This window comes from Rhododendron vialii, chromosome 12a, assembly GCF_030253575.1.
Source record: "Rhododendron vialii isolate Sample 1 chromosome 12a, ASM3025357v1".
Lineage (NCBI taxonomy): Eukaryota > Viridiplantae > Streptophyta > Magnoliopsida > Ericales > Ericaceae > Rhododendron > Rhododendron vialii.
Genome location: NC_080568.1, coordinates 17,728,549 through 17,789,995, shown reverse-complemented (window position 1 = coordinate 17,789,995; position 61,447 = coordinate 17,728,549). Strand labels below are relative to the sequence as shown.

The 61,447-nt window shown below is 39.2% G+C and overlaps 2 protein-coding genes and 2 long non-coding RNA genes across 5 annotated transcripts; 2 read left to right on the top strand and 2 right to left on the bottom strand.

Annotated features, from left to right (window-relative positions):
* Window positions 1-4,832: 4,832 nt before the first annotated feature.
* Window positions 4,833-7,610, bottom strand: LOC131310027 (uncharacterized). The gene is made up of 2 exons (XR_009195084.1): window positions 7,293-7,610; window positions 4,833-5,129 (listed from the first exon to the last, which is right to left on the bottom strand). It is a non-coding gene; the product is annotated as an uncharacterized LOC131310027 (long non-coding RNA).
* A 4,727-nt stretch (window positions 7,611-12,337) lies between these two features.
* On the top strand, window positions 12,338-20,497 carry LOC131310026 (sphingosine-1-phosphate lyase). 2 transcript variants are annotated; one of them, XM_058336806.1, is made up of 13 exons: window positions 14,898-15,029; window positions 15,155-15,214; window positions 15,856-16,080; window positions 16,174-16,315; window positions 16,703-16,753; window positions 16,833-16,924; window positions 17,377-17,503; window positions 18,502-18,517; window positions 18,838-18,945; window positions 19,077-19,131; window positions 19,208-19,354; window positions 19,975-20,053; window positions 20,202-20,497. In XM_058336806.1, coding segments are annotated over exons 2-13 (1,167 nt in total). In that variant the 5' UTR covers window positions 14,898-15,029; window positions 15,155-15,212; the 3' UTR covers window positions 20,325-20,497. The 2 variants fall into 2 exon arrangements, with proteins under 2 accessions (XP_058192790.1, XP_058192789.1); XM_058336807.1 differs by lacking the exons at window positions 18,502-18,517; window positions 18,838-18,945; window positions 19,077-19,131; ... (1 more) ...; window positions 19,975-20,053; window positions 20,202-20,497 and adding exons at window positions 12,338-12,626; window positions 12,753-12,798 and having other exon boundaries at window positions 14,885-15,036; window positions 17,377-18,271.
* A 7,906-nt stretch (window positions 20,498-28,403) lies between these two features.
* Window positions 28,404-38,072, bottom strand: LOC131310024 (protein LAZY 1). The gene is made up of 6 exons (XM_058336805.1): window positions 37,934-38,072; window positions 34,943-35,110; window positions 34,808-34,868; window positions 33,524-34,296; window positions 32,487-32,793; window positions 28,404-31,654 (listed from the first exon to the last, which is right to left on the bottom strand). The coding sequence occupies exons 2-6, from the start codon at window positions 34,946-34,948 to the stop codon at window positions 31,635-31,637; spliced, it is 1,167 nt and encodes a 388-aa protein (XP_058192788.1). The 5' UTR covers window positions 34,949-35,110; window positions 37,934-38,072; the 3' UTR covers window positions 28,404-31,634.
* LOC131310025 (uncharacterized) lies at window positions 33,719-34,462 on the top strand. The gene is made up of 2 exons (XR_009195083.1): window positions 33,719-33,943; window positions 34,030-34,462. It is a non-coding gene; the product is annotated as an uncharacterized LOC131310025 (long non-coding RNA).
* Window positions 38,073-61,447: the final 23,375 nt, after the last annotated feature.

The following is a 61,447-nucleotide window of genomic DNA, read 5'->3' as shown; positions in this document are numbered from 1 at the left end:
GGTAAAATTGGAAACAAGTAATTTAATCCTATCCTATCCTAGCCAAAACAAACACGTTATTAACAATTCTACAATCTAATCTTGTGTAAAACAAACATGAATAAATGATTCATAACCTCATTAGTAATCCCACATCACTACAAATCTCAATTTTAATCTCATCTCATTACGAATCCCCCCAAAATGAAGTCTGCTATCAAACATGCCCTATATGTACGTACCACGAGAAACAACTGTCATGGACATCTCATTTCTTTTTTTCATTGCATGTGCATGGGAACGGTAAGAGAATATAAGTATCATAATTACATCCAATTAATAATAATCCCATTAACGGTAGAAATAATCGAAACAACACACGCACGCAAAAACAACACACTCACACTAGTCTGGAGATTCGAATTCCTGACTTCCTAATGAGATGTTGGAGTCTTACTCAACTGAACTAGCCTCAAATAGTTGGCATCTCGTTTGTAGGTGCAACTATTTTGGGAAGAGGGTGACTAATTAATTAATGGATAGGGACAGTACTATTTCGTTTTTTCACTGAATTCAGTTAAGGCTCTATTTGAAACCTAAGGAAAAGGAGGAAGAAAAAAAAAAGGAAAGGAAAAAGAAAATGGGAGGGAAAATTTATTATTCACAAAACTTGAAATTTTTATTTTCTTCTTTCTTTCTCTTTCAACCAAACAATGGAAGGGGAATTTTTTTAATTGTCCTTTCTTTTCCATAAGTTTCAAACAGAGCCTAAATCTTGCAAATTTTCTTAACTTTTTCTACCCTTGAAGTCCTTCTCTGGTTTTAGAAAACATATGAAAGGATCATATATATACAGACTGCGGGAAAGGGAGGACAATGTCCTTGAATCTTGGATTGGAGAAAAGGTGAAGAAGTGGGAATATATAGGACCAAATTAGTTGTGTTTGAAAATTACTTTCCAATCCTATTTACTTCCTCCATCCCGAATTATTTGTCCAATTTCGGGTTTCCAACTTATTAAGGGAACCAAATCTAATCCATTGATTTGAAAATTTACATAATCTCATCCATTGATTTTGAAATTGGACAGTCAATTTGGGACAAACAAATCAGGATGGAGGGAGTAATTTACATGCACAAATTTTTTTTCACAAAAAATCTAAACGCATTCTTACATTCGAGAACACAATAACTAGAAGTGATATCACATACTAACCCCAAGGGGTTTGGCCAAGTGATTGTGAGAAAGTAATATTAAGTGCTCCTTCATAAGGTCACTGATTCCATTCCCATGGAGACCAAACATTCTAAACCTTGGGGCCACTGGGAGTTATACCCGGTTGTTATCTTGAGGACTCCGGAACTAATTGAGGTGCGCACAAATTGATCCAAACGTACATCTAGTTATTTAAATAAATAAATAAAAGTAATCCCGCATACTATACATGCCATTACATGCCCGAGGTTGTTTGCCTAAATTCACAAGGTTGCGCACAAACTGTCGCGGACATACAGTTATTTAAATAAATAAATAAAGTAATACCGCATACTGTACATGCTTATCATGCCATTACACACATGCCCGAGGTGGTTTGCCTAAATTCACGAGGGGAATTGATCTGTGCACTGAAACTTTATTGCACAAATCTGTAAACTAATGTGTCCGGAAATGTTGACCACTTGCATTAGATGGTTCCAGATATACCTGTACATGTCCCAAAGCGTGCGGAGATTTAATACTCGTAATGAATTTGGATACATAGGTTATCTATCACCTTTGAATTGACTAATCCGATCGATCGATAATTCTACACGAGTCATCATTTTCTAAGAGATTAGAGATGCTGCATATTAAGTAGTAGTAGTAATCAAGAGATCAGGAATTTAGGAGGGTATAGAAATAGCCAAAAGACAGAAGAAGACGCTTCAAAGCCCTCTCTCAGCTGGTCATTGTAATTTTAAAGGCCGTACGTCCATTTTGGTTTTGGTCCAACAAAAAATGCATTCCCCGGGAACTGGAGAATAATAGCCTGCAGGTCTCACGTGATGCATGCACCTCGATCTCGATCATATCCTTGTTTGGCAGCTGGAAGGTGTGGAAAAATGGTTTCAGTCTCCTGAATCATTGATTGCATAGGATCGAGAAAAAAACTATTACTATTAGTATCAAGTTTGACACTTTGACTGACTGAGATAAATATTGTACAGTAGTATATTACTCCATAACAGCTCTAATTAAGAAAATTGTGTACATCTCTCTATCTCTCTCTATCTCTCTCTCTCTCTTACATAACGTCCCTAGCTGTAAATGAGTCCCTAGCTAGCTAGCTCGAAACAAACGACTTTCTCGATCAGAAACTATATATATATATATATAGAACGATATTAATTGACCATGCATGCATGGTACAAATTTCTCATGATAATAAAATTAATTTGTTGGCAATCATATATATGTAATTTTAACAATTGATTTTGTACGTACGTACGTACATGCGAATGGGCCGGAAGTACTACTGCCTGAGGTATTGCATGGAGTATATATACGTACAACAACAAGAGTGGGCCTCATTTTCCAATAAAATGCTAGCTGCCAAATACTCCTATTTTTACTCCTAAAATAAAATAATTAGTAGTACTAGTACTAACAGACCTAATTACTGCATGTGCCATTCTTCTTAATTTTGCTGGCCGGTCATAGCGCGCGGTATTTATATAAATTAATACTCCATGAAAAGACCCAGTATTTTTTTTATAAATAATAATTATTATGAAAAAAAAAATAATTAAAATATTATTTTTGTTCAAAAAATTATTTATGTCGTCATACTAATTTTATTTCTGTAATCGATCGTACGCACGCGTACCCAATGAGTGATTTTTCTAGTATGGGCTCGCATCGCTCCGGACCAAACCCTTCCCCACCCCTTTTGTTTATTTTTTTATTCGGCTGAAAAGAGGAGAGGGCAAAATCCCCATTTTCCTCCTTGAATCACTCTCTACTCGACAACACACTTTCACCTATGGGTCTTTAACCCCCATGCAAACCCATCCCATTTGGATATTCTCCTCATCCCTTTTTCTTTTTTTGTTCTCCAGCAACTTCCACCCTTCGGCAGAGAGAGAGAGAGCTCGGCTGCCATAGCCACCCCCCCCCCCCCCGGCTTTCCACCTCCGTGCACCACCTCTCCACCGTAGACCTCCGCCACTACCGGTTATCGCCATCATCACCACCAAAATCACCTCCATTTCTGTCCCAAATTTGCTGGCAGAGAGAGAGAGCTCGGCTGCCATAGCCACCCCCCCCCCCCGGCTTTCCACCTCCGTGCACCACCTCTCCACCGTAGACCTCCACCACTACCGGTTATCGCCATCATCACCACCAAAATCACCTCCATTTCTGTCCCAAATATGCTGTGAGACCAGCCCCATTCCAGTCCCATATTACAGCTCCAGGATCGGCTGAAAAACAGCCATGATTCCCCACTAAAACCAATAAAAAACAGCCCGGAAAATCAGCCGATCGACTCGAGCTCCGTTCCGGCTCCAAAACAGCTCAAACACAGCTCCGTTTTCTCTCCGAAAACAGCCCGAAAAATATGCTCGTTCAAGCTCCGGTATCAGCTGCAAGACAGTCCGAGAAACAGTCTCGAACAGGCCACCGACAGAGCCCTGTTGTCGTGGGTTTGATCCGATGACCCGAGGTCCGACCCACCGCCAAATCTCTCCAAACCCCGTTTTGCTGGACAAGAGATAGTTCGGAACTCACCTCCCTAAGTATATGTCGTGTCTATATTAATTTCTGTGAACGGTATGATTGTATTCGAACCCAACGACGCCGGCCAGAACCGGCTCCCCTGTTTTTACCGACTGTTTAATGCTTCTGTTCTTTTGAAATTTTTGGATAAATTACAGTTTAGCCCCTCGTGATTTAAAAGTTTATAAATCTAACTCTTGAGTAGTAAAAGTTAATATTAAGCTCCGAAATTAATTAGTTTCGGATTTCGACGCCACCGGCAGAAACCCACTGTTTTTCCCGAAAATGGTAGCCTCTGGATTTAAAAAAAATTCTTAGAATATTTGCAGTTTAGTCCCTCGAGTTAGATTAGCTCATAAATCTAACCCTTGAGTATTAAAGGCTAAGATTATAAGTCCCGAGGTGATTAAGAGTAAAACGTGGACTTTAGTTTCGAAAAAAAAAAAAAAGAGAAGAGAAAAGAGAAGAGAACATAAAAGGAATAACTTAAATTGTTTCAATCGCATGATTACTGTTATCGCATGGTTAAATAGTTTTAGCATGTTGGTATGTTTAGTTGGATTATTGAATCGCATGATTGAATTTAACGTATGATATATTATCCGCGCGTTTAGCCTTATTGCATGATTTATTATTATCGCAAATTTAATTGTTGTTATAACCCGTGAGCATGTTTTGAAAAATATTGAACTGTGTGAAGTGTTGTTATACTGTTAGATTGGACAAAAAAGTTCCTGGATTGGTTGCGATATGCGGACTTATCATCTTTAGACGTTGAAAGTAGGTTTAATGGAAAACGGATAATGTGAGGCTGTGATTGTGATTCCGGACAAAGAATCCGGAGATTGAATTGTTGGAGGTTGATTGGTGGTGATCTATTGAAAGTATGGATTTACAAACCCTGGCTACGGCATGGTGGTGATCGGCTCTCGGATATTGGGACGGGTCATAAGGGAGGTATTGTGCTTGTGTCACAACCCGGGCTCGAATCCTGTCACGTCCTCGATTTTCAACTAAAATAATAATATATTTTCTACAAACAATAGTCTTTTTCTCAACTATATTTACCATTAAATGTCAAGCCAATCCAAACAAAGAATCAAAGTCTCTTCTTCTTCTTCTTCTCTCTAAATTTTATTTTATTTTATTTTTTTTTTTTACACAGTCTCTCAAACGTATTCCATTAAAAGGGCTTCACAATAATCAAATAGATGAGTTTATACATAGCTTTACATATGTTCTAACCAAAAGATACAACCTTCAATTGCGAGTAAAGTATACAAGATGAATTAGACAAGATGATAAAACACCTCCTTAATGATTCCAATGAAGCTCTCAAGGAACGTCTCAATGTGCATTCCATGCAATCCAAGCTAAGTGTCATGGCAAGTACCTGAAAGGATAGGGTGAGCTACACTAGCTCGTAGAGATATCCATACCTAAATTATATGCAGAAATGAAGACTGATCCCATGGAAAAATATTTTCCAAACGCATATTTGTTTTGTCAAATACTGACGTTCCCACCCACACACGCACGTCTTTTACTCAACTAATATTAGGACAACGAGCTCCAATGACTTGGGAAGTCCATGAGAAGGAAAATAAGCTAGTATCGACATCTTAGACGATCTAAGTTACCAACTCAAACTGACATTTCGATCATAGTATGATGCTAAATAATAACAAGATTCTCTGTCTTCACCATGTCACATGTTTCAATTTCATTTCCGGGCATTAAGGACCTCGTGCGTCTCATATTCATTTCGGCATCACACCTATCGCTGGATCCGTGGCTTTCTTGTGCACATCCGGGCATTTAGGACCCCCGTGCGTCCACTGAAATCCTTCCATTCAATTCCGGGCTTTTAGGACCCCCGTGCGTCCACTCAAATCCTTTCATTCAATTCCGGGCTTTTAGGACCCCCATGCGTCCACTGAAATCCTTTCATTATTGTTCAATTAGTGTCACATATTCTCACTGAGCAAGCAATCTCTTTATCCACCATTTCTCTAATCCCCACACATAGCAAGCATATCTCTCACACCAATACTTAGATTTAGTTACACGTAAATAATCTCATCTTCATCATTTCAATAAAGAAAGCATAAAAACCCATATCATTCACATAGTAAATCGACCCTTCATTTCACGTCTCATTTTACCACTTAATGGACCACCTTTGGTGACATCTCCATTAATAGTCTAATTTGCAAATACTTATAAAGATCCTCATCTATGTAGTACCCATCAATGCTCAGTAACCAAGCACTCATGCCAAGTGATTCACCAAATCCTGTTTAACTCATTGCAAGCATCCCACAAGCCCAAATACTCAAACTCAAGGAAAGACATCAAATAATTTACACATCGCGTCAAACATTCTACAACTTAATTTATCATCGATCGTATCATCCATCTAATTCATTTTCTATTCCAATCGTTTATAAGTATTTAACCCTTATGCCCACCAATTCTCATATCCCAATAATTAATCTAGATCAACTCATCATATTCCCACATATCCAATAGGTGAAATTAATCATTCACATCTAAAGTTCCTACCATATCCGATCAAATAACATAAATTTAAGAACGGCATTTAAACCACTGAAAAGTAGACTTCTTTTTCTTCGATCCGAAGGTCATACATCAAAAACAGAGTTCGGGTAACCTTACTAGGGCCTTGCGATTATAGCTCAACGTAATAGTGAAACTGGTGCAAAGGCAGAATTTGGGTCAACTATGGATGCAAATCTGTTATCGCTCGGACATACCCATGATGCATGGGATGTATCGTTGGAAAGCTCTATGTGTCTAGTTTCTAACAAAACAAACGGTGTGTCATTTCGAGTCCCAAGCTAGGAGTTATGACCATTTTACCAAAGTCTGCCAATTCTGTCAGATTTTACGCGGGAATAAGTAAAATTGATTGAAAAATCATGACTCTTCCATCTTAAACCCAAAAATATTGAAACCACCGCCAAAAGTTGCACCACTACAAGCCCTACACTCAGTAAAAATTCTAGGTTCAGAAACGAGAGGAGGTTAACCCAACAATCAAAAGAAAAACCGATTCGCAACCATTTTCGCACCAGTCAACCAACCCTGTTTTAGAAATTCACCAAAAATTGTATACTTAACCAAATTACTTGATTCCAACGCCAATCTCTTCTTAACTTAAATATGCAGCTCCCGTAAAAGACCCAAAGCCACCCAAAATGTTCTTCATGCCCAGAATGTTAAAAGAAGACAGCCACGCACAGATTCGCACATCCAGCAAACAGCCAGTATTCAAAAACTCATAACTAATTGTGTGATTATCGGTGTTGCATGATCTTGGTACCAAAATCTTCGTATTGAAACGTACTTTAACAGTTATGAAGACACCAAAAATTGATTCCTAGCAGAAGGGCCCCAAAAAGACAGATTACCAGGACCCACGAAATTTTCAGCATACACTAGATTTATTCAAGACTCAAAATAGATGATCAAACTTAATCTTTGCACATCAAACCAACACTTAACACATATAAAGAAGGCAGGAGATCCCTACCTCCAAGGTTAGAAGCAAGCCCGAACATGGAGGAAACCTCAAAGTGCTCCGATCATGATTCTTCTTGGATCGATAGGAAGATCTTGTCGTGTAGAACAACTTTAATACTTGGATTTTTTTCAAAATCTCCTTCTATGAAGATGAAATCAAAGAGAGAAGTTTGGAAGAGAGTGAGAGGCGTGGGAGAGAGTCGGCCGGGAGAGTAGAGAGAGAGAAAGAAAAAAAAGATTTTTACTTCTCTAAACACCACCCCGCCTATTTATACTAGCACCAGCACCAATCACACTCACTCCCCTCCACTAACAACCTTACCACATTGACCCCAAATCTCATATTCACATCATATTTCACATCTCATAGTATAATCTCACATTAAAATTATTAAAATAAATATGGGTCTCTACAAATGTGCTTGCGTGCGCATCCGGTGAAGTTTTATCCGAACTTATGGTCGCGGATGGGATACCGGGTATATAACTTAGGTATCTTTCATCCGGATCTGGAAAAGGGGAATCGGACCACACCAGTGTTTGTGCCAGAGGTTATGGGTAGGAACGGATCTATGGATAAGATTCGAGATTTCACATAGGTTGAAGAATAGTAATAAAATGATTAATTGTTCTCTTTTTATGTTATGTCAATGCATTTCAATTATATTATCCTATTGCTTGTAAGTTATGGGTTCAGGTGGCTTTTGGCTGCTGAGCGTCATTGCTCACAGTACTATGTTGCCCTGGTAACTCGAACGCCAGGTGCCGAAGACGGAACAGATGTGTTGTACGATTCGATCGAGTTCAATCCTATTGAGGAAGAAGCTGAAAACCTTGGTTTCCAAAATGTTTATTAATGTCTCCGAATTTACGGGGCGTTACACTCCACATTTAAATGGTCAAATGCATGGGAAGTACGAGCATGTGTCCTGACATTATAAGATTGGAGAGAAAATGTTTCAAAACTTTCTCCACCTACCCGGCCTGCTAAGCAAGCTGTTGAATTGTTGCCGACACTGCTCTTTCTGTCTCACTTTAATTGATTAGTCTCTTATTATGAAAACAAGTGTAAGCTTTGGATGAAAAAGAAAGTATTTTGTTCATAGTTCTTTGATTTTTTCGCACCAAATTAAAGAACTAATTGACATCTTGAATTTGGTGCATGCGAAGAAATTTGAAAAATCATGTACATAAATATTGTATTTTTAAATTTGAAAATTACAAGTCTTTTCATAAGGGATTATCAGTTTGGGACGGAGGGAGTAAGTTACTATTTGGAAGATAAAACTACAAGAGCTAGAATTTTGGACTTCCGTTAAGTGCTTCTTGTTACGAGAGATCAAAATAGGCATAACAATTAGAAAGGATGCATAAACTAAATATATAGGAACATAAGTAATGGGCGCTTCTAATAAGGGTGCCCTTATTTTCGTTATTTGCGGACGTCATTGGAACATAAGTAATGGGCGCTTCTAATAAGGGTGCCCTTATTTTCGTTATTTGCGGACGTCATTGGATTGTGATTTCAATGGTTCAAATTTTAATGAAACTTTTCCGGGGAAAAGTTAATTATGACAGGTCATAAATCTTCCGCAGATCTAGACCATTGAAATCACGATCCAACAGCTGATAACAGAAGTCCGCAAATAACGAAAATAAGGGCGCCCTCATTAGAAGCGCCCTGCATAAGTAATATCCTAAACTAAACAGGAAACACAATAATAAAACTTAAAAAACTTGGATAACATAATATTACTGATACTGTATTATTCTAACAGTTTCACCTAATTTACATTGCGTTACATTTATATCTACAAGCATGAGTCTTTTCGAAATAGAGCTAATGCTTTCATTAAAAATCCTATTTTTGTGTTGGGGAGTGATTTTGTCACTTCTCTTTTTGTTAACGTCACTCCTCTGTGTGTTTTGATTAGATGATTTATTTTATGAGAGAAGGGAAGTCATATTAACAAAAATGGGAGTGGTAAAATCAATTCCCTTTTGTGTTTCTCAAACATTAAGGCCCGCAATCAGTAGTGAACATGGCCTATAGCGTTGGACATGTAGCAACTGATTATACGCTACAGTCACCGCACCCCTATGTGGTGGCCAGCAACTGCATAAATGATCTGAGCCGTTCAATGATTTTAAAAAAAATAGAGTGGGCCTCGTGGAAAATCAGTTCAATCCAATATGTATAGGTGCTCAATCCAAACTTCCAAAAATCAGATGACCAAGCTGTTCAAAAATGAAAGATTGAATCGAGCACTTACACATATCGAATTAAGCTAATTTTTCACGAGATTCACTTGAACTTTTTAAAAAAAAATTTATTGAATGGATCGAATTATTCGTGCGGGACTCAAAGTGGGCCCACACCCGTGCGGTGACAGTAGACTTATTGGATTACATGTGTGGTTGCCTCTTTTCACAGGAAAACATTTTAGTTATTGGGCCGCTGATAGAATTACCCTCAAGTTATCCCTATTGGGCCTCTGATACAATTACAGTCGACATCAATACTGAATTCCAATGCCATACGTAAGACCCAAACTCTCAATCAAACCAAAAATCGAGGCATCAAATTAACCGGATTTGTTTCTCAATTTTATGCTTTGTTTGGTTTGTGTTTTGAATTTTTTTTTGAAAAATAATAGGGGTAATAAGTGGAGAGAGATAGAGAAAGAAATGTTTGAAGTAAGGATAATCTAGGGGGAATTTTTTAAAAAGGGAGGAGAAAATTTTTGGAATTGAGTTTAAAAAATAAAATTGCTCGCTCGGTTCATTATTTACTCCATTTTCTTATCCAGTATACTATTTTGAGATATTCTATAAAAGTCAAAAGAAAAATAAAAATGTTAGGATACATAACTCTCGGTACATGAAAATGCTCATGAAAGGAAATAAACGGTCAAGATTCGCAGTGATGTGAATCTAGATTATGAATTGTTCATTTCCTTTCTTGGACAGTTTCATGTACCGAGAGTCATGTATTGTACCACTCCTCAAATAAGAATGGACAAGTACAGTCGGTCTTGAAACATGAATCTAATAACCACCAACTCCACCTAAGATGATCTAAATTAAATTACATAGTTGTTTTAAGAAATGTTAAGGCTACTTTACGTACCTATTACCAATTAATTTTAAGTTGAAACTCTCCAAGAAATCTAACGAGAAATGTCTCTCTCACAACTGTTTTTTGTGACAGATAAGATGGCTGGGATTCAATGTCTCTTCCAATTCAAGTGCTAATGAGGCTTAATTTTTTGACCTAATTAAGAAGGTTATGGCTCAAATAAGTTTTTGATACTGTTGAATTCGGTGCTAACTAACTCACCTAAAAGCAATTACGGTTAGGAGAAGTCACAACTTTCTTTTGAAAGGCAGCGCAAAGCCCTGCACTTCGCAATACTGCCCATATAGCATCGACGGGTGAAGATGGTTAGTCTTACCTATTAAGTCTGTCAATGGACCAGACCAATTGCAAAACAGACATAACGGACAGGTACAATCAACTTTAACGGTCGAATTCAAGCCCAATTTCTGGAATTTTTACTATGGTTGGTCGGGTGTCGGGGAGTAACTTCTAACCCGACTGACGACTTATATAAATATAAAACAAATGAAACCATAAATTCCTTGCCCCATTCATTCGTTCCCCAACTCCATGCCCACCTCAGTCCTCTCCTCCCCCGTTTCCCCGAGTCCCCAACCCACCCCTCCCCCAAGAATCCTAATCGGTCACCATCCCCCTTTCTCTCTCAATCTCAATCGATGCCCAACCCTAAATCGCTAATAAAGACTCAGCCAATTAAAAAAGATGTGGCTGTTTTTCTTTCATTACTTGATGGTTGATATTGATAACACTCGTTTGTAGGTGATGGATTCAAACTTGTTTGATTTCTCGCATGATGAGGAAGTTGAGGACGATGTTGAAGAATTTGAAGGTAATCCTAATCCCTGTTGCTAATGCTATTGATGTTGAAGTTGATACGGTCATTATAGTTTAGAAACAATAAAAAGAAAAGAAAGCTTTCACCACTAGTGCCAAAACCTAATTGAGGCTGCGTTCTTATAAACTTAACTTAAATTTGAGAATTTTATCCTTATTTGAATTTTTTTTGCATTTGTTAGTTTTGCGCCAAATTTTTTGTGGGTTATTGATTCGTTTCAAAATACTTAGGTAAAAATAAATTTTTTTTTACTTTTTTGATTTCTCTCGTCGAAACGAATCAATGACCCACAAACGATTGGAACAAAATTAACAAATGCAAAAAAAATTTAAATAAAGATAAAATTTTCAAATTTAAGTTAAGTTTATAAGAACACAACTTAAAAGGAGAATGAGAATAAAGAATCTGATTATGTGTAATTGTGAAAAAATAAGTAGCTAAAATAAAAAAGTGATTTTGAAAAATTAATTTGATCCAAAATTAGTTGAGGCCGATAAGAATGAGTGGTGCTATAGTTCCCGACGACCAAGGAGTGTTTGGATCGTGCACCTACACGTCTCGGATGCGGTTGATTCTTGCGTAAGCCCACTCTTTTGGACGGTTCGAATTGGCCGTCCAGTGGCTAGAGTGGACCCGACAGGATGTCAGGATCCCTTGGTCGGGAACCGTAGACTTTCTGGATAAAAGTACTCTAACGAATCGTTGACATGACATCGTTGTCCTAGCTGTATTCTTTCTTCCAGATAGTATATAATAAACAAACGTCATTTATTTGCACGAATGTGTCGCATCGGAACCAAACGCACGCAACCCCCGCCGATCGTAAACATTCTCTCTCTTCGTAAAAAAATAAAAGAAGAAGATAATTTTTAAAATTTCTATAATTTTTTATTTTTTTTATCTTTTAATTTATAATTTTTTTTATAAATTTAAAAATTATATGTAATAGAACTAAACGAGAAATAAGGCTCATATTGTATACTTTTAAAATTCATATGAAAAGATATAAAAAATTAAAATTAATATAAATATTAAAAATTGACTTGAGACCAATTTGAGACGGAGGGGTTAAAAAAAACCAAAACCAGAAGCAGTATCCCCTACGCGATAACAAAGTGCCCCACAACCTCTCTCTCTCTCTCTTCATCGTCTGTGGAAAAATTTATCAAATCTCAATCCCCATTGGAGTTCCCTTGGTCACCATCGTCTTCCATGGATCGGTTCAGAGCTTCTGCGAATTCATTCCTGTCTCAGTTCGAACCTCTCACTCTCGTTCTCTCTCCTCTTCTCTCTCTCCTCACAGCCTGGATTCTCCACTCCTTCTTCCGTGTTGTTCGCGACAAAGGCCTCAAACCAACTCTTCTAGGGTTCTTCATCAACTCCATCAAGTAACCCCCCCTCTCCTTCATACATGTTTGTATGTCCATATCTTCGATTTGTTTTTCTTTTCGCCCCAAAAAATTTAAAACTGATTTTTTTTTTTGTTTTTGTGTACGTCGATTTTGTCCCCACAGGTTGGTACCAGGTGTGAAGAGTTACATTGCTGCTGAGAAGCAAAAGGTCGGTAATTTTTCCTTATTTGATTTCACCAGTAATTTAGTCTTGGATTTGTTAAGTTACTTTGGTATTTAAGTGTATCTGGCAATAAAAAGAGTGAGATAAAAATAAGAGAAAGCATTGAATGTGTGTGGTGGATTGACTGTATTAAGCATTAAATGCCATTTCTTGATGGGTGGCGTATTTTAGTGCAAACAGTTCTGTTTGTCACCCATTGGTCAGTAGACTCAGTACCCAGCTGATTCTTGTGGGGCCTCAGATGACCAGGGCCGGCCCTATGCTCTTGGAGGCCCTAGGCCATATCGCAGAACGGAGCCTGTCTATTTTTACTGTCAAATTCAAAACTAAGAGAATATATGTATACCTATATATTTAACATATGTTTTTATTGTTAGTTTTAGCTAATTTCAGCTTGTAAACAGACTTAAATGAAAGAACATAAGATAAAATATCAAAAAGAGAGAGAAAGGAATAGCAAGTATTTGTGTTTAGTTACATGAAAAATATTGTATAAATATTTGTTTGTTAACATTATGGCATGTTGGATCGTGAGTCTTTGTGGTGTCAATGCCAATTTTAACCTTCAAGGGTTTGGGTTTGATTCTTGATTGCCTACTTTATAGACAATTTTTTGTTTTAAGCGTTCAACCATTAAAAAACAACAGCTTAGGACCAACTGCAAGGACTCGAGCTTGAGCTTGAGCCTCGAGCGAGGATAGCTTCTGTCCTACCACTGGTATGTATGAGCAGATCTGATAAACCTTGGGCTATGAAATATATATTACTTAATCACAAAAAATAAATAAATTGGGGGCCCTATTTTGAGCCTTAAAATTGGAGGACCTAGATGGCGGCCTCTTGGGCCTTGCCCTAGGGCCGGGCCTGCTCAGATCAGGCTTAGCAATCTGATCTCAATTAAGACCCATCAACTTTAATGGTTTTTTACTTCTTTATTTTTGTGTGGGTGAATTGAATGGTGACGAACATGTTCAATGGTTGATGTGAACAATGGCTGGTAGCCGTAGGATGCAGTCTAGTGTCCATGATATGTCTGGCCCAAAAGATTCTGTTCAATGGGTTGGTCCACAGTAACACAAATCTTTGTTTTTGTTTCTCCCTTTTTGGGTTCTTATAGTTTCTGCTCTCCCTGCTAAATAAATGGTTTTCGTTGTTTTGGATTTTATTTATTTACTATTTAAAGGTGAAGAGAGGAGTTTGGGCTTTAGGGCTTAGAAGCAACTCCAGTGGCAAGCTTGCCAAAGCCGTTTTTGTAGGCATTGCCATACCAAAATCACCTCTCGTGTGGCAAGACAAAAGCTTAACCAAGTTATAGGGTGAAATGATACTACATCCTGATCACAAGTGATCTTTTGGATATTGATGTGATGGTTGAAGATTGATGAGGGTATGGTTTGCCAAAATGGCATTGCATCTGTGAAGCAACATTGCAATCCGTTTGATACTTGACACTGTAGAAAGCGAAAAACTAGCATTGGCTTTGCTAAAATAGCTTTAACAGTGGAAATGCTCTAAGCTTAGTTATTTTATGGTGCTTACATAATTAATTCAACTGTTTGTTTGATAAAAAATCGCGGCACCATAAATATCATATGAAGTTGAGGAGATGAAAAAAATGTGAAAGATTTTGAAGTTGTGCCCTCCAATGTAGGTCCTCTTGGACAAAGTCTAGGATAGTTGTTAGTTGAATGGACAAAGAGGAATTCGTTTGAAAAATGGACAAATAGGAAGTATGTGTACGTAATTGATAGCAACTAAAGCTTAGAATACATCCTTTGTCCCATTCGTCGCGTGTTCTTGTGCACCAATTTTTAATTCAGTTGACTTTATAGTTTTTCGTTCCATGTATGAGAGTGAGTCTCTCACGGAAGGGCATAAGAGCTCATATGCCTTGGTGGATATCCGCAATAATTTATGCTTGTTGGCTAACTGCTTCCTACCAATGGAAACATACTTTTTGCCGAGCTGGAAAAAAAATTATCAGAAGGCTTTTTTGGTAAAAATGATTTTCTACTTTTGAGTTCACCTATTTCATTATATTGATGGATGCATTGGTACCTTGATTATGCAGGTAGTAAATCAGTTGCAATCTGGTAGCATATCTAAAAGGGATGGTTGGAGGTCAGAGTTGCCAAGAGCTGGCTTAGGAGTAGGAGTCTTAGACAACATGAAAGATGAAAAAAGGAAAGACGTGTCTTGGCAAGGAAAATGTTCTGGTACAGTGTATGTTTGTTCTTATTGGACTATAAAGTACACATGTGTCCTTTTTTATACAGGAAGGCATTCAACACTCTTTTGTTATTTTCATCAGCTTGTTAATTAACGACATTACTTCGTGCAGATACATTGCAGGAAGTGAGGCTGAAGGACATTTTTCTTTGATAAATGAGGCATGTTCAATGTGAGTAAGATCGCACATCGTTGATCTGCATTATGTCTAGAAATTTTTATTTTGTGCTCATAATTTCATATAAGCTGGTGAAGAAATTATAAGAACATGGGACTAAATTAATAACTTCATAGTTACAGTGTTTAAAGCTTTTTTCACGCAAATGATGCACAAGATTGTGTAGGAGTAAAAAGACATTTGTATGGCCTTGGAAAGCGAAAATCATTTGTTGTAGTGGCCTCTTATCCTTTTGATTATGTTTTGAGATCTCTCCTTATGAATGTTTTGAAGATTTTTGTACAGCTACTGTCATTTGAGTGGGTTCTCTCCTTTGATGTTTGACTACCAATTCGGAATGGATTTGATGTTTGCGATAACATGTGGCATGACATTATATTCTGGTGTGGCAGATATTGCAATGTTTTGTTTGTTTCCTTGTGTTTCAACTATTAATGAACCTGCTACAAGATTTCCCTCATCCAGTTGAGAATTTGGAAACACTTGCCATTCATAGTAGATGATAACCCATGTTCCTACCTTCATGTTATACTTTGCTAAAAAAATAAGATTATGGTTTCAGGTGTAGTTTGCATTACTTAAGCTATCTTCATTTTCATACTCCTAGTTGGATCTTAATCCGATTTGCTTTTCAGGTTTGCACATACCAATCCACTACACATGGATGTGTTCCAGAGTGTTGTACGATTTGAATCTGAAGTGGTTTCAATGACAGCTGCACTACTTGGAGGTAAAGAAAAAGCTTCTGGGGGACAGGTATGTGGAAACATGACATCTGGTGGAACCGAAAGCATATTATTAGCTGTGAAATCATCACGTGACTTTATGAAAGCTAAGAAGGGAATAACAAGACCAGAAATGTATGTTTAGTTTTTGTTTCGTGCCATTTTTTGCCACTGATTTTTTTATGTACTGCTGTTTAAATATAGAGTGATTTTCTTTTTGGAGTGTAGGATAATACCTGAATCTGCACACTCGGCTTATGACAAAGCTGCACAATATTTCAACATCAAGTTGTGGCGTATCCCTGTTAACAAAGAATTTATAGCAGATGTGGGAGCTATCAGGCGACGTATAAACAGAAACACCATCTTGGTATACATTCAAGACCAGTCTTATTGGTTTCATTACTTTTCCTTTCGTTTGGCATGTGTTTCTCTCCCATCTACTAGATGGAATTGAAACATGTGGGTTTAGATTAATGTAGCCTTTGGCGTAGGTTAATGTAGCCACTTGGCATCCTTCATTTTTCGCAATCTTTGTTTTTCTTTTCTTTTTTTCTTTCCTCCTGGGGTATGCCCCTTGTAGGGTGTACATTCGCTTAGCCTCTTTTCTATTTCAAGCTTATTTACCCAAAAAAAAAAAACTTAAATGCAAAGAAACATTCAAGTTTTACCCACTCTCTAGTATTTTGGTGATTCCATTTCCAATTTTGGTTCTATGTTGAAAAGTTCAATGAACTTGAAGTTGTTGAATCTTCAGATTGTTGGATCTGCTCCTGGGTTTCCACATGGCATCATTGACCCTATTGAGGTATGTGACTTTATTTTCCGTTTGACGATCTGTATCTCTTATTGGCGTTTTACTTTCATGTTGCCAATTCCTTTTGCAGGAGCTTGGTGAATTAGCTTTCAGCTCTGAAATCTGCTTTCATGTTGACCTGTGTCTTGGAGGATTTGTATTGCCTTTCGCTCGTAAACTTGGGTATGTTAATGTCTCGCTTGATTTGTTCATTGAATGAAACAGTGTTTCTTTTCCTATGATACCATATTGCAGCCACTTCCCATTTTGGTGCTGCTTTTTCTGGGAAACCATGTTTTCTCCATCATTGTCAGTTCTGCTGGTAAACCCCTCAGCAAATCCACGATCCAACGACAACCTTAGTGAATTGTGCTCTCCCTCTGTATTCCTGCAATCCTGCTTCAACATCCTCGAAACTTGAGCACAAAACTATATGGGATAGTTATACAGATTCATGTTTCAATTCTGTTATATTTGGAGAAGACATTTTATCTCAGTTCCGTTTCTGGGACTCACTAAACGCATAATATAACCTGTAGCTGGCTCATTAAACAATATATTGCACACAAGTTTAAGTTGGTATGCTATTTTACCCTTAGCTGGGTTTCTTAAAACATTTTATCTCCTCTTTTAAGGTACCCTATTCCGCCTTTTGATTTTTCTGTCAAAGGGGTTACCTCAATATCAGCGGATGTGCACAAGTATGGGTTGGCTCCCAAAGGAACTAGTATAGTCTTATACAGGAATCACGATATTCGGAAGGTAAGTAATTAGTTCATTTCACTTCCCCCTCACCCCCTTCATTTTTTTAAATGTTGATTTTACTTTTGCGATTTGGTGAAGGGAGGCAGTGTGTTGTGGCTCAATTTAAACATGTGTCTCTCTCTAGATGTGACGAATCGGCCTGATTTTTTCTTTGTTTGAGCTTGTTCCATGTTGGTTAATTTATAACCTCCAAAACTAGTGAATGAGCTTGGGTGGCCTCTCCACTTATTGCCATTTGCTTTTGAGTTATATGCTTTTAATATGGTATCAGAGCTAGGCTTTCAGAGGCATTTGGATAAGACTCTCTTTATTGATTGCCCCATTGTTTGTTCCATACTGCACCTAGCTTGTTTTGTTATGATTCCAATTATCCTTTGTTTACGTCTCCATGTTTGGGTCAGGGGTCACGCGTGCGGGGTATTGTTTGAGTTGGATGCTTTAACTTTCTTCATAACTGGTCCCGTATGTGAAACCGAAATAAATACAAGTTTTGTAATACCTTGTGATCTGTTCTGTTGCTGGGCCAAACAAATCTCTTACTTTGGGCAATATAATTAATTGGAATCGTAGGGGAAACATTTCTCATAGTTTTGATAGCCTGATCAATCATCATGGTATTTTTGGCTTATAGTCCCATAGTCAGTATTCGTCTAATGAGGATACATTCTGAATCCACGCTCTATGCCAATTTCACCGTTCAATTATAATGTCTTCTCAGATCAACAAAAAAAAAAAAGCAAAAAAAAAAACTGTATTGTCTTTAATGCATCAATATTTCTCTAGTAAGCAGATCATAAATTCTGAACAGGCTACTGCTGTACTTGTAATGACTCATGAAGTCAATATTGGACATTTTGTGATGTTGATAATGTTGCATAAGCTTAACTGTTCCTGGGATTTTTTGCACTTTTTTTCTCACATTTTATTTCCTGACATATTCTTGCGAGGTACTAATCAATTCTATCCTGTTTAACTTAATGGCTGCCGGGAAACAGAACCAATTTGTTGCTGGTAAGTTGCTCCTTTTAGAAAAAGTGAGACAAATTAATCAGACTTGTGATTCCTGTTTGTTCACATACCATAATAGTGATATGTGTCCTCCACATACTTAAAGAACAGATATCTCTTATACAGTGTGGAGAGTTCCTAACTAGTGTATGTGCATTAATGTGATTTAAGGAAATTAACAGCTTAATGCTCAGAAAGCAAGTTGCATTTTAAATCTCGGTTCGTTGTTGTTTTCGATGAAACAAGGAGGTTAAATTTGTTTCTTAAATTTAAATGTATCTGATGGCTGATGGGTAATAATCTCCGCGCTTATCCATGTTCAGTTACTGAGTGGTCTGGTGGGCTATATGTGTCACCGACGATCGCTGGGAGTAGGCCGGGGGGGTTAATTGCTGGGGCTTGGGCAGCAATGATGTCTTTAGGATTTGAAGGTAACAAACTTTGCTGAAGTTACTCATCTGATTCATGTGCAAAGATATTTGGCTTTCATAATTGGTAACCAACATCTGCTGGCAAGCACTGCTGTATTCGTGTGTTGGCTAATTTTCATCGCATAATATAGGCTACTTGGAGAATACAAGAGAGATCATGGAAGTATCAAAGAGAATACAAAAAGGGTATGAGTTTTCAGTAAAACTTTTAATGGTGGTTTTGATATTAAACTATTGGAGATCACTTTTGTTTGTCTCTCAGAATAAAGGATATTTTGGAGTTATTCATTGTTGGAAGGCCTGACATGACAATTGTGGCATTTGGATCTAACGTCATCGACATATTTGAAGTCAATGACATTCTGTCATCTAAAGGCTGGCATTTGAACGCATTGCAAAGACCCAACAGGTAGGCTTTTCTCTGTAAGGGACCATGAGATTGAGATAAAGCTAATTATCAAATCAACTGTAATCATCAGTAACCGTGGTTGACTCACTGAACTGAGGCATCCGGCTATCAGGCATATAAAGGCGGCAATTGGAATGTTTTACACTGCTGAGTTTGGAATAGAGAAAGAGTGGTGCTTAGCAAAAAAAAATTGAGAGAGTGGAAGTAACAAGTATTAGAACAATAACACAAAGCGGTTTACGTGGTTCTGCAGATTTTGTCTGCATCCACTAGTACAAAACCCCAGGGGGCTACATCTTTCTCATTCACTCATGGTTTGTGTACATGTGGAACACCTATCTTTAGTACGCCGATAACAGACATATCTTGTAATTGTACGGATTGATCTGAATTGAGGATCCAAATACAAGCCACAAACCTCATGGTTAACTTGTGTGTCACATACTCACATTTCTATATTCAAGAAATGACTGTATGCAATAATCACCCAAACCTAGGGGGCCTTCCATCGTTAGCATATACGCATTGTAGTTGCTTTCAGGGTCAAAGTAATTATTGTTCTGTTTTTTGGAAATAATAAGTTTGATTTTGTTCTGAATGGTCTTTTCACTGCCTTTCAGCATTCATATATGCGTTACCCTTCAACATGTACTGGTAGTTGAGGACTTCCTCAAGGATCTGAGGGATGCTGTGCAAACTGTAAGTTGCTTTTTTGCTATAAAACGATAAATCATCTTAGTTTTCCATATCTGAGACTGCTGCCCTCAACAGGCTGGGCCTACTGGTTATTAGTAGACTTGATTTTTTTACCAATTTCGCAAATGGTAATTCAGTATTCTGATTTCAGGTAAAACAAAACCCAGGTCCAATAAGTGGAGGGCTTGCTCCCATATATGGTGCTGCTGGGAAGATGCCTGATAGAGTTATGGTTCAGGAATTGTTAGTTGATTTCATGGACACTTCATGCTAGTTACATCTTTTTAGACTTATATCAGTTTGATTTGATTTGATTTGATTTTAAATACAAACTGTGGCTGCTCCTTTTTTTTCTCCGATTTAACCGAAACAAATCAAATCATGTATACTTTGTCCAACACTTCATGTATACTTTGTCTTATACACGTCTATCCTTTTACCCTTTTCCATAGTATTGGACTACATTGTGTGCGGACGGGAGGGAGGACAATTTCTGAAGGTTATGTTGGATCTTGAATTTGTGCAGTGAATAAGGCCTGTTCTATTTTCTCAAATAAATACTTAAAAAATAAGAATTTATTTTCAAGCTTAAAAATAATGAATTTACAAAAATAATTTTTCAATTTTTTTTTTCAGGATTTGATAGATCTCGATGATCAAGATCTATCAAACAAAATTTATGTTGTATTTTTTTTTAATCTCAGTAGTATTTTTTAAGAGGATAAACCGGAACACCACCTAATAGCCATAGGAGAGTAAAAGGGTTTGGAGTAGGCAAGGAAGATGTTAGGGGCACATCAATTTGTCACACTTTTTTTTTTTTTTTTGGGTCAAACGGAATTTCTTTTGTTAATTTGTCGCACTTCAACCACACTTCTCTCACATATATGTGGGTCATGCATGTGAGATGTGTGGTTGGAGTGTGACACATTGATGTGTCCCTAGCATTTAAAAATTAGTTACTTACCAAATATCATTTCCTCTCTCGGTTCATTTTTAAGTGTTCAGTTTCATAACTTTAACTTATTAAGAGACATTATTATTACACTTTTCACATTAATTTTTACCTTCATTTTTTCTTTGTTTGTCGATATATCAAATAAGATCACCCCAAGCGTAGGGTACAAGCGTCCAATTGAAGCATAATATTCCGGAAGACCGGGAGCGTACCCACGGGAATAATTAATACGGTTTTGCTGAATTTGTAGAAGTAAGCACGATTTTCGGCTTTTAGGCAACCAACTTTGTTTTACGTTTGCAGTGGAAAGTAAAAATGGCTAAATTAAAAAGCGAATAAACTAGGATAAAAGCAGGTTAGGTCTAGGAATTACTAATACCCATGACTCGAGTTGAACTACATTTTTCACCCAATTATGCGGTTTAAGATACTCAATTAAGGTTCCCAATCCGGAAAATAAGATGGTTCAATTACTAAGCTAGCTCTAGAATTTATTTAGCAAACACCTCGTGCGACAGAGCTCCAAGCATTATGTGTGGTAAGTAGGCGATGCTCTTACCTACACATAATCAAGGGGGTTAACACCTTAGTAATTTGACAAATAAAATCGAACCCCACATCGATTTTCGAACCAAAAATTCAATCTTTATTGGTGAAAAATATAATTTTTACTCGAGTCATGAGGTGTTAATCACCCCATGACCTAACTCTAGAAAATTACTTACACATATCTATGAAGATAAGAACAAATAAAAATCTACTAAGCATAGTTGAAATAATAACGCTATGAGAAAATTAGATTAAACGATAGATCGGAGTAGCGGATACAACTTTAATAAAGACTACAATATCAAAAACTAATTAACTAAAACAAAAAATTAAATTTAAAGTGCTGAAAAATGAAGAACAATTCAAAAAGTAAGTAAATCTAGGCTAGATCTAAAATTATGCAATACAAAAGTTGTTTGTACAAGTGACATCACTCATATTTATATTCTTCAAGGTACGCGTACAGAATATCCCAAAAGGTGCTCCAAAGATCCCCTCCGAAGTCCTCGGTACCGATAGCAAATGACTTAAGTTGCTGAGATAAGGACCTCAGTACTGATAGATTTAAAAAGGTGGTACCGATACCGAGCATTTAAGGGCTACCTTCATTAAACCACTCGGTACCGATGGATTAAAGCCCATGGTACCGATACCGAGCAACTATCTCCAATAATGTGGTCTTGCTTTATGCTTTGCCTTGCCTTTCCTTGGCGAGCCGTCGGGTCACCATCGGGTCTTTTCAGCCTAAGCTTTGAGACTTGATTATTCCGTTCTTGATCATCTTTGCACCTTGAATAATCTTGACAAGTTTTAGGCTTTACCATTCCCGAATTAAACATTTTTTCTATAACACGGAACTCAAATACTTTACGAGAAAAGACAATTAAAAACACTAATTAAACAAATAAGATTAACTAAAACTAGATAACTAGTGCACCCTATATTGCATAATCGGGTGCTTATAAATTTTATTTACTTTACCTTTTATGAAAACATCATTACACTTTTACTCAATAATTTTTCAAAATGAAATATGCTTTTAGACCCACGTTCTCCACGTCCACAAATTACTCATTTGAAATTTCAATTGCTCATTCAGCAAAATCAGTCCCTCCCTGTTCTCATTGTTGGTCGTGTTGTCTCTTAAATACTTGTGTTAGCGGACAAATGAAGGAACCATTGGGTCATCGCCGGCTTCAAAGATTTCGTCGCCTCGTCGAAGCAGAGAGAGGGAGAGTGCATCGTTGAGTGGAGAGAGAGCCCAATTTGTTGTCTTGCGTGTTTACTACAGTATATATTTCTGAGGGTTTTTATGTCAATTCACGCATTCAATTTACAAAGTTAGTAGTTATGCGATTCATAGTAGTAGGTTTTTTTTTTTTCCAATCAATAGAAGAGTCATTCACATCATATATGAAGAACAAAGTACAAATCCGGGATACTATATCAATTGTGAAAATTCACGAGAAAATCAAGCCCAATAACTCAACTAATAAACCCATTAGAGCATCCATATTGTAATAAGTAAATTAGTATGAATAAGTAAACTTAACAACAATGTTAAAAAAACATCTCACATTGTAATAAGCAAAGTTATAAGTCTTTTAGCAAATAACCAAATTTCATTCATTCCATAACCAAACTTAACAACTTTTAACAATAACCAAAACTCAATAATCAAACCCAATAACCAAACTCAAAACTAAAAAACTAAAAAACACCCCACATTAGAATCGTCTCATCAAGACGAATAATTTGGTATGGTCTGTTGCGTGATTAGAAGTCGTTTGCAATTGGACATATGGGCATTGTGTATTGCGGGGTTTTTTTTATAGGGATGCAAAAATAACCAATGTGGAGGTAAAGTTTGTTAAGTTTGATTATGAACTAAATGGATAATCAAATGCTGACGTGACATATTTTGGTTATTGATTTTGATTATTCTCGTTGCGGATGCTGTCTTTTGTCCAGTTTTAAAGATCAGGAGTGTTGATACAAGCGACAGTTAAAGGGGATGTTTGTGTAATTTTAACCTATTAAATTCTCACAATTGATGTACTATGTAGGATATGTTACGCGTAATTTTAGAATATTACCCCAATTTAATGCACATGTGCGCCCACTTTCCCTCTCCCTCTCCCTCTTCTCTCTTCTGTATTTCTTCCTCTCTCCTCTTGCTTCCGTGTTTCTCTCCCTCTCTCCTCTCTCTATCTCTCTTATTTTAAATAGAGTGCTGTTAATCGCACCCCCGTGTCAGGCCCCTTGACACGGGCCTGCTTCAATTTCCCGTTTTACTCCAGCTCACCATGCGCTCTCTTTCTCTCTCTCCCCGCTGTCTCTCTCTCTCTCTTATTTTTATTTTTTGTTATAAAATTTTAAATTCTAATAACTTTTTTTTTCACGTATTTTTTTTAAAATAAATTTTATATTTTTAAAATCTACTCAACGAAATCTATCAAACGAGCCTAATATTGATGGTGAAATAATGTAAAACGAAAAAATTATATTTTTTGGTAGTTTAAATTGTCTAAAGAGGTTGAAAAATTGAGTGTCCTAAATTTCAATCTATTTGAATCAAATATCTCTTAGGGTTAATAACCGAGAGTTCTAGAGTCAAAATTTAATTATGACCATTTAGGATAAAATGATCAGAAAATTAAAATCTTTCCACGGGTTCAAACGGATTGAAATTTGAAATACTTAATTTTTTAACTATATTTTTTAATATATAAATTGTCTAAAGAGTTTGAAATCACGTATTTTTTTAAAATAAATTTTATATTTTTGAAATCTACTCAACGAAACCTATCAAACAAGTCAAATATTGAATATGAAATAATGTGTTTAAATTAAATGATTTTTTTGGGCCCAGTATAATATCTCTTTTTTTTTTTTTGTCCTTTTTTTTTCGTCCCGGCGGTTTTATCTGCATTACTTCATACCACAATTGGAGGCGTGCTTCATAAGGATGAGCCCATCCATGTGCTTCATTTGATGTATTTCGCCTCCACCATATGATAATGGGTGGTACAGGATAATGAGGGTATAGAAAAACTTGCACGAAGTGATTTCCATTAACATGACCAATAGCTATATGTTTGCGCGCTGCGTATAGAACTAGATGGGAGCTCAACGGCAAGTGAGTGAGACAACTCGAAGCAATCATATTGAATGTATGTAGTACAACGTTGTACCTTGATGCGGACAAGTCCCAATTTTATAAAATCCATCCAATGATTCTCTGGTGCCGATGGTTGGAAGCAAATTTTTTATTTTATTTTAATGTCCTTATTCAATTTTTTTCGCATTTGTTAGTTTTTGGTCAATTTTTTGGGGATTATTGCTTCTTCATAACAAGAGGAATCTAAAAAGTAAAAAACTACGATCGAAATCTATTTTTTTAAATAAAGATGAAAAAATTGGCTTATTGGCTTATTTTTGTCTTTATTCAAAAAAATTATGTTTGAATCGTAATTTTTTACTTTTTAGATTCCTCTCATCATGACGAAGCAATAATTCTCAAAAAATTGACTAAAAACTAACAAATGCGAATTTTTTTTTGAATAAATACAAAAAAAAATAAGCCAAGTGGCTTATTTAGCCGAACGCCCCCTTAATATTAAACTCCCACAAAAATATAATTTTTCCGTTTTATGTTATTACATCATCAATATTAGGCTCGTTTGATAGGTTTCGTTGAGTATATTTCAAATATATATAATTTATTAAAAAAATAGGTGAAAAAAAAATTATTAGTATTTAAAATTTTACAAAAAAAAGAGAGAAAGAGAGAGAGAGGGGGTGCAGTGAGAGAGAGAGAGAGAGAGGGGTAAAAGGGGAGCCGTGTCAGGAGGGGGGCCTGACACGGAGGGGGGCGATTAGCAATCCACTTTTAAATATTCCCTCGTCCATTTTTAATTATTAAAGAAATATCATCATTACATATTTTACATTAATTTTTACTTCTATTTTTCCTACTTACGATATATCATTATTACACCAAAGGTCCTGTTCCGTTTTCTCAAATAAATACTTAAAAAATAAAGACCTATTTTCAAGTTTTAAAATATTTGACTTACAAAAATAATTTTTTAATTTTTTTGCAGAGTTTGATAGATCTCATCGAAATCTATCAAACAAGATCCATATTGTATATATTTGAGATTTCAATAAGCCTACTATTTTTAAGCTTGAAAATTGCAAATAAGTACTTATTTTTTAAGGACCAAATCCGGAATGAGATTTTTTCACTAATTTTTCAAAATGGAATATACTTTTAGGAGTAAAATAGAAAATGAACCAATTGTTACCCATTAACTTTACAAAATGGACACTTATCAAGGGACATACCAAAATGAAATATTAAACTCTAAAAAAGAGACAGAGGGAGTATTAAAATGTCTATAACTCTTGTTGCACACATCCAATTTTTATAAAACTTATACTGTATTTTTGAAATCTATTCTTAGAGATTTACCAAATGAGATCAATATTGAATATAGAATTATGTAAAACTAAAATTTTAATATTTCAATGTGAATTTAAAATTGTTGTGACTGAATTTTATACTTTGAATTTTTAATTGTCTATGTACAGTTATTAATTGCTTATTCTAAAAATTGATGATTTTGTTGGTATGTTAAGCACTGATGTTTCTGCCAAAATTCACAAAAAAGTTGCATTCATAATTAAAAAAATGAAATTATTAATTAGCAGTCTTAATTTTTACATAACAGTGTTAAAATTAATAATTTACAATTTAAATTTACAATTAATAGTGTTAATATAATAATTAATAATTAGGAGTCTAAATTAATATTTAACAATCTAATTAATCATTAAAAGTGTTCAATTCACAATAACCATTTTAAAATTTTAATTAATAGCGTTAACTTCAAATTAATGATATTGTAAAATAACAATTAACAGTATTGTAAGTAATAAATAACAGTTTACATTCACGAATGTAAAATATCAATTTACAATGTTAGAATTAACAATTAACATTGTTAATTCATAAATTTTATTAAAAATAGACATGTATAATAAAAATGATAGCATCGTATAATTTTAGTTTTATATAATTTTATATTCAATATTGATCTCATTTTGTAGATCCTTACATATAGATTTCAAATATATAATTTTTCAAAAAAGTAAAATTATGCAACAAAAGTTAAGAATATTTTATGTATTTTAAAAAAGTGGAGAGAGAAAGAGAGTGATGGAAGAGAGAGGAGAGAGGAGAGAGGCGAGAGAATCCGAGATAAAGAGTGAAGTACGGAGAAGAGGAGAGAGGAGAGAGAATGCACTTGGGAGGAAAATAGTAAGGTTACTGATTTTGTCACTCTCTTTTTTGTTAACACAATTTTCCTGCAAATGTATTTATGGTGAATGCACTTGTAAGGGAGTGACGTTAACAAAAAGAGAAGTGACAAAATCATTGACATTAACAAAAAAGGAAGTGACAAAATCATTTTCCAATAGTAAATGCATATAGCAGGAGCAGAGAATAAATGCACATGGGAGAAGGGGTATTTTAGGGGAATGAATCTTTGAGAGAATTTTGTGAGATTGGTTTCTCTTATCTGATTTCACTCCTCCATAAATGACACGGTAACAAGTTTTTTTTTTATAAATTAGCTTGAAATTTTAGAAAAAGGTTAACCGAATGTATAGCTTACAAAGGGCATATCTCAGGAGAAAAAAAAAAGAAAAAAAAAGGAATGTTGAAAAAAGTGCGATAATCCATGCACAACCAACATGGAGAGTAGGGTAGATTAAGTAAGATAACAAAAGTGCCATGCGTATTAAGATCATACTTCTGTTGCACTATCCATCTAAGCGGAAGGATAATATAACGGGGTATGATATGTAGTGATACGAGTAGAATATCATGAAAGCTAACTACTACCTGGCACATCCCGCCAAGTTAGGAAATAAAATAAATAGTCACGGTTAGAAATGATGAAATGATAACCATCACTGAGGACTAGCAGCATAACAAATTGACATTAAGGGAAGGCCGAATAGCTACTACAGAAGAACAAGGCACCAAGAAGAGACTTGAACTAGAGATGTCAGCATCCGACAGGGGGCCCCACCTTTCACACCATGCTCATTCCATCCGGCCTAATACTCTCTTATCCAAACCCAAAGGCTCGCCAGAAAAAATCTGTCCTGTCAGCCAAAACCCAACACCACTAGTCATCCAGAGAAGGGATAAGCAAACCAAGATTTTAAAACTCCAATTGAACCCAACAATTCCCAACGCGGCACTCACTTCTAAAGAATCGACTACTACAAAGGACCTCGACCTCGAGGAGGCAATAAGGAGATAGATGCATCCAATACTCGGGTACTCCCAAATCCCGCATGAATGCCTAATCCACACGAACCGCACAACCTCAACCGATTACCAAAGGTTCGCCGAAATCTAGAAGCGAGGCAGAAGGAGCCTACATTTTGCCGCCGAATCAACGGATCCAAAACGAGGCTACACAAATTGCAAGAAACTATAGACTGCTCTGCTCAACTAGCGAATTACCACCCATCTAATAAGAACAGTCATAGTTACACTCATACAACACAAAGAACAATCAGGCCTAGTGCAGTAAAGAAATCAAGGGTTTTGAAGATTTGATCAAGATTCCAATACTCCAATTGCTCTTTCATAGCCCACTTACCAATCCGGATCCACTCTTAATCTGAGTATGCGCATAAATAGCCCATAGAAACAAGCCCAATAATGCACGAAACCCAAATATGTAAGCAATCAGCCCAAATTCTATAAGCTGAGAGCAAGCTGCCTATGGTATGCATGTAATTCTACCATTTTAACGGGCTAGATTAAACAATATCCAAATGTTTACAGATGTGAAGCACTACGTCGAAACCAGGCCGAAGTTTTGAAACTCCACTAATCAAATTGATCGGTGGTTTTCAGATGAACCCCAATTTCCGGCGCGAGAATACCTCCATTAGGAATTGATTATTAAGAGATTAACCGAAATCCCACACGAGACCTCCGAATTAATCTCTTCATCTTGAACCCGTACTGTCCACACGAGCAGATCCTCCCCCGGAATCAACCCGAACTCGACAACGCCATCGGCAATCCTGGTCAAGTTGCCGGCGTACTCTGCCGACACCGGCTTCTCACGCAACTGCAGCGAGTGCCGTCATCGTCTTGACCTCCAACTGCAGCGGCCGATCGGAATCCGATCAACGAGTACACGTTGATGATGGAAATCGTGCGGTGAAAAAACGCCCGCGATCTCGTTGGCTGCGTCGCCGTCGCAGACCGATAAACAGGAGTCGGCGGCGATAGTGAATGCCTCTGTGGTGATAGCCCATGCTCCATCCTGATTATAGAGAGATAACCCAAACAAGGTTTGGTGATTTTTTGCAAAAATCGGAAGAAGAAAACAAGGGGAGTGCATTCTCTCTCTATTACTAGAGAGAGAAGCTCTCAACCCATCTTGTTGCCTGCAATTTCTGACTTTACACGGTAAAAAGTTTCTATCAATTTTAGAAGCGACATCGGATGGGGGAAAGATATTATTCTAACTACGGAGTACAAGATTGGTTTCTCTTCTCTGATTTCACTCCTCTAAGATCACTTACTCACATTTTTTTTTTTTTTCCGTTATAATTTCTAGAACTTTATGATTTACATATGTATTCTAAAATGGTGAAAAAGACATGTCCATTTGGGTGTTCTGCTATGGTTTTTCGTGTTTGTTTTTCCAACAAAACGACGTACGTAGGGCTTTAAAAAACCTATGGGGATCTGTACTGCACACGCATTGCAGATAAAAAAGAAATGCACATGCGATGTGGTCGGGTGCCTTGAGCGCTAGTGTTTTTTTACTAGTATAAAAATAGCATACAGTACTTTCTGATTCTCCGATAAGAATATGATAATTAAGACTGTTGACAATCAGGCAAAACAAGTGATGGATAGATATATGATAGAAATGCGATCATTGCGACATAGAGTTCTCAAGCCTTCGATCACTAGCCTCGTTTGCGTGATGATTCACCAGGCAATTAAGTCTAATGCCTAGAAAAATTTGGAGCAGGCTCGTTTGGATAATTGGGATTTCTTAATTATCTTCTCCATTCTAGGTTAAATAAAGGCTTCAATTAGCTAGATCTAATATAATTGTGATGGTCGACACATGAACAATTTGGCTAAATTCTATCTAGTATTAATTATGGTTGATAGCCTGCTAAACCATTTGTTACATTGTCATATCAATTCAAAGCAATGATGCGTCAATTTGGATTTTAATCGATATAGTAGTTGAGATGATGACAACGGCATGATATATAATTGGCTGTTTTCTTTTCGTAATTTTACTTGGTGGTGGCTAGCTACTCCGTAGAATCAATCTTTATTTTTTTTTGAAGATTGAAGCGCCTCATTCTGTACGTCGTTATTTGGTTAGCACTTTGTTTTTTATATATTCGTAAATCATATCACTGACTCTTGATTGGTATGCTTTGCTGTAATCATTGGTAGCAATGAAAATGGAAAATGGTACGCACAATCTAGATAATTGGTGAAACCTTTGGAAGAGTTGGGTTATTTATTTATTTATTTTATTTTTTATAGAAGAGATCATTTTACATCAGATATGAAGTGCATAGTACAAACCCGGGACATTACATTAATTGTGAGAGTCCACGAGATAACCAAGCCCAACAACTAAACCAATACGAAATAAGCCCATTGTAGGGTAGAAACAAAGAAAAAGAAAGGAAAAACCATCTAAAGGAGGAACCCACACGCAGGTGAGGAGACTGGAACTCCTGACCTTCTAATGAAATGCAAGAGTCTCGGCCAATTAAGCTAGCCCCAGTTGGTTGAAGAGTTGGGTTGATTGTCTTGCTACTGTGATCGAGACGCTTCGTTTACTTTTTCCTATAAACGCAAGGTGTTTTTTTCTTGATGATAGTTAGTTTTAGTTGTAGTTTAGTAAGGTTTGAACTCCTATCAAATTCATGAGAGTACATGGTGCCTATCACTTGGCTACTACTACACTTGCTTCGAAGTGCAAGACTATCATGCAACTTTCTTTATTTTTTGGATAAACACCATGCAACTCTCTGTTTTATACACTTGTGAATATAGCTGCAACCATCCACGTTGCATTTAGGGCTCAAACTAGGAAGACCTTGAGCTTAGAGACTTGATTCCACTTGACTCTTGAACTTTAACACATTAGGCATAAGGGGGACTCAAGATCTCGAAGCTTGTTGAGATTACAACACAAGTAAATAGATGGTTACATTGCCAAGGTGAGATTATGTTCCTTTGATAATTTTACAGTATTAGATCTATCTATTTTTTTAATTAATTTGCTAATAGCTTTGTACTATTTTATTCTTGATTTTACACCAAGGATAAGCTTGATAGACACTTGATGAATTTAATGCATTGACTTAGAAGCAATGGATAGGGTAGAAGCAATCCATGACTTAATCCAGATTTTTTTTCTGAGAATGACAAAATTAACTTGCTTGTCAAGAAGAGACCACATGCTAAAGCATCCATCTTAAAAGTGAAAACTAACTGCCAAGGAGTGGATAGGTTAGGCTGTTAAGGCTCAGATAATTGTTTTTAAGGTTATGATCAACTTAATTACGTGGTTCAATCTCTAAACTCCCCTGCACATGACAATGGATTAAGGATTCGTAACACAGGGACCACAGTGAAATGTGGGACAACCCTGCGCCGGTCACTGACTAGATTAGGGAAGATTTTATTGTAGCTTGTGATCTTCCTCTTAGAATTTTCATCTTCTTAGATAAGGAACAACTACTATTCATGTGGAAATCATGAAAATTATGCCAACCTGTCGAACATTACACTCTAAAATAGTTTAAATTACATGGATAACCTTGATGACAATGTAGATTATTACTCGGGGGATTAAGAGGGTCGCCTCTTTTATTCTTTTGTCCTTTGCAACCATATTACTGTAGTACGAAACACACAACTTACTGTTTAATGCCAAATTATCTTTAATTAAGCACACTTTAAGAATATTAATTGCTTCTTAATTTCTTCTAGAGCTCCAACACCAAATCTGCAGTGAAAACAATAAAAGTTGAATAGAGTTAGTTACCAAAATAGTGGCGCCATTATATATATTCATCAAATCCACATCAGTGTCTTAATACGACTAGTTAGTAGCAAGGAGGTCATACCGTATAAGTATCTGAACCAAATATGACGTTGATGAAATATTATAGAGTGTGCCATGTACGAAAGTACATATATAGTTTTGAACTATGTCTCTTGAAATGCAGGTCATACTCGTAAAAGGAACGGAAACATGGTACGCCTCATGCTAAATTGTAGTATGCTAGGGATAGACTTCTATTGATAACAAATTAAAATTTTCTCTTCAAAGTGGTAAACATCTAGCTAGTAAAACTAATTTTTTTTTTCGTTTTCAAACTAGCCATACAGAACACATTTCGAGGAGCATAATGATCCGACATTTTCTCTTAGTAAAATTCCACTTTCTAGAGATTTTTACCTTCGTATGTTCATTTTTTTGGGAAAACATTAGGAGATCGGGTTGGATTGCTAAATTTGTTGTGTTGAAACTGAAGTGAACCATGTTTCGGAACATGCCTACCAAAACATAATTTTCTAGGGACTGAGGGCTCTTGGGTAAAATGCGTTTGGGACCTCATGTTGGAGGTCTTTTCTATGCGCTTATCAAGAATAGAAGTTGAAGCATGCGGTTCTCATATGCCCAAACTTTAAATGTTAAATCTAGCTACTTCTATGGTTCAGAATTTTGCAAGGGTTCATGGTCAAAATTTTATTCATTATAGCTAGAGTCGGGAGCAATTGGGAAATTAATTAATGGGGACGTACAGTAGATACATATATGCGTGGTTACTTACAGTTTGCATCAGTTTTGATCCAACATTCTCTGTTCCCAGTTGAACCACTTCCAGTACTGATTGCGATTTGAGGTGGGTTTGAGTGGCTCCTAAAGCAACGCATGCTCTCTTTTGAAATTTTTGAGAGGGATCGCTGTGGATATATGATAATATCTTCATCTGGGAGCATACCATCTGCATTATTAATATTGTGCCTGCAGCCCTCATTTGTATCCTTGATTTCATTTTTATGTGGCTTATCTAGTTTATTATGCGGTACAGTAGTTGAGCTCTCAGGATAGACTTTCTTGTGGAACATGTGGAGGATCTGCATGCAGCAAAATTAATTAATGTAGAATTAAGAAGCTGAGCAACACAACATTTATAACCAGCTGGACATATTTAAATATACCCTGTACGTGCATTTCATATCCAGAGACGAACTACTCATCAGAAAAATATTTGATAAACATACTAATTAATGGGAGTAATAAATCAAGGATATGTGGTCCATCTAAAGACATGCAGGTCAATCTGGTCCATTTATTTGGGTCATGAATGTGCTCTGCATCAGGACCAATTTATTACGTTAATTTGATGGTTTGGTTGCTTTTTCTTATTTGATTTTGTAATTAGCAATGAATTCATTTATATATAGCCATCCATCCATAATGGGGCCTTTTCTTGATGTATTTATTATGTCTGTGGTATCATATTAATAATATTATTAATTCCTCTAGCAGCGTCTCAGTAGATCCTATGCTAACGAACGAACATCAATGGTACACCTGATCAATTTTGGTGACAGTGATGCAACTTGAGTCATACTACAAACAGTGATGACTTTTACCTGTTGGAAGACTTTAGGGATTATGACTGAGTTAGTATATACGTAATTGGTTTACTCTCACTTCAGACTATTGGTTCATTATAAGAAAATCACAAACGATGTTGCTGCAATGATATTTCCTGCCAAACAATATTAGGAGATTCAGTATGTGCTCCGCAAATCCCTCTTACAAAGTTTATTATCCAATGCTAGAAGTAAGTCGACATACCTTATGTAGCTTTGTTTCTGCTGAAGAAGAGTCAACATTTCCCCCCATCATAGCTGTGGATGTCCGAGACGAAGCATGTACCAATTTTTTCTTCAGCATCTTTTTCATAAGATTTATGGCAGATTTATCTGTTTCCTTGTCTACCCTCTTTTCTCCCCTTTCCAATTTCGAAGTAGAATTTTCCTCTGCTACTTTTGTCCTCTGAAACAATTCCCCTAGTGATGTTCTGTGTTCCTTCTTTACAACCATTGTTTCTGGTAACTCAATTGCTGACCCGAATAGATAACCCTGGAGTGGACAGGTTGTTGCACCATTCCCACTAGTCTCTGTACCTTCAAATGGCTTGCCACTCAGTGTAATGGTGCTACAATGGCTGCTTCTCCCTGTGCTAACAAGGCTGTTTCTCCCAGATGAGTCATTGTAACCATCTTCAGCTCCTAGCACCTTATCCAACTCATCATTAATCAGCTTCAGATCATTTTCTGTTACGTGTGTTTCTTTTTCAGTTATGTTCTCAACAGAGATGGAAAATGTTGGTGTTGATGGGTGAGTGTTGACTGGGTCTGACCCCAGAGTGCCAATGGTAAGAAAGCCATGGAAGAGCTCGGAAATTGCACGTGATGACTCTTCTTCGTAGTAATTTTCTTCTGCTCTAGCTGCATCCAAGCTTGCAAATGAGTATCGAAGATAGTTGTCTCTCTGTGCTTTGCCAAAGGGCTTCGTACCACAGTTGGACTTGGGGTAGTACTGTTGCTCATCCACTGATGGCTGGCCTGAAAGACAAGTATAATAATATTCCGACAGAAGAAAAGTGAAGTAATTGTGATAAATTGTGTGGAGAAAGATTTTACTACTATGTTGTCCATTTTATTTTCATCGTGAAGTTATAATACTCCATCTATATATAAGCTTGCAGCATGGGAGCTTCCAAGTGTACAACTCTTGTGCAGTGTTGTTAATAAGCTTGCAGCATGTGGAGTTTCTACGTACGTATACAAGTCTTATGCGAGTTAATTTTTCTAGGGGTTAAGGACTAGTTACCCAGAACCTATCTTTCTTCTTGGCAACACAACAGTTATTGAGTTTCCAGTGACCTAATAGTTGTGCTACTAGCTAGATTCATATGAGCATCGACATAGATATGATGGTTACCAGTTTTCCTATAGTCCAGTTAAATGCTTTGGTTATAGTCTGAGTGTCTGACTATAAATGGTTCATCATATCATGTGTTCTATTGCTTTCGTTGTGTTAGCATAAACATGTGTACAAGGAAACATGTATTACCTATGGAAACATCTTTAAATGGTTCAGTAGAACGGAATTTGCGATGCATCCAACCGAGTAACTGCAATCAAGAATGCTACAAAGTCAGATATACCAGTTTTCAAGTCTTCAAAGATCAACAGAAATCAAGATTACCGTCATGCTTTATCTGTCCTTCAGAGGGCTAGCTTGACTTAGATCACTTTTGCAATGAGGAGGAACTGAGAGAAGGTGCTCTTTTTGTACTGTGGGTGTGACTATATACTTGATAACTTTGATGCAAAAACTTGTCCTTGAAGCCTCTAAGAGATTGACGACGAGCGGCTAGAGAGAAGCATGCAGAAAGTTACAAGATGTGGGTTGGCTATTTTTTTTGTCAAATAGCAAATCATGTCACTAAATGGGGAATGGCAAAGGACCCAGCTGATGATTCCCCCAGGCCATGCACTTAGATGAGTTTATCTAAGGTTGGTAACTGGTCTTGGTTCTATCAATTTATTTCTAGTTAGTGGTGTGGTCTTTGTTATGTTTTAGGATCCATGTGAGCATGTTAGCTAGGTCGAGATTTATTCATCTTTTTCAGACTTTCGTGTATTTGTGCAATTGTCAATACATTTGCAAATCTAAATGGTATTGCTAGGGTATTTATACTTTGATACATATAATTCTATTTGCTTTACTATGTATTTGGTCAGCGCAACCCACATGAACTACGTGGAGCCTGGAGAAAATTTTGTCGAGCCTTAATCAATTCAAAGGTGATACTGTACAATAATGTAGAAGCATCAGGGGCCCAAAGTTCAGTCCAAGTGCTTTTTGTCAGGTCCACCCCTCATATGGCAGTTCCAACTGAAAAGACCTTCTCTCTTTTTCTTGTTATATTCTTTCTTATTTTCTTGGGTGCTGAGAGTGATAGGACTCTTACCTGCCAACTATTAGTTTCTCTAAAAGATCTTTGGTTACTGTTTAATTTGTTTAAAATATATTTTGAAGGGTTTTCGTAAAAAGTTAACTTATTTGGATATCGGTAAGGGTCTGATCGGCTCATTCAGTTTTATCCTATCAAATTGAAAACATGTGTGTAAACAAATTGAACGGCTCCGATTATTCGTTTGGGGTTTCGAAAAATGTATTGGCAAATGTATTGTCTCTAGAACCGGCCCCACATATATACATAGACACAGTGAGCTTCTAATAAGGTCTTTAAATGCGGATCTCATAGTTTGGAACCTTCCGGGTCATATTATGAAGATCCAAACCGTTCAACTTGTTTAGAACAAAATTTTAGGAATACTCGCTAGAAATCGGCTCAAAATATGACTGAAAAGTACTTGATCTAAACACTTTTACATAGAATGGTTCCTGTCAAGCTTTATGTAAAAACTATTTGGATCAAACACTTTTCAGTCATATTTTGAGTTGATTTTTTGTGGGTACTTTTAAAAACATGTTCTGAACAAGTTGAACGGTTTGGATCGTCATAATATGACCCGAAAATGAAAAGTTTGCATTTTAACAAAATGAGAGATCCCTTAGTAAAACCGGACTGTATATATTTATGTTTTTAAAAGTACCCGAGAGAAATCAGCTCAAAATATGACAGGAAAGAATTTGATCCAAATAGTTTTTCATAAACCTACTAACTAATAAGTCTAAAAGTCTAAACTAATTTGTGCGCTATCAAAATAACAGCAAAACATGGTGTAACAATACAGTTGCCACACAAATCTTAACACGTGACAGAATCATTTTTGGGGTAAAAATATTTCTGTCCGAAGAAACAGGTTACGGCCGCCAGGTAATATTTATGGACGTGAGGTATAGTATGGCGGATGTGACTTGTGAGGGGACACGGGATGCCTACTGCCCTCGTGGCCAAGGCAGTAGCGACACGGCACCGTTTTGTGCATTAATAACCCTTTTTTTTTTTCTTCTTCTTTTTAGACTTGGTTCTCATTAAATGGGGAAATAGAGCATTAAAGTTCCTTCATGCAAACAGAAAACTGCTAGAATAAAGTACGCACACTCGTACAAATTACAAAATTCTTGGGGCACCCAACATCTTTATTGACTACATCTTTTTGTGGGGCTCAGTACTAAGTGTATAGATCATACGAAAATGTGCGACAGATAAAGATGTTTGGGTACCACATGTCGGTGTCTCAAGACCATTGAATAATTACTCATCAATGGTAAATAATTCATTACTCTCAATATAAGTAACCAAGCAATCATTCATTCACTAATTTTCCAACTTTAATTAGTTGGGTTGTTTACATTGCATTGATTTGTGAATTGAATTTTTGGGTGGGATTTAAATATTTTTTGGTTGGGTGTTCAAGAAGGGCTAAACTAAAATAAAAGTAAAAATATTATATGTATATTCCAACAACAAAATTTTTTGGGGTGTTCAAGTGACCGCCTATCATTACATGTAGAGCCTGCTAGAGCTAATATTTATGATTGCACATCCAAGTCAATATTGTGAGGGTGGTTGGTAACAAGGATGAGATGTAAATCTAGGCATCCTGAGTTCAAAACTTGGCGACCTCTTAGGGACATGCCACAAGAGATTCTAGTCACGGTGTGGATGAGCCTGACTTTGGCTGAAGAAGAGATTAGTCGAGGTGCAAGTAAGTCGGCTCGGACAACTCCTGACAGTTGATAAAAAAAATATATCCTAAGCAATTTTCAATCTCAGATCGATGATACATACCTTCTTTGTGAGTATTCTTATTGATAATTACCGGTGAATACGGATGTAGCATTATTATGTTTTTCAAAAATTTGAAATTGGTAGCAAACAAAAGGACAAAGAGAAAAAGAAAAAAGAAGTGGGTTATTAATGCACAAAACGGTGCCGTGTGAGGGGCAGCAGCGCCTGCCAAAGGCAGTAGGCACCCCGCGTCCCTTGTGAGGTTGTAGGATACGTCCGTGAAGTCATGTCTCAGGAGTATCACGTCCTTACCGTTTCATATACCTGCCGTAGGAGCATAGTTTACGGACGCAATATTCGTACCAGTTCGGTGAGTTTGCTCTAGTTTCATTTTCTATTCACAAAAGCATCATTCAAGCCTCAATTATGAAATACACTGCCATTATACTTAGTTACTATGTTTAGGATTAACAGGTAATGAGAATATCTACCTTGGTCCTTAGAGTTTTAGCTAGGATTTAAAATAAATGGAGGTGAGTAGCGGAGGCAATGGTGGAACCCGGTGGTGGTTCTCCTCCTCCTTCTTCTTCTTTCTTCCTTTTTCTTCTCCCGGGATCCCCTCTCTCTCGGGAAAAAATGAAAAAAACGGGGGAAGGCGATTAAGTCTCTCTCTCTCTCTGCCGAGAAAATGATAATGGGGGAGGGGAAGGTGAGTTGGATTTTTATAGGAAAATGATTTAAGGGTGTAGTTTGGGAGGAGATTTGGCCACGTGGGGAGCAGGAGAAGGTGAGGGAGCTAGGGATGGTGGTGAGGTGATGGACTCATGGGTGGAGTACTGTGGGGGTGGTAGTAGTTAGGTTTAATTTGTTGGCAAGGGATTAAATTAATTAGGGTCCCTAGCTAGTTACATTATACAAGTTAGTTTAAAATAAATTATACTACTGCTTAATTAACATTACTAATTAATTTTTATTAGAAAAAATTCGGGCTCAAATTCGTGTCGCTACTAGGGTAGCTGCACCTGGGCATGCACCAAGCCAGTTTTTCATCTAGTGTTTTTTTTTTTTTAATCTATTCAATCCATATAACATGGAGAGCCCGAAGACAAATACAGATTTACTCACGAAATATAGGAAAGAACCGAAACTATCTAAACGTAAACCTAGGCACCTACTGCTCTGCCAAAGCAAGCCGGCGAAACGCTGGGACATAAGAACCAGTCGCAGCAAGGGTAGTAGAGTATCAAAAGACACCCGGCTCAAACCCACAATCAACACGAGTAAATCCGGGCTGGTATGTTTTTTTTTTCATCTAGTTGAATATGCTACTGTAATTCACAGCATTGATTCCAGTTGGGTTAGGGGCACTCCAAGTGCGCGCGTTTCGGTTCTTAGAAAAACGCAGGGAATATTATGCACATTGAATTGGAAATAGTCCTTGTGAGAAGTGTTATCAGCCTAGCTCGTTCATCAATTGTCTATCAGAATTGTTGATACCGAGCATTGTATTTGAATCCGAATTTGTTCATCCATCTAAATAGTGAGTGTGAGTGAACTTATTACCTACCTGCCTTCTAATTGGTTAATACTAGTACTAAACTCATAAGCTTACTATATTTTTAATTTAATAAAATAGAAATAAGGATAAAATCAAAACTTACCTATATTTACTTTGGAATGATTTCCCACTTACCTTTTATTTTAACAATACCATGGAGAAAATCCAAGCAAAAATTGAAAATTCCATGACCCCAACTCTAATGATTCGGAGAAAGAACACTGATACCCATTTATTCTTCTCATTCTCCTCTTGATCAAAAAATGCATGTGTTCTTCTTATATATTCTCTATATCTTCCTTAATTATCCAATGCATTTTTTTTCTTCTCATTTTTGGCATTTCTTAACTCACTTAAAACATGAGACCGGCCCTTCATTATTCTCAAGAGTGTTTTTCCTCCGATTCTTCCAGAAAAAAGATCAAATATCTAAATTAATTAAGGTTTTGTAGATTGAGAACCATAAGAAAAGCAAGACTGATGTATTAGAACTGAATATAATAGGTAGATAATCATGCTCGATCCAGGACAAAAAAAGAAAAGAAAAAAACTACTGTATAAACCAAAACAAGAATGTAAAATGCTTTGTTTGTTCATGGGTAGAAATTAAGAAGTTTGGTTCGCAAATTTTTTATATATGATTCTTAATTTGGCAGAGTCTTTTGAGATCAAGGTAAATCGATCAGTACTATTTGACTTTACCTTGATCGCCTAATATAACTAATTAATTAATTATGGTTAAAATGGAATTAATGTAAAGTAATTAAGTATAATATTAATATCAACCAATAAGAATGTGGATAATATTCGTGTATTTTTTAGATGGATGAACAAATTAAATTGGATATTTCTTTGTACGTATTTGGGTCAGAGGCGCTCTAATTGCAACAAGAATGGGATGGGGGCCATCTTTTAGGCCTATGAGCTAGCCAGCCACATCGACTAGCTAGCTAGGTACGGTGTGTTGCTTCAATTCCAATGTAATTTTATTCTATATTAGTACCATATAGTATTATGTAAAGATCAAATAGAAGCTAGAATAACAACATAGAGATAAATCCAGCACAGAAAAGAACAAACTGATCGATCCATATCAATCGATTACTGCACTGCACTGCCCTGCCCTGCCCTGCATGATGAAACCACTTCACCGGGATCTTTCTCTTTGTCTATTTGCTACTAGTACAAGTTGTCGATCGACATTTCAGTTTAACAACGACTGTGATTCACATGATCGGTATATCTAGGGCAGCATGCATGCACCACCCTTTAATTTGCTAGCTAGTGTCAAAACCATCCATGTGACTGGTCCGGAAAGTTGCGCTGTTAATTATTTAATTTGCATGCATTATACCATCATGATATATATACACAAAGATTGCATAGGCATTTGGCCTAACATCATCAGGGGTTAGGTACGTGTACGTGCTAGAATAAAGGAGGTCATGAGTACGTACTTCAACTTCAATTCTCTTTTAAGCCGTACGTTAATCTAGCTAACTGCTCTAACGATACTGCATCACTTTCTCCGATAAGAAAAGGTGGTCGCGTGGTAATCCAACAATACCGACTTTCGCCAATAAAAACTCAACACACAAAGATTAACAGTTTTTTCCCTCTTTTTTAGGGCTGGAATATAGCAGAAATAAAAGCATTTGGTATAGTTTTTTCAAGCTTGATTTTGCCCAGATTTTATTAATTTAAAAAAGAAGAAGAAAAGATGACGACGAGCGGATCAAAAAAAAAAAAAAAAGATGATGACGAGATTTAAATATTCCTTTACATGGCTGGTGGTTTTAGACTTTCAGTGTAATTAATTAGGATAACTGCCATTTTGACTGTTGCAAGTGTTTAGAACAAGATGTTTGGTGTTGCACATTAATCTTAGAAAGGACTGGGCATGTTAAATTAATTAGTTAAATATAATCATTTTTTTGGTCAATGTAGAACAATCGATCAGTGCAGGTTGCAGAGAACAAGATGATCTCTCATGCATATAATATAACAGAGTTGCTATAGGTACAACAAAGATGATCTCTCCCGCAAAGATGATCGGAGCTGTCCATTTTGTTCAAAACATTTTGTTTAGGGTCTCCGTAAAAAATCATCTCAATCCAATATCGGTAAGAGTGTTTACGAATCATCCAATTTTACTTCAGAATTTAGCCTAAACTTCAAGCGAATTAACTGGGAGAACTTCAAGCCCGTCCCTTGGGTACTAACTACTAACCTTACTCTAGCTAGGGCTCTAGTGCTCCTTGTTGGTGGGCTCAAAACAGGGTTCTTTTTGTTTTTTTCAGCAAAGGAAAAGATTTAATTAAACTTGAAAGGGTACATCGAGTAGAAGAAAAGGGAGAACCAGAAAGTTTATGACAACCCCGAGAAAAAAGTAAAACAAATTTACACCCAAAGAGTACACCTAAATCACGAGCCTTCTAATACCATCGAGATTTCTTTTAAAGTCTTCCACCGTATATGTAACGCCCCGATTTCTCAAAAAATTTCGAAAGCATTAACCCAAAAATACACTGAATTTTATAAACTATTAGACCCTTATTTATCCTTATACAAAAATTACAACTGTAAAATAATACAAAAATCTATGTACATTTGTTTAATAAAAACAACTCCAGAGCGACTCTAGTTTTGACACGAATTCCAAGCAACGTTGGCCCAAATTCCGTTCCAGGGGGTCCCACCTGTATCAACTGCTCCCCTGTGAAATCCTGCACACTCTGACAAATTGAACGCCGAAGCAAACGATTTGCCAGGATACAAACGTATCCTGAGTGATAATTCACTAAGTAGAAATCCTAAAACCCAATACCACAATATGCAGATCAACAATATAATAATTCATAATACACCGAAGGTACAAAATAATAACACATCGTCTTTTTCTTTACTATCCATCATCTTACATGTAATCTAAGGATTCTCTCCGCGAGATCCTTTCCTCCCACATCCACTAACTACAATCGTCTCATGGGTCCACCCTTCCTCTTGCTTGTCCTGCACCAGGGTCCTAGGTGAGCGCATCTAAGTTATGTACCGAGTATGTTCTCACTTAAGACCATAACAGGAGGATCGAGTCATCCCATGACGTATCGTACATTAGGGTCGGACATCCACTACCCCACGCTAACTATAACCGTCTCATGGGACCCATTCTCTTTCTCCAAGAGAAACTTCCCATGACGTGTCATACATTAACGTCTCACTAACTATAACCGTCTCATGGGACCCATTCTCTTCCTCGAAGAGAAACTTCCCATGACGTATCATACGTTAGCGTCACAACACCGGGCCCTTCAGGTAACCCATTTCAACACAGGGCCCCATAGGTTACCCTTGCCATCACCATGACTTAAATCACAATCCACACAATCACACTTCCAACACTTTATCAATTTCCATTTACTTAACATCGTCTACATGAGTCACTACTCGTAACCACCCAGGGAACCTATTTGTCCAATCTACAGCCACAACAAAATATCACACGGTTCAACATTTCAACTAAAAGTACTAACAACACATAACCATGCGATAAAATTAATCATGTCATAGAATTTATCATGCGAGTAACAAAATAATATTCAGTTAAACAATTAATTACTACACTTAAAATTAAGTCTATTTCTCTCATTTAGAAATTTTATAAAACATTTCTACTATTTAAACATTTTCTTTAACTCTTATACTATTTATAGATTTTACAAACTAATTTTTTTTTATTGAAAAAAATACTTATTGCAAAATTTAGTATTTACTAACTATATTAAATATTAATATGAGATTTTTATAACAACAAAATTATGAGAGGCTATTCAAGTCAATATTTATTAGAATTAAAGATTAACTAATATATAATCTAAAATATTTCTTGTTTACAATATAAATAAATTTTTACTAGTAAAATATTCTTGTGAATATTTCAAAAATATTTATCTACCCAAATAATTTATTAAACACGTAAACGTCCACCCAAATACAAATCAATAATGCATCATCAATAATAATTTCACAATCAAACACTTGTTAAACGATCATAAATCTTCACAGGGTATAACACTAATCATTCCAGCACAACCGGACTAAATTTTGATATAAATAGGGCTAAAAATAAATTGACAATTTAACAGCAGGTCATCATCTTCAATAAACTTTAAATCTAAGTAACTCCATTAAAATACAGATTAAGGTTTCGAGTTTCCGGAAAACTACCTCAAATGCGATTCTAAGTTCAGATAAGTGTTGTACGGTGTCCGTAGATCGCCATGGTGGTTTTGAAATCTCGGGGCAGCGTCCGGCGCACTCTGATAGGGCCCGCAGCAGCGGTGTGCCCACGAAACTCACGGTGTGCACACACCTATGGCCACAACTCTCTCTCTCTCTCTCTCTCTCTATTCTAGACTCAACAATAGAATTTGGAGTAAAATAATATACTGGTGTTCAATTTTCGAATTTATGTGGGTATGTATAATGAGAGAATAAGGTAGTGAGAAGGTGAGAGGATAAGTGTAGAAGTGGTGGAATGAGGAAGGAGAGTGATACTGATAATGATAAAAAGATGGGGGACAAGTGCCACATTTGGGGGGGTTTTCAATTCAAATGTATGTGGACGCATGTATGTACATGGTGAGAATGTATCTAGACGCTTTTATGTATAGGATGAGAGAGAGAAGTGAAGAGTTAGTTTGAATAGAGTTCTACTTAGGGTTTAGATAGGAAAGATAAGAGATGAATATGAATCACTGATTCCCTGTATATCTAAAGTTTAAATACATTTCTTATACAATAGTGCAAATAATATCAATTGTACACATAATAATATATTTTAATTATTCAATCTAATTAATTATTGAATTAGGAATTTAACAGTATAAATTTGTATTAAAAAAAATTGGGTCAAAAATTCGGATCGTTACAGTATACACCTTTACATTAAATTTGGCTTTGATCCACAAGGCTGTCCTTGTTTTCAAGGTTCTTTTTATTACTCCTAGACGTTTAAAAATCATGGCAGATGTGTTGTTGTTGTTGTTGTTTTTTATTATAATTTTTACACGGTCTACATCAACAAATTAAGGTTAGTAGGGTGTTAGTTTATTAGTCAACGGAGGGTTCGGAGGCTATCCATAGCCTTGAACCCCAAACCTACTCCCCGTGACTTACTCACTTGTTTTGCGTGACATGCTCGATACTCATCTACCATGCCACCAAGAATTATATAGCAGTACTTATTACTCCCCTCGTTATTAAATAAGTGATCGGCGCGCAAATCTAAGCCTTTAAAAAATTGCATTTGTTTCGTTAAAAAAATCAAAAAAATTTCACAAATGAATTGATAGCAATGAGTTCTATTAGATTGTAAAAAAAATTTAGATTTTTAAACTAAAAATATGCATATTTTACGAAGTACTTGTACGGTATTGAACCGTTTTGGTGTGGTTTGCTACCGTAACGAAGTACTCGTACGGTATTGCACCGTTTTGGTGTGGTTTGGTATCGTAACGAAGTACTCGTATGGTATTGCACCGTTTTGGTGTGGTTTGGTACCGTATGGATGTACTCGTACGGTATTGCACCGTTTTGTTGTGGTTTGGTACCGTAACGAAATACTCGTACGGTATTGAACTCTTTTGGTGCGGTTTGGTACCGTAACGAAGTACTCGTACGGTATTGTACGGTTTTGGTGTGGTAAGGTACCGTACGGATGTAGTCGGACGGTATTGCACCGTTTTGGTGTGGTTTGGTACCGCATGGATGTACTCGTACGGTATTGCACTGTTTTGGTATGGTTTGGTACCGTATGGATGTACTCGTACGGTATTGCACCGTTGTGGTGGGGTTTGTTACCGCATGGATGTACTCGTACGGTATTGTACTATTTGGTGCGGTTTGGTACCGTAACGAAGTACTGGTACGGTATTGTAGCGTTTTGGTCTCGTTCGGTACCGTATGGATGTACTTGTACGGTATTGCACCGTTTTGGTGTGGTTGGTAACGAATGGATGTACTCGTACGGTATTGCACCATTTTTGTGTGGTTTGGTACCGTATGGATGTCCTTGTAAGGTATTGCACCGTTTTGGTGTAGTTTGGTACCGTATGGATGTACTCGTACGGTATTGCACTGTTTTGGTATGGTTTGGTACCGAATGGACGTACTCGTACGGTATTGCACCGTTTTGGTGTGGTTTGGTACCGTATGCATGTACTCGTACGGTATTGCACCCTTTTGGTGTGGTTTGGTTCCGTATGGATGTACTCGTACGGTATTGCACCATTTTGGTGTGGTTCGGTACCATATGGATGTACTCGTACGGTATTGTACTATTTGGTGCGGTTTGGTACTGTAACGAAGTACACGTACAGTATTGTACCTTTTTGGTTTGTTTAGCTACCGTACGGATGGTCTCGTACGGTATTGCACCGTTTTGGTGTGGTTTGGTACCGTAACGAAGTACTCGTACGGTATTTGCACCGTTTTGGTGTGGTTCGGTACCGTATGGATGTACTCGTACGGTATTGCACCGTTTTGGTGTGGTTTGGAACCGTTTGGATGTACTCGTACGGTATTGCACCGTTTTGGTGTTGTTTGGTACAGTATGGATGTACTCGTACGGTATTGCACCGTTTTGGTGTGGTTTGGTACCGTATGGATGTACTCGTACGATATTGCACTGTTTTGTTATGGTTTGGTACCGTATGGATGTACTCGTAAGGTATTGCACCGTTTTGGTGTGGTTTGGTACCGTATGGATGTACTCGTAAGGTATTGCACCGTTTTGGTTTGGTTTGGTACCGTATGGATGTACTCGTACGGTATTGCACCGTTTTGGTGAGGTTTGGTACCGTATGGAACTACTCGTACGCTATTGTACTCTTTTGGTGCGGTTTGGTACCGTAACGAAGTACTCGTACGGTATTGTACCATTTTGGTGTGGTTTGGTACCGTATGGATGTACTCGTAAGGTACTGCACCGTTTTGGTGTGGTTTGGTACCGTATGGATGTACTCGTACGGTATTGCGCCGTTTTGGTGTGGTTTGGTACCGTATGGAAGTACTCGTACGGTATTGTACTCTTTTGGTGCGGTTTGGTACCGTAACGAAGTACTCGTACGGTATTGTACCATTTTTGTGTGGTTTGGTACCGTATGGATGTACTCGTACGGTATTGCACCGTTTTGGTGTGGTTTGATACCGTATGGATGTACTCGTACGGTATTGCACCGTTTTGGTGTGGTTTTGTACCGCAACGAAGTACTCGTACGGTATTGTACCGTTTTGGTGTGGTTAGGTACCGTACGGATGTAATCGTACGGTATTGCACCGTTTTGGTGTGGTTTGGTACCGGAACGAAGTACTCGTACGGTATTTGCACCGTTTTGGTGTGGTTTGGTACCGTAAGGATGTACTCGTACGGTATTGCACCGTTTTGGTGTGGTTTGGTACCGTATGGATGTACGCGTACGGTATTGCACCGTTTTGGTGTGGTTTGGTACCGTAACGAAGTACTCGTACGGTATTGCACCGTTTTCGTGTGGTTTGGTACCGTAACGAAGTACTCGTACGGTATTGCAGCGGTTTGGTGTGGTTTGGTACCGTAACGAAGTACCCGTACGGTATTGCAGCGTTTTGGTGTGGTTTGGTACCGTAACGAAGTACTCGTACGGTATTGCACCGTTTTGGAGTGGTTTGGTACCGTATGGATGTACTCGTACGGTATTGCACCGTTTTTGTGTGGTTTGGTACCGTTTGGACGTACTCGTACGGTATTGCAGCGTTTTGGTTTGGTTTGGTACCGTATGGATGTACTCGTACGGTATTGCACCGTTTTGGTGTGGTTTGGTACCGTATGGATGAACTCGTACGGTATTGCACTGTTTTGGTATGGTTTGGTACCGTATGGATGTACTCGTAAGGTATTGCACCGTTTTGGTGTGGTTTGGTACCGTATGGATGTACTCGTAAGGTATTGCACTGTTTTGGTGTGGTTTGGTACCGTATGGATGTACTCGTACGGTATTGCACTGTTTTGGTGTGGTTTGGTACCGTAACGAAGAACTCGTCTGGTATTTGCACCGTTTTGGTGTGGTTTGGTACCGTATGGATGCACTCGTACGGTATTGCACCGTTTTGGTCTTGTTTGGTACCGTATGGATGTACTCGTACGGTATTGCACCGTTTTGGTGTGGTTTGGTACCGTATGGATGTACTCGTACGGTATTGCACCGTTTTGGTGTGGTTTCGTACCGTAACGAAGTACTCGTACGGTATTGCACCGTTTTGGTGTGGTTTCGTACCGTATGGATGTACTCGTACGGTATTGCACCGTTTTGGTGTGTGTTGGTACCGTATGGATGTACTCGTACGGTATTGCACCCTTTTTGGTGTGGTTTGGGACAGTATGGATGTACTCGTACGATATTGCACCGTTTTGGTGTGGTTTGGTACCGTATGGATGTACTCGTACGGTATTGCACCGTTTTGGTGTGGTTTGGTACCGTATGGATGTACTCGTACGGTATTGCACCGTTTTGGTGTGGTTTGGTACCGTAACGAAGTACTCGTACGGTATTGCACCGTTTTCGTGTGGTTTGGTACCGTAACGAAGTACTCGTACGGTATTGCAGCGGTTTGGTGTGGTTTGGTACCGTAACGAAGTACCCGTACGGTATTGCAGCGTTTTGGTTTGGTTTGGTACCGTAACGAAGTACTCGTACGGTATTGCACCGTTTTGGAGTGGTTTGGTACCGTATGGATGTACTCGTACGGTATTGCACCGTTTTTGTGTGGTTTGGTACCGTTTGGACGTACTCGTACGGTATTGCAGCGTTTTGGTTTGGTTTGGTACCGTATGGATGTACTCGTACGGTATTGCACCGTTTTGGTGTGGTTTGGTACCGTATGGATGAACTCGTACGGTATTGCACTGTTTTGGTATGGTTTGGTACCGTATGGATGTACTCGTAAGGTATTGCACCGTTTTGGTGTGGTTTGGTACCGTATGGATGTACTCGTAAGGTATTGCACTGTTTTGGTGTGGTTTGGTACCGTATGGATGTACTCGTACGGTATTGCACTGTTTTGGTGTGGTTTGGTACCGTAACGAAGAACTCGTCTGGTATTTGCACCGTTTTGGTGTGGTTTGGTACCGTATGGATGCACTCGTACGGTATTGCACCGTTTTGGTCTTGTTTGGTACCGTATGGATGTACTCGTACGGTATTGCACCGTTTTGGTGTGGTTTGGTACCGTATGGATGTACTCGTACGGTATTGCACCGTTTTGGTGTTGTTTCGTACCGTAACGAAGTACTCGTACGGTATTGCACCGTTTTGGTGTGGTTTCGTACCGTATGGATGTACTCGTACGGTATTGCACCGTTTTGGTGTGTGTTGGTACCGTATGGATGTACTCGTACGGTATTGCACCCTTTTTGGTGTGGTTTGGGACAGTATGGATGTACTCGTACGATATTGCACCGTTTTGGTGTGGTTTGGTACCGTATGGATGTACTCGTACGGTATTGCACCGTTTTGGTGTGGTTTGGTTCCGTATGGATGTACTCGTACGGTATTCCACCGTTTTGGTGTGGTTTGGTACCGTTTGGATGTACTCGTAAGGTATTGCACCGTTTTGGTGTGGTTTCGTACCGTATGGATTTACTCGTATGGTATTGCACTGTTTTGGTGTGGTTTGGTACCGTATGGATGTACTCGTACGGTATTGCACCGTTTTGGTGTGGTTTGGTACCGTAACGAACAACTCGTACGGTATTTGCACCGTTTTGGTGTGGTTTGGTACCGTATGGATGTACTCGTACGGTATTGCACCTTTTTGGTATGGTTTGGTACCGTATGGATGTACTCGAACGGTATTGCACTGTTTTGGTATGGTTTGGTACCGTATGGAGTACTCGTAAGGTATTGCATCGTTTTGGTTTGGTTTGGTACCGTATGGATGTACTCGTAAGGTATTGCACTGTTTTGGTGTGGTTTGGTATCGTATGGATGTACTCGTACGGTATTGCACCGTTTTGGTGTGCTTTGGTACCGTAATGAACAACTCGTACGGTATTTGCACCGTTTTGGTGTGGTTTGGTACCGTATGGATGTACTCGTACGGTATTGCACCGTTTTGGTGTGGTTTGGTACCGTAACGAAGTACTCGTACGGTATTGCACCGTTTTGGTGTGGTTTGGTACCGTATGGATGTACTCGTACGGTATTGCACCATTTTGGTGTGGTTTGGTACCGTATGGATGTACTCGTACGGTATTGCACCGTTTTGGTGTGGTTTGGTACCGTATGGATGTACACGTAAGGTATTGCACCGTTTTGGTGTGGTTTGGTACCGTATGGATGTACTCGTAAGGTATTGCACTGTTTTGGTGTGGTTTGGTACCGTATGGATGTACTCGTACGGTATTGCACCGTTTTGGTGTGGTTTGGTACCGTAACGAACAACTCGTACGGTATTTGCACCGTTTTGGTGTGGTTTGGTACCGTAACGAAGTACTCGTACGGTATTGCACCGTTTTGGTGTGGTTTGGTACCGTATGCATGCACTCGTATGGTATTGCACCGTTTTGGTGTGTTTTGGTGCCGTATGGATGTACTCATACGGTATTGCACCGTTTTGATGTGGTTTGGTACCGTATGGATGTACTCGTACGGTAATGCACCGTTTTGGTGTGGTTTGGGACAGTATGGATGTACTCGTACGGTATTGCACCGTTTTGGTGTGGTTTGGTACCGTTTGGATGTACTCGTAAGGTATTGCACCGTTTTGGTGTGGTTTCGTACCGTATGGATGTACTCGTACGGTATTGCACCGTTTTGGTGTGGTTTGGTACCGTATGGATGTACACGTAAGGTATTGCACCGTTTTGGTGTTGTTTGGTACCGTATGGATGTACTCGTAAGGTATTGCACTGTTTTGGTGTGGTTTTGTACCGTATGGATGTACTCGTACGGTATTGCACCGTTTTGGTGTGGTTTGGTACCGTAACGAACAACTCGTACGGTATTTGCACCGTTTTGGTGTGGTTTGGTACCGTAACGAAGTACTCGTACGGTATTGCACCGTTTTGGTGTGGTTTGGTACCGTATGCATGCACTCGTATGGTATTGCACCGTTTTGGTGTGTTTTGGTGCCGTATGGATGTACTCATACGGTATTGCACCGTTTTGATGTGGTTTGGTACCGTATGGATGTACTCGTATGGTATTGCACCGTTTTGGTGTGGTTTGGTACCGTATGGATGTACTCGTAAGGTATTGCACCGTTTTGGTGTGGTTTGGTACCGTATGGATGTACTCGTAAGGTATTGCACTGTTTTGGTGTGGTTTGGTACCGTATGGATGTACTCGTACGGTATTGCACCGTTTTGGTGTGGTTTGGTACCGTAACGAAGAACTCGTCTGGTATTTGCACCGTTTTGGTGTGGTTTGGTACCGTATGGATGCACTCGTACGGTATTGCACCGTTTTGGTATGGTTTGGTACCGTATGGATGTACTCGTACGGTATTGCACCGTTTTGGTGTGGTTTGGTACCGTATGGATGTACTCGTACGATATTGCACCGTTTTGGTGTGGTTTGGTACCGTAACGAAGTACTCGTACGGTATTGCACTGTTTTGGTGTAGTTTCGTACCGTATGGATGTACTCGTACGGTATAGCACCGTTTTGGTGTGTGTTGGTACCGTATGGATGTACTCGTACGGTATTGCACCGTTTTGGTGTGGTTTGGGACAGTATGGATGTACTCGTACGATATTGCACCGTTTTGGTGTGGTTTGGTACCGTATGGACGTACTCGTACGGTATTGCACCGTTTTGGTGTGGTTTGGTACCGTATGGATGTACTCGTACGGTATTGCACCGTTTTGGTGTGGTTTGGTACCGTTTGGATGTACTCGTAAGGTATTGCACCGTTTTGGTGTGGTTTGGTACCGTATGGATGTACTCGTAAGGTATTGCACTGTTTTGGTGTGGTTTGGTACCGTATGGATGTACTCGTACGGTATTGCACCGTTTTGGTGTGGTTTGGTACCGTATGGATGTACTCGTACGGTATTGCACCTTTTTTGTATGGTTTGGTGCCGTATGGATGTTCTCGTACGGTATTGCACTGTTTTGGTATGGTTTGGTACCGTATGGATGTACTCGTAAGGTATTGCACCGTTTTGGTTTGGTTTGGTACCGTATGGATGTACTCGTAAGGTATTGCACTGTTTTGGTGTGGTTTGGTGTCGTATGCATGTACTCGTACGGTATTGCACCGTTTTGGTGTGGTTTGGTACCGTAACGAAGTACTCGTATGGTATTGCACCGTTTTGGTGTGGTTTGGTACCGTATGGATGTACTCGTACGGTATTGCACCATTTTGGTGTGGTTTGGTACCGTATGGATGTACTCGTACGGTATTGCACCGTTTTGGTGTGGTTTGGTACCGTATGGATGTACACGTAAGGTATTGCACCGTTTTGGTGTGGTTTGGTACCGTATGGATGTACTCGTAAGGTATTGCACTGTTTTGGTGTGGTTTGGTACCGTATGGATGTACTCGTACGGTATTGCACCGTTTTGGTGTGTTTTGGTACCGTATGGATGTACTCGTACGGTATTGCACCGTTTTGGTGTGGTTTGGTACCGTATGGATGTACTGGTACGGTGTTGCACCGTTTTGGTGTGGTTTGGGACCGTATGGATGTACTCGTACGGTGTTGCACCGTTTTGGTGTGGTTTGGAACCGTATGGATGTACTCGTACGGTATTGCACCGTTTTGGTGTGGTTTGGTACCGTATGGATGTACTCGTAAGGTATTGCACCGTTTTGGTGTGGTTTGGTACCGTATGGATGTACTCGTACGGTATTGCACCGTTTTGGTGTGGTTTCGTACCTTATCGAAGTACTCGTACGGTATTGCACCGTTTTGGTGTTGTTTGGTACCGTATGGATGTACTCGTACGGTATTGCACCGATTTGGTGTTGTTTGGTACCGTATTAATGTACTCGTACGGTATTGCACCGTTTTGGCGTGGTTTGGAACCGTAACGAAGTACTTGCACGGTATTGCACCGTTTTGGTGAGGTTTGGTACCGTATGGATGTACTCGTACGGTATTGCACCGTTTTGGTGTGGTTTGGTACCGTATGGATGTACTCGTAAGGTATTGCACTGTTTTGGTGTCGTTTGGTACCGTATGGATGTACTCGTAAGGTATTGCACCGTTTTGGTGTGGTTTGGTACCGTATGGATGTACTCGTACGGTATTGTACCGTTTTTGTGGGGTTTGGTACCGTATGGAAGTACTTGTACGGTATTGTACTCTTTTGGTGCGGTTTGGTACCGTAACGAAGTACTCGTACGGTATTGTACCATTTTGGTGTGGTTTGTTACCGTATGGACGTACTCGTACGGTATTGCACCGTTTTGGTGTGGTTTGGTACCGTATGGATGTACTCGTACGGTATTGCAACATTTTGGTGTGGTTTGGTACCGTATGGATTTACTCGTACGGTATTGCACCGTTTTGGTGTGCTTTAGTACCATAACGAAGTACTCGTAAGGTATTGCACCGTTTTGGTGTGGTTTGGTACCGTATGGATGTACTCGTACGGTATTGCACCGTTTTGGTGTGGTTTGGTACCGTATGGATGTACTTGTACGGTATTGCACCGTTTTGGTGTGGTTTGGGACAGTATGGACGTACTCGTACGGTATGGAACCGTTTTGGTGTGGTTTGGTACCGTATGGATGTACTCGTACAGTATTGCACCGTTTTGGTGTGGTTTGGTACCGTATGGATGTACTCGTACAGTATTGCACCGTTTTGGTGTGGTTTGGTACCGTATGGATGTACTCGTATGGTATTGCACAGTTTTGGTATGGTTTGGTACCGTATGGATGTACTCGTACGGTATTGCACCGTTTTGGTGTGGTTTGGTACCGTATGGATGTACTCGTACGGTATTGCACCGTTTTGGTGTGGTTTGGTACCGTATGGATGTACTCGTAAGGTATTGCACGGTTTTGGTGTGGTTTGGTACCGTATGGATGTACTAGTACGGTATTGCACCGTTTTGGTGTGGTTTGGTACCGTAACGAACAACTCGTACGGTATTTGCACCGTTTTGGTGTGGTTTGGTACCGTATGGATGTACTCGTACGGTATTGCACAGTTTTGGTATGGTTTGGTACCATATGGATGTACTCGTACGGTATTGCACCGTTTTGGTGTGGTTTGGTACCGTATGGATGTACTCGAACGGTATTGCACCGTTTTGGTGCGGTTTGGTACCGTAACGAAGTACTCGTACGGTATTGCACCGTTTTGGTGTGGTTTGGTACCGTATGGATGTACTCGTACGGTATTGCACCGTTTTGGTGTGTTTTGGTACCGTATGGATGTACTCGTACGGTATTGCACCGTTTTGGTGTGGTTTGGTACCGTATGGATGTGCTCGTACGGTATTGCACCGTTTTGGTGTGGTTTGGGACAGTATGGATGTACTCGTACGGTATGGCACCGTTTTGGTGTGGTTTGGTACCGTATGGATGTACTCGTACAGTATTGCACCGTTTTGGTGTGGTTTGGTACCGTATGGATGTACTCGTACGGTATTGCACTGTTTTGGTGTGGTTTGGTACCGTATGGATGTTCTAGTAAGGTATTGCACCGTTTTGGTGTGGTTTGTTACCGTATGGATGTACTCGTACGGTATTGCACCGTTTTTGTGGGGTTTGGTACCGTATGGAAGTACTTATACGGTATTGTACTCTTTTGGTGCGGTTTGGTACCGTAACGAAGTACTCGTACGGTATTGTACCATTTTGGTGTGGTTTGGTAACATATGGACGTACTCGTACGGTATTGCACCGTTTTTGTTTGGTTTGGTACCGTATGGATATACTCGTACGGTAATGCACCGTTTTGGTGTGGTTTGGTACCGTATGGATGTACTCGTACGGTATTTCACCGTTTTGGTGTGCTTTAGTACCATAACGAAGTACTCGTACGGTATTGGACCGTTTTGGTGTGGTTTGGTACCGTATGGATGTACTCGTACGGTATTGCACCGTTTTGGTGTGGTTTGGTACCGTATGGATGTACTCGTACGGTATTGCACCGTTTTGGTGTGCTTTAGTACCATAACGAAGTACTCGTACGGTATTGCACCGTTTTGGTGTGGTTTGGTACCGTATGGATGTACTCGTAAGGGATTGCACTGTTTTGGTGTGGTTTGGTACCGTATGGATGTACTCGTAAGGTATTGCACCGTTTTGCTGTGGTTTGGTACCGTATGGATCTACTCGTACGGTATTGCACCGTTTTTGTGGGGTTTGTTACCGTATGGAAGTACTTGTACGGTATTGTACTCTTTTGGTGCGGTTTGGTACCGTAACGAAGTACTCGTACGGTATTGTACCATTTTGGTGTGGTTTGGTACCGTATGGACGTACTCGTACGGTATTGCACCATTTTGGTGTGGTTTGGTACCGTATGGATGTACTCGTACGGTATTGCACCGTTTTGGTGTGGTTTGGTACCGTATGGATGTACTCGTACGGTATTGCACCGTTTTGGTGTGGTTTGGTACCGTATGGATGTACTCGTAAGGTATTGCACGGTTTTGGTGTGGTTTGGTACCGTATGGATGTACTAGTACGGTATTGCACCGTTTTGGTGTGGTTTGGTACCGTAACGAACAACTCGTACGGTATTTGCACCGTTTTGGTGTGGTTTGGTACCGTATGGATGTACTCGTACGGTATTGCACAGTTTTGGTATGGTTTGGTACCATATGGATGTACTCGTACGGTATTGCACCGTTTTGGTGTGGTTTGGTACCGTATGGATGTACTCGAACGGTATTGCACCGTTTTGGTGCGGTTTGGTACCGTAACGAAGTACTCGTACGGTATTGCACCGTTTTGGTGTGGTTTGGTACCGTATGGATGTACTCGTACGGTATTGCACCGTTTTGGTGTGTTTTGGTACCGTATGGATGTACTCGTACGGTATTGCACCGTTTTGGTGTGGTTTGGTACCGTATGGATGTGCTCGTACGGTATTGCACCGTTTTGGTGTGGTTTGGGACAGTATGGATGTACTCGTACGGTATGGCACCGTTTTGGTGTGGTTTGGTACCGTATGGATGTACTCGTACAGTATTGCACCGTTTTGGTGTGGTTTGGTACCGTATGGATGTACTCGTACGGTATTGCACCGTTTTGGTGTGCTTTAGTACCATAACGAAGTACTCGTACGGTATTGCACCATTTTGGTGTGGTTTGGTACCGTATGGATGTACTCGTACGGTATTGCACCGTTTTGGTGTGGTTTGGTACCGTATGGATGTACTCGTACGGTATTGCACCGTTTTGGTGTGGTTTGGTACCGTATGGATGTACTCGTAAGGTATTGCACGGTTTTGGTGTGGTTTGGTACCGTATGGATGTACTAGTACGGTATTGCACCGTTTTGGTGTGGTTTGGTACCGTAACGAACAACTCGTACGGTATTTGCACCGTTTTGGTGTGGTTTGGTACCGTATGGATGTACTCGTACGGTATTGCACAGTTTTGGTATGGTTTGGTACCATATGGATGTACTCGTACGGTATTGCACCGTTTTGGTGTGGTTTGGTACCGTATGGATGTACTCGAACGGTATTGCACCGTTTTGGTGCGGTTTGGTACCGTAACGAAGTACTCGTACGGTATTGCACCGTTTTGGTGTGGTTTGGTACCGTATGGATGTACTCGTACGGTATTGCACCGTTTTGGTGTGTTTTGGTACCGTATGGATGTACTCGTACGGTATTGCACCGTTTTGGTGTGGTTTGGTACCGTATGGATGTGCTCGTACGGTATTGCACCGTTTTGGTGTGGTTTGGGACAGTATGGATGTACTCGTACGGTATGGCACCGTTTTGGTGTGGTTTGGTACCGTATGGATGTACTCGTACAGTATTGCACCGTTTTGGTGTGGTTTGGTACCGTATGGATGTACTCGTACGGTATTGCACTGTTTTGGTGTGGTTTGGTACCGTATGGATGTTCTAGTAAGGTATTGCACCGTTTTGGTGTGGTTTGTTACCGTATGGAAGTACTTATACGGTATTGTACTCTTTTGGTGCGGTTTGGTACCGTAACGAAGTACTCGTACGGTATTGTACCATTTTGGTGTGGTTTGGTACCATATGGACGTACTCGTACGGTATTGCACCGTTTTTGTTTGGTTTGGTACCGTATGGATATACTCGTACGGTAATGCACCGTTTTGGTGTGGTTTGGTACCGTATGGATGTACTCGTACGGTATTTCACCGTTTTGGTGTGCTTTAGTACCATAACGAAGTACTCGTACGGTATTGGACCGTTTTGGTGTGGTTTGGTACCGTATGGATGTACTCGTACGGTATTGCACCATTTTGGTGTGGTTCGGTACCATATGGATGTACTCGTACGGTATTGTACTATTTGGTGCGGTTTGGTACTGTAACGAAGTACTCGTACAGTATTGTACCTTTTTGGTTTGTTTAGCTACCGTACGGATGGTCTCGTACGGTATTGCACCGTTTTGGTGTGGTTTGGTACCGTAACGAAGTACTCGTACGGTATTTGCACCGTTTTGGTGTGGTTCGGTACCGTATGGATGTACTCGTACGGTATTGCACCGTTTTGGTGTGGTTTGGAACCGTTTGGATGTACTCGTACGGTATTGCACCGTTTTGGTGTGGTTTGGTACAGTATGGATGTACTCGTACGGTATTGCACCGTTTTGGTGTGGTTTGGTACCGTATGGATGTACTCGTACGATATTGCACTGTTTTGTTATGGTTTGGTACCGTATGGATGTACTCGTAAGGTATTGCACCGTTTTGGTGTGGTTTGGTACCGTATGGATGTACTCGTAAGGTATTGCACCGTTTTGGTTTGGTTTGGTACCGTATGGATGTACTCGTACGGTATTGCACCGTTTTGGTGAGGTTTGGTACCGTATGGAACTACTCGTACGCTATTGTACTCTTTTGGTGCGGTTTGGTACCGTAACGAAGTACTCGTACGGTATTGTACCATTTTGGTGTGGTTTGGTACCGTATGGATGTACTCGTAAGGTACTGCACCGTTTTGGTGTGGTTTGGTACCGTATGGATGTACTCGTACGGTATTGCGCCGTTTTGGTGTGGTTTGGTACCGTATGGAAGTACTCGTACGGTATTGTACTCTTTTGGTGCGGTTTGGTACCGTAACGAAGTAATCGTACGGTATTGTACCATTTTTGTGTGGTTTGGTACCGTATGGATGTACTCGTACGGTATTGCACCGTTTTGGTGTGGTTTGATACCGTATGGATGTACTCGTACGGTATTGCACCGTTTTGGTGTGGTTTTGTACCGCAACGAAGTACTCGTACGGTATTGTACCGTTTTGGTGTGGTTAGGTACCGTACGGATGTAATCGTACGGTATTGCACCGTTTTGGTGTGGTTTGGTACCGGAACGAAGTACTCGTACGGTATTTGCACCGTTTTGGTGTGGTTTGGTACCGTAAGGATGTACTCGTACGGTATTGCACCGTTTTGGTGTGGTTTGGTACCGTATGGATGTACTTGTACGGTATTGCACCGTTTTGGTGTGGTTTGGGACAGTATGGACGTACTCGTACGGTATGGAACCGTTTTGGTGTGGTTTGGTACCGTATGGATGTACTCGTACAGTATTGCACCGTTTTGGTGTGGTTTGGTACCGTATGGATGTACTCGTACAGTATTGCACCGTTTTGGTGTGGTTTGGTACCGTATGGATGTACTCGTATGGTATTGCACAGTTTTGGTATGGTTTGGTACCGTATGGATGTACTCGTACGGTATTGCACCGTTTTGGTGTGGTTTGGTACCGTATGGATGTACTCGTACGGTATTGCACCGTTTTGGTGTGGTTTGGTACCGTATGGATGTACTCGTAAGGTATTGCACGGTTTTGGTGTGGTTTGGTACCGTATGGATGTACTAGTACGGTATTGCACCGTTTTGGTGTGGTTTGGTACCGTAACGAACAACTCGTACGGTATTTGCACCGTTTTGGTGTGGTTTGGTACCGTATGGATGTACTCGTACGGTATTGCACAGTTTTGGTATGGTTTGGTACCATATGGATGTACTCGTACGGTATTGCACCGTTTTGGTGTGGTTTGGTACCGTATGGATGTACTCGAACGGTATTGCACCGTTTTGGTGCGGTTTGGTACCGTAACGAAGTACTCGTACGGTATTGCACCGTTTTGGTGTGGTTTGGTACCGTATGGATGTACTCGTACGGTATTGAACCGTTTTGGTGTGTTTTGGTACCGTATGGATGTACTCGTACGGTATTGCACCGTTTTGGTGTGGTTTGGTACCGTATGGATGTGCTCGTACGGTATTGCACCGTTTTGGTGTGGTTTGGGACAGTATGGATGTACTCGTACGGTATGGCACCGTTTTGGTGTGGTTTGGTACCGTATGGATGTACTCGTACAGTATTGCACCGTTTTGGTGTGGTTTGGTACCGTATGGATGTACTCGTACGGTATTGCACTGTTTTGGTGTGGTTTGGTACCGTATGGATGTTCTAGTAAGGTATTGCACCGTTTTGGTGTGGTTTGTTACCGTATGGATGTACTCGTACGGTATTGCACCGTTTTTGTGGGGTTTGGTACCGTATGGAAGTACTTATACGGTATTGTACTCTTTTGGTGCGGTTTGGTACCGTAACGAAGTACTCGTACGGTATTGTACCATTTTGGTGTGGTTTGGTACCATATGGACGTACTCGTACGGTATTGCACCGTTTTTGTTTGGTTTGGTACCGTATGGATATACTCGTACGGTAATGCACCGTTTTGGTGTGGTTTGGTACCGTATGGATGTACTCGTACGGTATTTCACCGTTTTGGTGTGCTTTAGTACCATAACGAAGTACTCGTACGGTATTGGACCGTTTTGGTGTGGTTTGGTACCGTATGGATGTACTCGTACGGTATTGCACCGTTTTGGTGTGGTTTGGTACCGTATGGATGTACTCGTACGGTATTGCACCGTTTTGGTGTGCTTTAGTACCATAACGAAGTACTCGTACGGTATTGCACCGTTTTGGTGTGGTTTGGTACCGTATGGATGTACTCGTAAGGGATTGCACTGTTTTGGTGTGGTTTGGTACCGTATGGATGTACTCGTAAGGGATTGCACTGTTTTGGTGTGGTTTGGTACCGTATGGATGTACTCGTAAGGTATTGCACCGTTTTGCTGTGGTTTGGTACCGTATGGATCTACTCGTACGGTATTGCACCGTTTTTTTGGGGTTTGTTACCGTATGGAAGTACTTGTACGGTATTGTACTCTTTTGGTGCGGTTTGGTACCGTAACGAAGTACTCGTACGGTATTGTACCATTTTGGTGTGGTTTGGTACCGTATGGACGTACTCGTACGGTATTGCACCATTTTGGTGTGGTTTGGTACCGTATGGATGTACTCGTACGGTATTGCACCGTTTTGGTGTGGTTTGGTACCGTATGGATGTACTCGTACGGTATTGCACCGTTTTGGTGTGGTTTGGTACCGTATGGATGTACTCGTAAGGTATTGCACGGTTTTGGTGTGGTTTGGTACCGTATGGATGTACTAGTACGGTATTGCACCGTTTTGGTGTGGTTTGGTACCGTAACGAACAACTCGTACGGTATTTGCACCGTTTTGGTGTGGTTTGGTACCGTATGGATGTACTCGTACGGTATTGCACAGTTTTGGTATGGTTTGGTACCATATGGATGTACTCGTACGGTATTGCACCGTTTTGGTGTGGTTTGGTACCGTATGGATGTACTCGAACGGTATTGCACCGTTTTGGTGCGGTTTGGTACCGTAACGAAGTACTCGTACGGTATTGCACCGTTTTGGTGTGGTTTGGTACCGTATGGATGTACTCGTACGGTATTGCACCGTTTTGGTGTGTTTTGGTACCGTATGGATGTACTCGTACGGTATTGCACCGTTTTGGTGTGGTTTGGTACCGTATGGATGTGCTCGTACGGTATTGCACCGTTTTGGTGTGGTTTGGGACAGTATGGATGTACTCGTACGGTATGGCACCGTTTTGGTGTGGTTTGGTACCGTATGGATGTACTCGTACAGTATTGCACCGTTTTGGTGTGGTTTGGTACCGTATGGATGTACTCGTACGGTATTGCACTGTTTTGGTGTGGTTTGGTACCGTATGGATGTTCTAGTAAGGTATTGCACCGTTTTGGTGTGGTTTGTTACCGTATGGATGTACTCGTACGGTATTGCACCGTTTTTGTGGGGTTTGGTACCGTATGGAAGTACTTATACGGTATTGTACTCTTTTGGTGCGGTTTGGTACCGTAACGAAGTACTCGTACGGTATTGTACCATTTTGGTGTGGTTTGGTACCATATGGACGTACTCGTACGGTATTGCACCGTTTTTGTTTGGTTTGGTACCGTATGGATATACTCGTACGGTAATGCACCGTTTTGGTGTGGTTTGGTACCGTATGGATGTACTCGTACGGTATTTCACCGTTTTGGTGTGCTTTAGTACCATAACGAAGTACTCGTACGGTATTGGACCGTTTTGGTGTGGTTTGGTACCGTATGGATGTACTCGTACGGTATTGCACCGTTTTGGTGTGGTTTGGTACCGTATGGATGTACTCGTACGGTATTGCACCGTTTTGGTGTGCTTTAGTACCATAACGAAGTACTCGTACGGTATTGCACCGTTTTGGTGTGGTTTGGTACCGTATGGATGTACTCGTAAGGGATTGCACTGTTTTGGTGTGGTTTGGTACCGTATGGATGTACTCGTAAGGTATTGCACCGTTTTGCTGTGGTTTGGTACCGTATGGATCTACTCGTACGGTATTGCACCGTTTTTGTGGGGTTTGTTACCGTATGGAAGTACTTGTACGGTATTGTACTCTTTTGGTGCGGTTTGGTACCGTAACGAAGTACTCGTACGGTATTGTACCATTTTGGTGTGGTTTGGTACCGTATGGACGTACTCGTACGGTATTGCACCATTTTGGTGTGGTTTGGTACCGTATGGATGTACTCGTACGGTATTGCACCGTTTTGGTGTGGTTTGGTACCGTATGGATGTACTCGTACGGTATTGCACCGTTTTGGTGTGGTTTGGTACCGTATGGATGTACTCGTAAGGTATTGCACGGTTTTGGTGTGGTTTGGTACCGTATGGATGTACTAGTACGGTATTGCACCGTTTTGGTGTGGTTTGGTACCGTAACGAACAACTCGTACGGTATTTGCACCGTTTTGGTGTGGTTTGGTACCGTATGGATGTACTCGTACGGTATTGCACAGTTTTGGTATGGTTTGGTACCATATGGATGTACTCGTACGG

What these genes read in the sequence shown, in the direction of transcription:
- LOC131310026 (XM_058336806.1), top strand. An exon ending in TAAACAGAAACACCATCTTG is followed by an intron (nt 16,316 to 16,702) that starts GTATACATTCAA and finishes TTGAATCTTCAG; the next exon opens with ATTGTTGGATCTGCTCCTGG. An exon ending in GATGTCTTTAGGATTTGAAG is followed by an intron (nt 18,946 to 19,076) that starts GTAACAAACTTT and finishes CGCATAATATAG; the next exon opens with GCTACTTGGAGAATACAAGA.
- LOC131310024 (XM_058336805.1), bottom strand. An exon ending in ATTTAAAGATGTTTCCATAG is followed by an intron (nt 34,297 to 34,807) that starts GTAATACATGTT and finishes CTTGTCTTTCAG; the next exon opens with GCCAGCCATCAGTGGATGAG. An exon ending in CAGAAACAAAGCTACATAAG is followed by an intron (nt 32,794 to 33,523) that starts GTATGTCGACTT and finishes TGCTGCATGCAG; the next exon opens with ATCCTCCACATGTTCCACAA.